This window comes from Lissotriton vulgaris, chromosome 9 (assembly GCF_964263255.1).
Source record: "Lissotriton vulgaris chromosome 9, aLisVul1.2, whole genome shotgun sequence".
Classification (NCBI taxonomy): domain Eukaryota; kingdom Metazoa; phylum Chordata; class Amphibia; order Caudata; family Salamandridae; genus Lissotriton; species Lissotriton vulgaris.
Genome location: NC_141697.1, coordinates 1148235404 through 1148307492, shown reverse-complemented (window position 1 = coordinate 1148307492; position 72089 = coordinate 1148235404). Strand labels below are relative to the sequence as shown.

Genomic DNA, 72089 nt, shown 5'->3' with positions numbered 1-72089 from the left:
GGCTGGTTTTTGGTGGGGAGATTAGAAGAAATTCGGTTTTTTTTGCATTGAGTTTAAGATGATTGGAAGAAAGCCAATGGACAGTCAACTTCAAGGCCTCATTCAGGGAGATAATGTCCGCAAGAGATGATATTTTGATGTAGATCTGGGTGTTGTCTGCGTACATATGGTAGGCAATGTTGGCGGTGCGTAGTATTTTTGCGAGCGGTTCAAGGTAAATATTGAGGAGGGTAGAGGACAAGGTTGATCCTTGGGGGACTACAACTGTGATCGGGTGGAGGCTGATAAGCTACCATCAACTAGGACTCTCTGCGAGCGATTCTGGAGGAAGGATCTAAACCATTCAAGAATGGCACCAACCAATCCCATCCTGATATTGAGGCGTTCAAGGATTTATTCAGGTTGACGGTATCGAAGGCCGGGGAAGGGTCTAGAAGTATTAGGAGACAGGTTTTGCCTTGGTCAAGGGCTTGAAGGGCATCATCCATGAGGTGGAGGAGGGTGGTTTTGGTGCTGTGTCCAGGCCTGAACCCGGATTGGAAGTCGTCTAGCAAGTGAAAGTTAGTGATGCGTTGGCTCAACTGTTGTTGCACACATTTCTCCAGGACTTTAGCTAGGAGAGGGATATTGGTAGTTGTGGGGGGGCAGGGTCCAACTGAGGTTTTTTTAAGATGAGGACGACTTGTCCGGCTTTGAGGGAGGCAGGCATCGATCCCTGTTGGAGGGATGCATTGATGATTGTGGTCCAAGATGGGATGATAAGCTGAGAGGTCGCGGCTAGGCAATTGGAGGGGAGAAGATCATTAAAGTGATTGTGCGGGTTCAGGGATGATAGAATTTGTGAGATGGACTGTTCATCATATATTTTGAAGCTGGACCAGTGTTGTTGATTTTTGGGTGGGGTCTGGGCAGGTAGCACAGAAGGAGGAGGCTGGGCCTCAGGGGTTTGGGAGTGAGTGGCAGATCTGAGTTCATTTTCTAGGGCAGTGATTTTGTCACCGATGAAGGAGGAGAATTCCTCGCCTGAGACTAGGGATTTAGGGTATCTTTTGAGGTTTTTGCCAGTTTGTTAGATTGATGTTTGACCAATTCAAATAGCTTGCGAGGTCTGTTCTTGGCTTTGTCCAGTTCTGCTCTGAAAAATTCTTTTTTTGAGTTGAGGATTTTCCTATTGTAGGCATTTCTGGCCTGGCTGAGAAGTTTTAGATGGGCTGCTGATGGGTGGTTTTCCAGTTTTTTTCTGTCTGTCGGAGGGATCTCCTCTCATTGTTGAGGGATCCATTGAACCAGGGGTTTCTGTCTTTGATTTGGGGTCTTTTTAATTCTAGAGGAGCAAGGTCATCAAGAATGTTGGATATAGTTTTGAAATAGTGTTCAGTGAGGTTGTTGACCGTATTGATATGAAGGGGGTTAGTCTCACAGCGAGCAGCCAGTTTCCCAAGATCGAGGTTCTTGGTTTCTGGGGGGGGCGTGGCTAGCCGGGCTGCGACATGGCCGCTTTCTAGGCGAGCTCCGTCGGCTGAGGGTAAAATCCTGAAATAATCATACCTTATTCGCGAACGTGAGGGCAAGGTGACACCACATCACGGTGCGGAACCCCTGGTGCATGCGGAGGTCTGCTTTCCCCGGCGCGAGAAGGAAGTCCGGCCCCCCTGTGCCGGTCTGTGCTGTGACCTGGCTGATCCGTCGCTGGTAGCCGGATGATGTGAAGCTCCCCTTGGCTGGTCCCTAAACTCGAGACCGGGGTCCTGCAGGCCCATCAGCGCTCACGCTACTGACCATCGGTGGACACTGCATGGACGCTGAGACAATCGCGGACGGCATCCGTTGATTGACGCGGATGGTCAAGGTGCTGATCATGGAGTCTGACACAGTCTGGATGTTCAAGGTAAGACTTAAGGGGATGATTTGAGGCCCAGCAGGGGACGCCATTTTATAAGCCGCCACGCACTGCTCCGGAGTGCAAAAAGCCCCGGCTGGAGGTTGTGGAGCAGCCGACACACAGAAACCATTCCCTGAGCTAATTAAGGGCACAGTGCACCACATCCTGGTTAGAACTGTTCCCTGACTTATAAGACGACACAGAATGGGTGTGAGTAGCAGAGTTGTGTCTAATTATCGACTGGGATTGTGATCTATGGCCTCATTGATGGACTAATCTGCGGGGGCAGAGGTGCAGCAGAGGGCTAGGGTGCCGCCTGTTGTTGTCGGAGGATCCAGGACTCGGCAGTGATCACAGAAGCTGCACTTGGGTACAATCACCATTCTACTTGAACAACTGTTGCAAATATAGGGCCCCTCCTGGAGGCAGAGATTGCAGGCCTAGGTTCCTACAGCTAAGTAGGCTGCTTCAGGGGCGGGAATACTCAGACCGCCAGATCTACAGAGCTGAAAGGGTAGATTTGAACCTTCTGTGCACTGGAGGTTGGTCCATATCACGCTGTGTATTTTGCCCATGTTATGGTCAGCTTGTTTCTGTTTCACACGCAACTTCAACTGGAAATGTGGCGGCCCTGCTAACCTGTGCTCCAATCTTGCCGAGTTTCGTTAGTGACAGTGATTAGATTCCTAACTTCCCCTACAAAACGCGGTGTGGGCACAGTTCTGTCCCCCTGAAAACAAGTGTGCTACATTGGGCGACGGATCGACCGGAGGACGGTGCCAGTGCTCACTAGCCTGTGAAGTATTCTCTCCCTGCCAGGGGTCCTCTGACACACGGAAATCATGGGCAAAATTGACACAAGGCAGGCCAAAATAAACTTTGAAAACAAACGAGTCGTTAAACCCACCGGGCCTGACCCGGAGGCCCAAGGAGCCGCAGGTGGCGATGATGAAAGCCAGGAGGGGGATCTGTGTTCACTGATGCTGGAAATCCGCTCTAGTTTGCGAAACATCGATGCAAAACTGGATAACCTGACCTCACAGCTGGACTCGGTTAAATCTCAAGTGTCCACACACGAGACTAGGCTAGACTGCTTGGAGAATAGACATACTCAGTCCCATGAATTTCAGAAGGAAACGAAGGACAGCTCCTCCACATGGACAAGTTGTTAACAGTTATTAGGGCAAAGAATGACGACTTGGAAGCGAGCTCGAGACGAAACAACCTCAGAGTCACTGGAATTCCGGAAACAACGGCTATAACCAAGATGGAGGCTTATATAACGGACCTTCTGCATGAGCTGTTTGATCCCCACCTCTCCCCGGTGTTCGTGGTCGAGCGGGCACATAGGCCCGAAGCCACCAGTAGGAGGCAGACCAAGGCCAATCCTGGCAAAATTGCTGAATTATCAAGACAGAGACACCATCCTACGGTTGGCGAGAGAAAAGGGTCAGATCACTCATAAGGGGAACACAATTTATTTTTATCCCAACTTCACCCCGGCGGTACAGGCCGCGCGAAGGGAGTTTCTCCCAGCTAAACGCCTGCTGCTACAGGCACGGATTCCATACTCGCTTTTATACCCTGCAAAGCTTAAAGTGTCTCATGATGGGTCAGCTCATTTCTTTACTGATGCCAAATCTGCTCTTAACTTTGCCAAGCATGTCTGTGGTCCGAAATTGAAAGCAGCGAATGTGGAGCGAGAACAGAGGACAGACCGTCTGAGTGATAACGACTGAACTGTCTCCTTATCTAGTCTGAATTTGCATTGATGTTGTTGCTGGCAACATATGCATGCTCTGTTTATTATTCAAGTTGTATTTCATATTTCAGGCAGACTGCAAGTTTGAATTGTGGATATACCTGTCTAATATGCTATATTGGGGATGTTCCTGTTTGCACCTTAGTCTCATTAGCCATTATATCTCGTAAGTTTCGCCTGTGCCATTGCGGTTTGCGCTTCCATTCCCCTCAGCCACCCTGTGAAAACAGGGGAGTATGCTTGTGCTTCCTTTCCCTCCTGGGGTGTTTCCCTGAGTTCAGTTTTCTCCACCTCTTCTGTGGATATGGGGGGGGGGGGTTGACACAACCTGATTGGGGAGTTGGAGTGGGTGGGGGGTGGAAAGGGGTAGTTGGGTGTTTTACAGTATACCGGTCTCTAAGCTCTGAGTGGAATATTGAATTGCATTGTTGGACTACATGTGAATGGGTGGTGGGTATGCATACACTCGTGGCGAGACTCGCATGGGGATGAATGCAGAATTTATTAAAATCCGAACATGGAATGTAAGGGGACTAAATGACAGCTGGAAGGCACGTCTAATTCATGCATATTTAGCGAGGCACAACATTGACATCTGTTTCCTACAGGAAGCGCACCTTAATTTGCAACCATCACCGAAGCTGAAACACAGTAGATGGGAGGGAATTCATTCAGCGATTTACTCGAACTATGCAAGAGGGGTGGCAATACTTGTTCGTAGGGGATTGGATTGGAATTCGAATAAGGTATATCTCGATCCAGAAGGGCGGTACAAAGTGCTTCATGGACGCCTGAGCGGTAAATCAGCTGTGCTGGCTGCTGTTTACGGGCCAAATGTGGAGTTCTTTAGAGAAGTCTGGGCACGAATATCCTCCATGGACTGTACTACTATAATCTGGGGTGGGGACTTTAATGTGGTATTAAATGATACTGTAGACCGAAAAGGTGCATCACGTCCATTACACCCACATGCCTGTAATGCCTTACATGATCTCATACTGGAGGGCAATCTGCTTGACATCTGGAGAGTTAGACACCCATGCACCCAGGAGGGTACTTGCATATCGAGCCAACATGCGACCTGATCCAGATTGGACTTTTGGCTGATATCCTCTGATGTAGCCACCTGGACAACGGAGGTATGTCATCTAGCTCACTCGCTATCGGACCATGACTTGTGTCTACTCGCGTTGTCACTCCCAGAAGCGCCTACATGTGCCTTTAGTTGGAGTCTCCCCCTCCTGCACTGCTGGATGACGCCTTTAAGGAGGAGATTAGGACTGACATCACTGATTACTTTGATTTGAACTCCGGATCGGTGACTACTGAAGCGACCTTATGGGACGCCTTCAAAGTGGTGATATGGGAGAAATGCATAGCCAGGCAAGCCGGGGTCCTAAAAGCCATCAGGGGTACAATAGCAACACTAGAGAAGCAGATTAAGGAGCTTGAACACCAATTCTGCCTTCATCCCAGGCCGGGGTGTCGGCGGAGTTAAAAAGGAAACTACTGGAATTTGCAGAAGAGGCCCAGAGAGAACTCCAGTGTTTAGGCAAATATGCTGAGGCAAGGAGGTATGGGGAGGGGGACAGACCAGGTCGTACACTAGCGGGAATGATTCACAAATCCAACTCCACCAATTTCATACACACGATCACTAATCCTGATGGTCACACTGTCACAGGACAAGTCGAGGTCTTACGTGAGTTTAAAGCCTTCTACTCGGACTTGTACACTGCCACTCAGCTGACACTCTCAGAGGACTTGCAAGAATTCCTAGATTCCATTGCATTAGTATGGTTCAATGACACACATCGCCGGTACATGGATCGCCCTATAACGATATCCGATATTTCACAAGTGCTAAGCGGTTTACCTTTGAACAAGGCCCCAGGGCCTGACGGCCTAACAACAGCGTTTTATAAGACTTAGGCGGAAGAACTAGCCCCAAGGCTTCATGCGGTGTATGCGGAGTCATTAGAGACTGGGATTCTACCAGCCTCAATGTGAGAGGTATTGATAATGACTTTATTGAAACCAGACAAGGTGGACACGGCATTGGATTCGTATAGACCATTATCCCTAATAAATGTAGACGTCAAAATATATGCCAAGCTCCTCGCGAACCGCCTCCAACCTCTTTTCCCAATGGTAGCCCTCCCAGATCAATCAGGGTTTATTCCCGGTCGATCTACGTCACATAACCTTCGAACGTTATTTTCGGTACTACACTACCCCCACCCTATGGTGCATGCAGCTGCCGTTTTCCTAGACGCCACGAAGGCGTTTGATTCCATTGAGTGGTCCTATTTATTTCAGATACTAACACGCATGGGTTTCAGCCATTTGTTTATAGCCCAAATACGGTTGCTTTACACTGAACCACTAGCCAGGGTAAGAGTAAATAGCATGATTTGGCGGCCTATCCGATGTATCTATAAACTGGGAGAAATCTGTGATTTTCCCACTGACGGACAGCACTCCCGTAGTCGGAATTCCCATTACTCTGGGAAGCAGATGAGGTTAAAATACTTAGGGATCTGGCTAAGCCGAAATATGCATGACATTTGGAACTTAAATTTTGGGCGGACAGTGGACTGGTTGGAAGGTAAGGTAGCAATCTGGTCCAAATTACCGCTATCCATCGCAGGTAAGGTGGCATTATCAAAGATGGTGGTGTTACCCAAATTTCTATATTTATTTACAAACGTGCCAATCCCGCTCACGAAGCATTTCTTCAGCCGTCTCCGCTCCAAACTGCTGTCTCTTGTGTGGGCAGGGGGTCAAGCCAGAGTCTTGTGGGCCCTCCTGACTTTACCACTGAGACAGGGAGGCCTGGGCGCCCCAGATATGCACCTATATGCACTATGTGCACAGGCTCAATTCCTGCATTTTTGGATTTACCAAACACCATATCAGCCCCATGTGGCGGTGGAACTAGACTCAGTGGCGCTGACGTCCCTAGCGGTGGCAGTCTATAAGAAATCCCCTCGGCCTACGCTGGATGTAGACACGGCTGCCACTTTGAGGTCGGCATGGCGAGAACTGCAGAGATGTGCTCGCCTCCTGCTGCTCCATGCGCCTGCTGTCACCCTGCGAAATAACCCCCTGTTGGCTTGTCTGGAGGAGAGCGTGGCGAGGCGATGTTGGGAGGTACTCAGATGTGTACATTTGCAGATCTATACCCAGAGGTCATATTCAGACCTCCGCTGGTGGAGGAGGAAGGGCAGGAGATCTCATTTCGAGAAAAATTTGCTTATCATAAATTCAAGGCTGCATGCCGCTCCCTCTGGGAGGGGTTTCCAGGGGCACCCCCAACGCTACACGCTTTGCAGAATATTCTTGCGAGAGCCTCCCGCGTAAGTTAGTGACTCCTCTCTACACCACTATGCAAGATCAAGCCCTGGTCATAGTGCCAAATTCCATGCAGGTCTGGAATAGAGAGCTAGATCCCCCATTGACGGACGAGCAATGGTCCTTCTGTTGCAAGCAGTTGATGGAACTGTCCCCAAATTATTGGCTGAGACTCATACACCTTAAATTTCTTCACAGGTTTTACAGAACTCCTGTCAGCCTCTACCGCATGCACTTGAGGGAAGATGAAAAATGCTGGAGATGTGGGTTTGAACTAGCATCATTTTTACACATGGCCTGGAACTGTCCTAGGCTGACTGATTTTTGGAGGGAAATATTTAACGCTATCAATCAGATAGTTAGACGGAATGATCCCCCGTCCCCACACTTGGGTCTATTGGGTCTTGTATGTGACACTATGCCCCAAAGTAGAAAACTGCATGCCCTCCTACTACTCTATGCACGGAGACAAATTGCTATCTGATGGGGTAGACCAAAATTACCTAAATTTGATGCATGGCTATCAGATGTCACACATGGGCACACACAGTTGGGTATTTACTTGAGTTGATGCCCCTAGCATCCAGGCCCCATAACATCTGGGAACCATTTCTACAATAGGCAAGAGCCAGAGCAAGTTCCCCCACACCAGATACCATAGCTGGAAATCCTGTAACTGAGTAGGCGGTGAACTAGCTGACAATGGGCAAGGAGATGCTATGTCTTGCATATTTCCTGTATGTTTGTGTCGCTGTATGACATCTAATATGAGGTATGTGTCCGAAACTGTTTGTCCCGTAGTTTGTTAAGCTTCATCCCTGGGATGTTCCCCCACAAAATGTATTGCTGTACATTGTAAGCCCACACACACCCGTGATCCAGGGATATATGTAATGTTCGGATGCACCCATGACTCGAATGTAGTTCTGTTAACTCTTGCTAGGCAGCAGACAGCCACTGAGACCGATATCTGTTATTTGTTTTGTTACATTTTCGATTTTTTTTTTGTTTCTTTCTGGATTATTCTCATTGCAAGTCCGAATCTGATGATATGTCACTTGTATTTCAATAAGGATGCCTGGCTTCACCTTGGGGTGCCCAGGAGTGGGCGCCTCACAGGAACAGGCCAGGATGGTTCCTCAGCGGTACAGCCCGGGGACACACTGGGTAGTGTAACCAGGTGCTTTATAAGCTCAGTTATATTATTATTATTATTATTATTATTGTTTTTCTTTCTTTGTTGAAAACCTCAATAAACAGATTTACAAAAAAAGGGTTCTTGGTGTCTCTAACCCACGGTTTGGGAATCACGGGTTGTGGAGCCCATGTCTTGTGGGTGCCAGGTAGGATGAAGCTGATAGCATGGTGGTCAGATCAATTGCATGGGTCTATAGAGATAAGCTTAACCACTGATTCCTTGGCGATGATCCAGTCAAGGGTGGTGCCTTTCGAGTGAGTAGGGAGAGTGTTTGCTTGGGTGAGAGCTTGGTCAGCCAGGAAAGCTCTAATGGCACTGATCTGCGGGTCCTTGGGGTCGTTCCAGTGCAGGTTGAAGTCACAGAGGAAGATGTCTTTAGAGTTGGGGGCAACCTTGGCAGCGTCATTTTGCCTGGGGGTGATAAAAGATATGCAGTTTGTGCAGTGGAGTGGTGTTGCTGCCTGTGGAAAGTGCAGGATATTCGCAAGAGTCTGTGGAATCGGCCAGAGGTTCAGTAACCTGGAGGTTAGATCGGTAGATGCAGGCAATGCCTCCCCCTTTTTCTTAGTCTGCCTGTCCAGCCTCACAATGTTCTAATTGGGTGGAACTAAGAGATCCAGGTAGGGCGATGAGGATTCATTGAGTCAAGATTTGGTCAAGATCGCTAAGTCCGACTTTTGGCTCAGGATGAGGTCAGCGACGTCAGCGGCCTGTTTTGTTGCTGAACGGCAGTTAATTAGGAGACCGGATAGTGAGGGGTTGGGGTGAGTGTTGAGAGTAGTGGCAGAGATGGCTACTAGCACAAGGTTGCTATTGATAACTCCTCTGCTGCGGAAGGTGGCTGGTCTGTTGGGGTTGGTTACTACTCTGCTGATAGCGTGTTTGTCATTATCCAGGGCAGAATCATAGCTAAAGAGGAGGTCTAGAACTTCCTCCTTCATGAGGTCCAGCAGGCTGTGGGTAACATGGGCAGATTTATAAGAAAGGATGAGGGCCCAGGTTCCCTCCTCCGAGAGCGGGCAGGGCTGCTTGCGAGGGAGCTGGTGTCTCAGGGATAGTTGAAAAGGGTGGAGGAGGGGTTTGGTGGAAGGGGGGTGAGTAGGGTTCTGCGAGAACATGAGATTTGAGAAGGAGAGTTTGGTGAGGTGCAGGAGGATTTTTAGGTACAGCATGGAGTTGTGGATGCTCTTGGTTAGATCGATGGCTCTGCGGTGGAGAGTGTCAATATTTCTATGAGTGGGATGGTCTTGCGGGCAGGGGGCCGAGGGTGTGGCGATTCTGGTAGCATGGTCAGGTAGCTTAGTAGAGGAGCTAGCACGATCAGTGTCATGAGCTCTAGGGGGAGGTTCAATATCCATATGGTAGGGAAGAGTTTGGAGGCCTGAGTTCAAAGGCTTGGGAGCAAGTCCTGGTGGCACGGAGGAGGGGTCTGGTCAACAAGGGACGTGGTCCATTGAGGGAGTTTTAACAGCAAAAGAAGAGTGAGGATATTGCAGGCAGGAGGTCAGTGGAATAGACACAAGACAGTTGGTATGTGTTGGAGGCATGGAAGTGGGGCAAGATCGGCCTGTGTCGTGAGCCTTTGGAGGGGAGGGTTGTATGAGGCTAGGCGCCTTCGGGGGATTGGCTGAGGGATGGTGCGGGGGAGCGTGGACTGAGGAGGGTCATGCACAGGTCCGCGAATTCGTTGAGGTCCTTGCGTGAGGCTTGGATCAGGACAATGCCATTTTTGGATTGTGTGATGGCGAGATCAGCCCGCAGGGTGGTGGATGGGCGATCGTGAGCTTATTGCCGTATGGAATGGTCCTGGCTTCATGTACGTAAAGGAGCTTTGAGATGGCATTGCGCCAAAGAGATGTTTTTTTTTTAGTAGAAGATGAGGTCATTGACGACAGGGCCCCTGTCCATGCTGAGTCAAAGCTCAGAGATCAGGGCCTCGGGATGACTTTTCAGGAAGGAGTGATTGAAGGATTTAGCAGCAGTTTTGGAGAGATTAGGAGGATAGACAATAGTGTCCCCCGTAGAGGTTAAGCAGGGTCCAGCCATGGTGGTGTTCACTTTTATCATGGGTAGTGTCACTTTGTTAGAGGAAATGTAATATTATGTGGGATGGTGTGTTCTCTCCCTGTGCGCGGAACAAAATTAACATTTAATTGGCTGATGTGTTCCAACAACGAGCTAAATGTTCATTAGCTGCAAACCATTGAAACTGGAAGTATTGCCAGCCATTCCCTTCCCCTCTGCAGAGTAAGAGGGACATCTGATTGGCTGACGTGTTTCAAGGAGGACCTTCCACAAGCTTAATGTTGATTGGCTGTAAACCATTGAAAGTAGAAATGTTGCCAGCCATTTCCTTCCCCTCGCGGAGTATCAGTGATATCTTATTGGGTAACGTGTTCCAAGAAGGACCTTCCCAAGCTTAATATTCATTGGCTGTTAAGCATTAAAAGTAGAAGTGATGGCAGCCATTCCCTCCCCTTCTGCGGAACACATGGATATTTTATTAACTAAATTGTTCTGAGTATAAGTTTGCTCCTTATTGGGTGGGAACGGTTCACTGTTATCAGCCATTTTGTGACGCACTTCAAAGGAGTACGAGGAAACAATGTAGTAGAAGGGAGGGTAGGAACACTGTACAGTGGTCACAAGGCGGTCGACAGTGACTGTGAAGGTAAAACATTTTTTTTTACATATATTGAGGGCCATTTATATAATTTGTGTGGGGCCTACAAATCATGTCGGGAAAATAACAGTGTGTTGCGTCTTCTTTTTATTAAGTCAGCGGGTGGGATAGTTCACAGGAGCAGTATTTACTTATAATGTGGTGGTTACTTTTCTGACGGGGAGTGCTACATCTTTGGAGCAAATATTATAAAATGGAGGCGGGGTTTGAAAAAGAAAGCGCGCTGTTGCAGTCTTCATTTAAATAAGGTTATCTTATAATGTATAGTTATAGTGCGGTACTTACTTCTGTTGCGGGTAGTGCTATTTCCTTACAAGAAAATAGAAGGTGTGGTTACGCTGCAAAAAATTAAGTCTAGGTTTGAAACAGTTTTTATTAAGAAATCACAAATATACTTTCTTAGGAAAGTGTAGCTGTATATATCAGAGGGGTAACAAATAAGAACGCAATTCATAAAATATCCCTTAAGTGTGGCCACACCTTCCTTTTTTTTGTCCCCTATAGTTTGTAAAAGTGTTGCCCCATATTCTTGTTATTATAAGAGGGCATCAGTTACTTTTAGATAAAGTAGAAAAGAAGTCCCGCACTACATCATCTCAGGTCACAACAACAATAACAAGTAAAAAACTGTTAAACATTAATGACGTCATATTATCTAGAAATGTACGCTTCATAAAAACATTTTAAAAAAGCACTATGTATACAGTTTTTTTAGGGACTACTATTTTATAAAATATTAGTTGTGTTACAAACTGTGAGGTAGTAAGTTGTAAATGGAAATAACTATAGTAAATGTTCTTAATATCCTGCAGAGATAGATTTCTAACCCCTCTGAAGTACTATAAGTTCACAGTATTAAAGTATACACAGTGACTTTATAGTATTCCATAGGAGAAGAAGAAAAAGGAGCACAACAAAAAAAACATTTTTACAATCTCTATTCTGTAGAAGTCGTGAAAGTTTTGCCGTAGTGCTTAGAGGCCGCTCACTGCTCTGCTAACAGATGACATACTCCATTAAGAATATATATTAAAGTAGTAATATATTCAATCCTATTCCTATATAATCTATAGGGAGAATGAGAATAGGAACCACAACAAAGAAAAAGAGAAATACGAAAATATCAACTAAGAAATGTAGGGTTCATCAAAGGCATTCAGTAAAAAAGTGTCTATGTAAATAATCTTTATTAAACCTGCAATTTTGAAAAATATTCTCACTGTAAAAATATCTGAACAAGTAAGTTATGAAGGTCAGTAACCTGTATTTGAGATGGTTTACTCCTGGCGGCGACAAATCTCCAATTCCTCTTGTGTGAAAATATGACACTCTACTACAATATAGAGAGTTTCTCTGATGCCACACAAAAAAGGAAAAGGAAAATAAAGTCATAAACACAAAACAAGATCAATAAGGAAATATTTTTCAGCAGTGAATATGTTCAAAGCTTTTTTTCCGGAACTTCGAATCTTTCATCTTCACACCGACAGCTCCTAAACTCCTATCAGATCATAATGATTGTGAATCTTATAATATACATATTCACAGTATATGACCAAAGGGGGGAAACAGAGTAAGAAGGAGAAGCTTTAAATATTCACAAATAGCTATGTATTATAAATATCTACTATGCCATAATCAAACAACTTACAACTCTGTAATATGTTTTGTTGTCGCAAAAGAAGAATCTGACACTAGAAATGGAAACCTGCATCGAACAACGGGTGTGGTTTATGTACTTTTTGGTTATTGAGTAGCCTACAGAAGGAAGATGCGGCTCCGCCCATTTAGATGTCACGTTTTACAGTTGACACGTGCTCCCGTTTTCACTGTTTCACTTGTGCACATGTTGTGAAAAGTTACAAAATGGGAAGCGGTAAGAGTTTCACTTTCGATTCTCATAAGTATATGTTCCTTAATATGTACATACTTTGGAGAGCTTAAAAACTGTTACCCGGCACACCATGTCATTTCCTTTCTCATGACTAAAAACATCTATTAATTGCCATAATTCTAAATAGAAGATATAAAAAAATACTGTTCTGAATGGAAGAAAAAAAAGGTACTTGCTAATATTTCTCATCACCATTGTTTGAAAGTAAAAAAATACCAGCATCTGTAAAGCATCATAGGTACCCCAGAGAAAGGAGTGACAGCTCTCGTGGCATTGGGAAGATTAAGCAAGGTGTTGCCTACAGTGACATAGTGGTGGGCTAACATGCCGCTGGAGCTGGGAATTGAACTGTGAACTCTGTTGTTCGAAGTCAGGTATCATAGCTGCCGCGTCACTCTTTTTCCACACTTATATGTTAATTACTGCTGATTACGTTTTAAACATTGTTAAATTATAACTTATAACAGACTACTGTTACAGTTAGTTTGTCACTACAAGACGTATACACGTCTTTTTAAAATGTACTTAAAAACCATATAGGTTTCAGGGACATTGTAGTTAGAAATTAGCATTTATAAAACCTTTGAAATTCACTGAAAAAAACCATAGGTTTTACAGACGTTATAGTTCAAAATTCGCATTTAAAAATCCTTAGAAATTCACTGAAAAAACCATAGGTTTCATGGACTTACAGTTAGCTGGATATTTCACTCGTACAAAACCATAGAAATTCCACCTTTATAGTTAGTTCAGCTAGTTCACATATTACATTATCAGTGATGTCTTTTGAGATGTCATCAGTGATGTCATCAGTGATGTCACTGACCATGCTATGAATTATGTAATATGTGACGTCATGAGCAGTGCATTGCGGGGGCACAAGTTATGCTTAGCTGAACTAACTATAACGGTGGAATTTCTATAGTTTTGTACGAGTAGAATGTCCAGCTAACTGTAACGTCCCTGAAACCTATGGTTTTTTCAGTGAAAAAAAATTATATATACATATATATATTCTTTCATACCATACTTCATGATCAAAGAAGGCGCTGACTCCGTGAATCTGAATCCAAACTTTAATTTTTAGATCAGTCTCTGCTTAGACGCGTTTCGGCGTTTCCGCCTTGTTCACTACATCTGCCTCTGAGTTGAGGGCATACATTTATGCACAGAAACATGGGTGTGTCACTTAATTAGCGTTACAGGTTAGAACCAGATGTTGCCATGGTTACATTGTGGCTGAACCTGTATTGAATAGTTTTTTTACACTTTTATGTACCCAAAAAGAGCATTATTTTAGAAACATTTTCCATATGTTACATATTACACCAAAAACATGTGTTCGTATGTTTATGACCTTCTCGTCATGCAGCATGTTAAAATAGTCACCGCTGAATTAAGGTCATGTTTTAACCATTTGTGATAACAATAGTGAAAGAGAAAGAGGTTAACACAATGTGCTACAAATTAATGTTGGTTCCTGCCATAGATGTTCCGATTTAAAGGTCCTGCAATAGTAGCCCATCTGGCTTGCCTGTGTGTTACTCCCTCGGCTAGCGCCGCAAGAAGACGCTGCGGACACATGCAGGAAGACCTGGCAGACTCCCGAGAAGAGCCACGAGAGCCGAACTCACTCTATATGGTACATGTGCCCTTGGGTAAGTGGTTGTAGGATGCGGCGCTGTGTTAGCAAATTTCATGAGATACGCCAGTGCAATCTATCATGTTTGCTGAGACAGCCTCTCTGAGCTTGTGTTGGCCCCCAAGGGTAATCGCGGCCAGGCATGGCTCAGGGTCTCGAGTGAAAATGCAAGTTTGTTCTTAGCTGTCCGGCTATAGTTGAAAAACGTGAGCCACATGAATGCGTTAAATCGCTCAGGTTTTCGGGTAACCCAGTGGTTTTCGAATACCAATGCTACGTGGGAGTTTTAGGCCGGAGGTTGCCGGGAGGGCCCATTAGGAACATCGTGCATATGGTCCTGCTCTGAATGGAGTGAATGGCTCAGGGGGCAGGTTGTAGGTTAGTGTTCTTGTGCTAGTGAATGTGATAAATCTGAATAAAACGTGGTGATGTGTTCTACTGACATATTTACATGTCTGTAGTGTGCTCTTTGGTGCCCATGTGCAAAAACCAGTGAGTTGTGTAGTACGTGAACTGCAGATGTTATACGAATGGTACTAGGGGAGAGGAAACAGGCAGAAAATAATTTTAGAGGTGAACACTTAAGGCTTCGTCCGCATTCAGACCGAATGGGATCTTGGAATTCAACAGTATGATATACCTTGACTCCAAGCGGCGTAACGCCAATGGGCGGTTACCTCCTCTTAGGTTTTTTGGAATGCTGTCTATGACAAAATATTGGATGTTGTTAGCATTCCCTTTATGTGCCTCATGGATATGTCTGGCTACTGGGTACGCCGGGTCATTGTTAGCGATTGCTCGCAAGTGCTGTAAGATCCGCACATGTGCTGGATGGATTGTAGAACCTACATATCTCTTACCACATGTACAAACTAGCACATATACCACAAAATCTGTTTTGCATGAGAACGAGTCCCTCAGCATGTATGGTTTGTTTCTGAAAGGAATGTGAACTTTGGTAGTATTCACGCCGTGTGTGCACGCCTTACACTTGTTGCATTTTTTGAAACCTTTTTGGGAATCTAGCCAATTTTTTGTCTTTTTAAGTGTTGGTACAATCTCATTCCTCATTGACTTAGCCTTTCTGAATGTAATTAAAGGACTTTTTCCCACTGTTTCACCTATGCTTGCATCACCACGGACTAGGGGCCAATGTCTCCTCAGGATTTTACGGAGATTGCTCTGGTATCTGTTGTACCCAGTTATTAACCTCGGGGATTTTTCTTATTGTGGTCCGGTTCTTTTGCCACAGTTTTAGGGAAAATTAGATCTTTCCTGTTTTTTACTCTACACTTGGCTTCTGCCCTCTGGCATGTGCTTTCTGTGTACCCCCTCTTCCTGAGTCTTTTAAACAGATCTTGTTTGGCACTAGTAAGTCCTTCGGTGGTGCTACAATTTCGTGTCATTCTAAGGCACTCGGCATAGGGAATTGAATGTTTCAACGGTGTAGGGTGGAAACTGTGTGCATGAAGGAGAGCGTTCCCTGCAGTGGGTTTCCTGTATGTGCGTGTTTGTATCTTGTTGTTTTGTACATATAGTTCTAGATCAAGAAATTGGATATTTACAGCGCTGGTATTACATGTGAATTTCAAATTGAGCATATTTTCATTCAAAGCTAATGCAAACCTTTCTGCATCTACATCACTGCCCTGCCATAGGATAAAAATGTCATCGATGTATCTTTTGTACATCACTACATTGTTTTGCATGGTCTCTGAGTGCTGAACTTTCAGTACCTGCTCCTCCCACCAGCCCATATGCAAATTCGCATAGCTGGGGGAGAAGCAAGTTCCCATGGCCGATCCCTGAAGCTGTTTATAATGTAATCTGTCAAAGATAAACGTATTGTTTGTCAGACACCACTCAGCCATTTCCAACAACATTTTAGTGTGGTGATATAGTTCAATAGGTCTTTTTCCTAGATAGTGTTCCATGGCTCTGAGACCATCTCTGTGTCTGATGCTGGTGTACAGCGATTGGACATCTAATGTCATAAAATGGTAGTTATCTTGCCATTCTATGTCGAAGATCTTTGACAAAAAATCACCTGTGTCTCTAATGTAGGCCGGGAGCTTTTTGACTTCAGGTTGTAGGAAAGAGTCAATGAAAATGCTCGTTTTTTCGAATAGGCTGCCAATCGCTGATATTATAGGCCTCCCAGGTGGTGTTTCTTCATTTTTATGGACCTTCGGTATAAGATATAGTTGAGGTGTCACTGGATAGTCATTTTTTAGATAGTGGAATTCGTCCTTGTTGATGAGGCCCATTCCTTTCCATCTGTACAACTCATTGTGATATTTTTCTTGAATACCCACATTGTGGGTTGGGCTTATCCTCATATAGCACTCTTTGTCTTGGAGTTGAGTGAGGGCTTCTTTGTTATACAGTTGTAGGGGCCAAAGGACGACGTTGCCCCCCTTATCTGACCATCTGACCACGACGTCAGATCGTGATTTTATCCTTGTCATTAGGTTGTTATACTTCCTTCTGTGGTCCTCATTTTCCTTCCAATATTCTTTGGTGCTTTGGAAGGACAGTTCTTTTAAGTCTTTGATGACATTGTCTGAGAATAGATCGAGATTGTCTTTGGGCATTGTGGGCATAAACTGTGATTTGGGTTTGAAATCTGTTTTGACTGTTGCGTAAATGTTGAGTTCTGATGCGATGGCTGCTCCACTTGGTGTTATCCCATCGCCTGCTATTTCTTGCTCCAAATCAATCAGGTTTTGCAGAGCCTCCATGTTAGCCACTGATAGATTCTGGTTAGGGTCCTCAATTTGCATTATTGTTGTTGGGCGTTTTTTCGCATTTATAAAATACTTTTGCAGTTTTAGTTTTCGAACATACTGAAACAAATCAATGCGGGTATGGGCATAATCAAAGTTTGTGTTAGTACAATATGTCAATCCCAGGGATAAAATTTCCAGTTCTTGTGCATTAAACTCCATGTCTGTTAGGTTAATGACTGTGTTGTCTGTTTCATTTTGTACTCCCATTATCGGCGTCTGTAGCGTCTGTTTTGTGGTTTGTTCTGTTGTTGATTTTGGCCTCGTTTTTCTCCACCTTCTGTTTTTTCTCCTCCGGCTTTTGGTTGCTGTTTTTGATTTTTGTTGTGTGATTTGCCTCTGTCTGTTCCCCCCTCTTGTTTCGAAGGGAAGCGTGGTCTCAATGTCCTGAGGCGCTGCATTCTTAAAAAAGCCAGTTCTTGTGCAGGAGTTGGTGGTGGGCCCACTATGCCAGTGCTATGGTTGCTTTCAGCATCGGTTTCGTACTCTGAGCTGATTTCGTTCTCACTTTGTTCCACTGTTGTATTTGCCCCACTTGGTTGTGGGTTAGGGGTTTGCCTTCTTATTTGGTCGTACTTTTTTGCGAAGGTGTAAATTCTTCCGCACATGTAGTCGTTGCGATCCCGCTGAAATTTTATCGCTTTGCGTTCCTTGATTTCCGTTTCATGTTTGAGAACTCTTTCTTTTATTTCATTTAAACTCTTGGTGATTTCGTCTTGATTTGGTTTCAGTTCAAGTTGCTGCATTATTTCATTTATGCGAGATATCATTTTTTGTCTGTCACTTCCTGCAAAATTGTATCAAGATTTTCAACATGTTTTCTGAGGATTTGGCGCTGTTGTCTGCCCACATTTGTAACATTTCCGGGTCTGGATCTTCATACATAGGGGCCACTAAGATTCTGAGCCCTCTGGGGATTCTTCCCACTTCCAGGTACCTCGTGAGGGATTTCACTTCCCACCATTTCCCGGTCTCTTTCTTGCGAAGTTTTTCCAATTCGTTTAGTAGTTTCCTTGTTTCATCCAGTACTGTGGGTTGCTCCTGGGCGCTTGGAGGGTTTGTGCCGCTTTTGCCTGTGTCTGTGTCGGTGAATACATCTAAAGCTGCTTCCTCTCTCTCCCTTTCCCATTCGGCAGACATACTGATGATGCTTTTTCAATAAGTTCGGTTTGCATAGATTCACTGCCCGTGTGTATTTTGCTCAAACACCGGGTCTCCCTCTCCCATGAACCGAACACTTTTTGCCCGCTTCCCGTTACTTCCAGCTGTCAGCCGTCTTACCTGGAAATCTCCGACTACTCTCCAGCCGTCGTGGATCTCCAGACAGTCGGCGTCCCACTGTTTTGGCAGGTCACTCGGGTCTTGGCTCTTGCAGGTTCCGGGGGGCTCTGTGTGTCTTTTCTTGAAGAAATACCAGCAAATGTCCTTCGCCACAGAGCAGCCAAATCGAGGATATATATATGCAAGAACAGTAGTCTCTCAGCACAAAACTACCAAGCAGGTAGCAAATAGGAAAAACCACGCGCGTCCCAATCTTCATTCGGCAAGTTTATTGGTAAGGAAAGTTCACCAAATCTCATGCAGCCACTTATACACAAAGTGAAACACTGATACATATATTTAAATATTTAGAAATTACTCGCTAATATATGTATTCACTAAGATACACTTTATAAGCCAGTTAACCAATCAATATTTTATTAAAAATAAACATCCATTTACACACTTATTTAAACATTTATTCGTCCATCGACCTTTACAAATACATATATAAAACATATTGATTTTTTCAGAAAGACACACATTCACTGGATGGTGTCATCAGTGATGTCATGAGTGATGTCACTGACCATGTCATGAGTGATGTAATATGTGACTTCATCAGCAGTGCATTGCAGGCGCGCAAGTTATAGTGAGTCCAACTAACTATAACGTGGGAATTTCAATGGTTTTATGTCAGTAAAATTTCCAGCTAACTATAACTGGTGTGAAATCTATGGTCTTTTTAGTCAATTTAATAGGTTTTTTAAATGCTAATTCCTAACTATAACTGGTGTGAAACCTATGGTTTTTTTCAGTGAATTTCAAAGGTTTTTTAATAGTAAATTTCTATAGCTATAAAATGTAATATTTTTTATAATGAATCCTATATTGTATATTCATGTAATACTATTTTTTTATGTATATTGTTCATGGTTTTTTTTTTTTTGTTTGTCCTGGAGCGCTCCCGGTGCGCGTCCCAGTGAGCGCACCGCTAAGCGCAGTGTTGCGGCGCGCCCCAGGGCGCGTACCGGTGAGCGTCCCGTTAGCGCTTTTGCCGCGAACGAAAACATCATTGTGACGTATTGCGTAGCCGCGTCCGTGTGATACGCACGGCGTAAACGCACCCCGAAGCACTCGAGCACATACGATCGTGCAACATAAGCATCCGAAGCGCTTACGCGACGCGCCCCCAGGGCGCGTACCGGTGAGCGTCCCGTTAGCGCTTTTGCCGCGAACTAAAACATCATCGTGACGTATTGTGTAGCCGCGTCCGCGTGATATGCACGGCGTAAACGCACCCCGAAGCACTCGAGCACATACGATCGTGCAACGTAAGCATCCGAAGCGCTTACGCGACGCGCCCCCAGGGCGCGTACCTGTGAGCGTTCCGTTAGCGCTTTTGCCGCGAACGAAAACATCATCGTGACGTATTGTGTAGCCGCATCCGCGTGATACGCACGGCGTAAACGCACCCGGAAGCACTCGAGCACATACGATCGTGCAACGTAAGCATCCGACGCGCTTATGCGACGCGCCCCTGGGCGCGTCCCTGGGCGTGTCCGGGGGCGCGTAGCGTAAGCGCGTCGGGTCATGTGACCTAAAAATAACACTTTTTATTGGTTCAGGACAGTTTTGGTTTCCAAATGATGAAAGCCCTGGTCATGTGACCTGAAAATGACACTTTTCATTGGTTCAGGACAGGTTTTTTTTCCTAATGATGAAAGCCCCCACCTTTTTTCCTCATTCTCACTTTGTAGTTTGAGTGAAGAAGACCTGTTGAAAGACCTCTCTGTACCTTTTTGGACTGAAAAATGGCTTCAGTAGCAGCAGCAGCAGGAGCATCTCAGCCACCACCATCACCACCAAGAGAACCACCACAACACCACAGTGGTGGAGATGAAGAAGAGGAGGAGGAGGAGGACACTCCTGCCAGAAGATAATACCCCATATAGGCCAAAGCAGCACATTATATGGGAGTTTTTTTCCATCCCAAGGGGCCTCAAAATAGTGAATGCGCCAAGTGTTACTTGCCTAATCTGTGGCATTGAACTTTCAAGGGGGAACCCTAACAAGAAATACTCATTTGGCAATAACACCATGATTCGCCACATGCAGCGCAGGCATCCTAACAACTATGCTGCGGCAGAGGTCCGAGAACTGGCCAGAAACCCTCCCCAATCTTCACCCAGCACCTCCAAAAGAAAGCAACCCACTCCATCGGGACCAGAGGCAAGAGAGATGGTCCCAAGCATACAACCCCAGTTTGGGGAATACAAAATCAGTTGTATTTTTTGTGGTAAAACCATCACCTATGGTGAGCAAAGCATAACGCTCATCAACCGTGCTGTTGACAACCACAATTGCCCCAAAAAACGTACATTTTTTCCTGATTTTTTTTGCTCCAGTTGAGCCTTTTACAATTCCCTGTTTTTTGTTTCTCCCCATAAAAATTACAAAAAAATATAAAAAATTGTTCATAAAAGCCAAAAAAGTACAAAATGTTCAAAAAACAATAAAAAAAATATAAAATAACAAAAAGAAGAAAAAAATACGTTCTTTTTAGAACTACCTCCAATTTATTAAAAAAGCTACTTTTTTTAACACTGTCTTTATTTTTTCCCCATGGTACGCTCCCCGGTACGCTCCCCGGTGCGCGTACCGGGCACTCCCCTCGCGCAAATAAAAAAAAAAAAATTGTTTTGCCCCGCGGGGCCCTTTTATGGCCCCCACATCAAATCTAGGGTGTCAGGGGGGTCTACTCTGCCCCCTTTTCGTCATTTCCCCCTTTGTTTTTGTCACCTCTTGTGTCTCGATCCTACTGAGACACAAGATGGCGGCCGCTCCGGACTGTTTGGAATGTTGACAGACACCCGAGAGCCAATCAGCTTTCCGCGCACGAACTCGCGTAGCGCGCTGGTTCGCGCCCCGGTGCGCGTACTGGGGCGCGCTTATAGATATATATATTTTTTTGAACCTAAATTACTCAAAATCCACTGGAGCACATATCTTGAGACATAGCAAAGGCACATGGGGCTACCAGTCCCTACAATTTTGCCAAGTTTGGTGGAAATCCATTCAGCCGTTCGGGCTATAAGTGAGTTAGACCGCCCTATGGAAATTAACATGGGGAAAACACGTTTAGGGACCCCCCTTTTATCTCGGCCCCCGGTTGACGAATTCCCCCCAAACTTTCAGGGATGGAGCGGAGTGCCGCGAGGCAAATTTGAGGAAAATTTCAGGCAGATTCCTCAACCGGCACCAAAGTTATTCCCAATAGAATGTTGCGAATTCCCTATACAAAATAATCCTAACTATAACTACCTACTGGCGACCGCCAGTAGGTAACATATATATATATATATTCACTGAAAAAACCATAGGTTATAGACCATATATAGTTAGGGATTAGCATTTAAAAAACCTTATTTTATTTGCACAAAACCATTGAAATTCCATATATAGTTAGTTGCACTAACTATATATCGCGGACCCGCAATCCACTGCTAATGATGTCACATATTACATCATTCATGACATGGTCAGTGACATCACTGATGACATCACTGATGACATCTCAAATGACATCACTGATGACATCACTGATGACAACACCCAGTGACTGTATGTTTCTGTAAAGTTAAAATATGTCTTACATATTGAAGAATGAGTGGATGTATAAGTGTCTGGATGAAGGATTTAGTAGGTGCATGACTGACTGTATGAGAGAATGATTAAATGTGTCTCACTGAGTGCATGGGTTAGTGATTAAAGTGTCTTAATTTGGCAATCATTATTTATGTTCTTCTGTAAACTGCTGCATGTTTAAATCAGTAGCTATATCAGTAACTATATGGGTTATTGAATGGTTGCCCAAGTATTTGTATGGGAGACTGAGTATGTGTGTGGGTGGCTGGGAGGTGTATAACTCTGTGCATAGATGTGTGAGCAGTTGATTCCCTAGGTGTATGGGTTCAAAAGTGCATGTAGAAACAGCTGTATGGACAGTTGACTGTGTGCATGAGTATATTGGTGAGTGAATGGATATCTCAGTTCTACATGTCAAAGTAAGTACATATGTAAAACACACTCCATGTGAGAGTTGACATATAAAAATAACTGAACATAAGAGCCAGTGAATGTGAGAGTGGCTGTATGAATCATTGTGAACTTGTATCAAGGATTGTATAAGAGAGTAAATATGTGTTAGTATATGTTTGAATAAGTAAGGTGTGTATAACTGTATAGTTGAGGAAATGGAGGTGTGATTGATTCTTTGCATGACTGACTAGGTGTGTGGGTAACTCCATGGATGTGTGACAGTCTGTGAGTGCCTGTTTACACTGAGTGTATCTAAGGTTATATTAGAGTCTGAAGATGTATTATCACATAAATGATATCATCAGTGATGTAATCAGTAATGTCAAATGAGATGTCAGTGATGTCATCAGTGATGTCATTTGAGATGTCATCAGTGATGTCATCAGTGATGTCATTTGAGATGTCATCAGTGATGTCATCAGTGATGTCACTGACCATGTCATGAATGATGTAATATGTGACATCATTAGCAGTGGATTGCGGGTCCGCGATATATAGTTAGTGCAACTAACTGTATATGGAATTTCAATGGTTTTGTGCAAATAAAATAAGGTTTTTTAAATGCTAATCCCTAACTATATATGGTCTATAACCTATGGTTTTTTCAGTGAATTTTCAAGGTTTTGTAAATGCAAATTCCTAACTATATATGGTCTATAACCTATGGTTTTTTCTGTGAATTTCATTGGTTTTTTAAAAGCTAATATCTATAGCTGTAAAATATATTCTTTATTAAGTGACGTATCACGTAGCCCGTGAGACGCCTAATGATGCATCGCATAACCGTGACGTATCGTCTCTGCAGCGCAAACCAAACCCAAAACGTAAGCGCGCCAGAACACACTTAAAGATATATATATATTTTTTTAACCTTAATTAGACAAAATCCACACGTGCACATAATACAAACGTTCAAAAAACACAATATGTCGGACTCCCGTTACGCTGCCGGTTAGCTGCCCGGTTAATGTACCAGGAAGCACCTTTACCGCGAAAAATCGCAATTTTTTTTTCACCCCCCAGGGAACTTTAATAGCCCCCTCATCAATCCTAGGGGTTCAGGAGGGGTCTGCCTTACCCCTTTCATTCATTTACACCTTTTTTTTTTCCACCTCTTGTCTCTCGATCCCACAGAGAGACAAGATGGCGGCCGCTCCAGACTGTTTACAATGATAACAGCCAATCAGCTTCTCCTCAGACTCCCGTTACACTGCCGGTTAGCTTCCCGGTTAGCTGCCCGGTTAGCTGCCCGGTTCGCGTACCAAGACGCGTCTCTACGGCGAAAAAAATCGGATTTTTTTTTTTTTTTTTTTGGGCCCAGCGTGGCTCTATAATATCCCCTTATCAATCCTAGGGGGTCAGAAGTGGTCTACCTTGCCCTCTTTCCTTCATTTCCCCCTTTGTTTTGGCCTCCTCTTGTCTCTCGATCCTACCGAGAGACAAGATGGCGGCCGCTCCGGACTGTTTACAATGTTGACAGCCAATCAGCTACTCGTCAGACTCCCGTTACACTGCCGGTTAGCTTCCCGGTTAGCTTCCCGGTTAGCTGCCCGGTTCGCGTACCAAGACGCGTCTCTACGGCGAAAAAATCGGAATTTTTTTTTTTTTTTTTTGGGCCCAGCGTGGCTCTATAATATCCCCTCATCAATCCTAGGGGGTCAGAAGGGGTCTACCTTGCCCCCTTTCCTTCATTTCCCCCTTTGTTTTGGCCTCCTCTTGTCTCTCGATCCTACCGAGAGACAAGATGGCGGCCGCACCGGACTGTTTAGAATGTTGACAGACACCGGAGAGCCAATCAGCTTCACTTCGCAAAGTTCCGATACGCGAAAAGTACGCGAACCGGAGCGCTGCCCGGAGCGCTGTTACAGATATATATCTTGTTTTAAACGTTAATTTCTCAAAATTCACTGAAGCACATATATTGAGACCTAGCAAAGGCACATCGGGCTAACAGTCCCTACAATTTTGCCAAGTTTCGTGGAAATCCATTCAGCCGTTCGGGCTAAAAGTGAGTCCAACCGCCCTATGGAAATTAACATGGGAAAAACGCGTTTTGGGACCCCCCTTTTTTCTCGGCCCCCCCTTGACGAACCCCCCCTAAATTTCCAGACGCTGCTCAGAAACAAAATGTGCCATTTTCCTGAAAATTTCAGCCAATTCCGTCCACAAACGCCAAAGTTATTAGGCATAGAATTTTCAAAAGTTCCATAGAGAAAAAATCCTAACTATATATACCTACTGGCTATCGCCAGTAGGTAATATATATATATATATATATATATATATATATATATATATATATATATATATATATATATATATTACCTACTGGCGATAGCCAGTAGGTATATATAGTTAGGATTTTTTCTCTATGGGATTTTTGAAAATTCTATGTCTAATAACTTTGGCGTTTGTGGACGGAATTGGCTGAAATTTTCAGGAAAATGGAACATTTTGTTTCTGAGCAGCCCCTGACAATTTGGGGGGGTTTCATCAAGGGGGGGCCGAGAAAAAAGGGGGGTCCCAAAACACGTTTTTCCCATGTTAATTTCCATAGGGCGGTTGGCCTCACTTTTAGCTCGAACGGCTGAATGGATTTGCACGAAACTTGGCAAAATTGTAGGGACTGTTAGCCCGATGTGCCTTTGCTAGGTCTCAATATATGTGCTCCAGTGGATTTTGAGTAATTTAGGTTCAAAAAAAGATATATATCTGGGCGGAGCCTAACCACACATCTGATCTGATTGGCTGTCAGCACTTCATCCAAGAAGTGTTGGCAGCCATCTTGGGACCAATATACATGATAGCACCTCATTAAAAAGCATTGTAGTTAATAGAGGGTTTTAGGACTTTAGTTACATTATAAATCATTTGTTGATGGTACCATACTCGTTTTAGGAATTGTGGTGGGTTCTAAGGTGATTTTACCATGTGAAAAAACCTTCTGCTGTGATATCATGAATATTGTTTGAAAGAAAACTAATATCTCATGATTTTCCCACAGTGGTTTGGAAGGGGATCTATAAGCTAAACTGAAAGCATATTTTCTGTAAATTCACATTATCTTTCTCAGTCATGTGAAAATGAAGTCTGACATTCTCAGTAAAACATGTACATCCAACAAGGACAGAGACTGTCAGTTGATTCCTTTGTGTTCTACTGCAGCCTCCTAGAGTGTTCTAAAGAACAACTAGAGCGCTAACAGTCCTACTTATTACAAAGGTATGGCACACCTGATGCCATCTTGATTGGAATAAAGTGGTAACTCTTAAAACATTTAATTTAAAAAGAAACAACATGAGGGGGTATATTTTGCCATAGAAAGTATGATTAGTGCTGCAGAATGAAAAATTAGGGCACATTTTGAGTGACTTCTCAAATCCTTTTCTATTTCATTAAAACATTCTGACATGCAGTCTCCCAAAATGGCCACCAGAGACAAAAGAGCCCAAATGTAGCCCAAATATCACCCAGATGTAGCCCAAGTATAGCCCAATGACAGAATGTCCCAGAGTGTTCTAAAGAACAACTAGAGCGCTAACAGTCCTACTTATTACAAAGGTATGGCACACCTGAAGCCATCTTGATTGGAATAAAGTGGTAACTCTTAAAACATTTAATTTAAAAAGAAACAACATGAGGGGGTATATTTTGCCATAGAAAGTATGATTAGTGCTGCAGAATGAAAAATTAGGGCACATTTTGAGTGACTTCTCAAATCCTTTTCTATTTCATTAAAACATTCTGACATGCAGTCTCCCAAAATGGCCACCAGAGACAAAAGAGCCCAAATGTAGCCCAAATATCACCCAGATGTAGCCCAAGTATAGCCCAATGACAGAATGTCCCAGAGTGTTCTAAAGAACAACTAGAGCGCTAACAGTCCTACTTATTACAAAGGTATAGCACACCTGGAGCCATCGTGATGGGAATAAAGTGGTAACTCTTAAAACATTTAATTTAAAAAGGAACAAAATGAGGGGGTATATTATGCAATAGAAGGTATTATTAGTGCTGCAGAAAGAAAAATTAGGGCACATTTTGAGTGACTTTTCAAATCCTCTTCTATTTCATTAAAAAATTCTGACATGCAGTCTCCCAAAATGGCAACCAGAGACAAAAGAGCCCAAATGTAGCCCAAATATCACCCAGATGTAGCCCAAGTATAGCCCAATGACAGAATGTCCCAGAGTGTTCTAAAGAACAACTAGAGCGCTAACAGTCCCACTTATTACAAAGGTATGGCACACCTGAAGCCATCTTGATTGGAATAAAGTGGTAACTCTTAAAACATTTAATTTAAAAAGGAACAAAATGAGGGGGTATATTTTGCCATATGAATTATAATTAGTGCTGCAGAAAGAAAAATTAGGGCACATTTTGAGTGACTTCTCAAACTCTCTTCAATTTCATTAAAAAATTCTGACATACAGTCTCCCAAGATGGCCACCAGAGACAAAAGAGCCTAAATGTAGCCCAAATATCACCCAGATGTACCCCAAGTATAGCCCAATGACAGAATGTCCCAGAGTGTTCTAAAGAACAACTAGAGCGCTAACAGTCTTACTTATGACAAAAGTATGGCACACCAGAAGCCATCTTGATTGGAATGAAGTGGTAAGTCTGAAAACACTCAATTTAAAAAGGAACAACATGAGGGGGTTAATTTTGCCATAGAAAGTATGATTAGTGCTTCAGAAAGAAAAATTAGGGATCATTTTGAGTGACTTCTCAAATCCTCTTCTATTTCATTAAAAAAATTCTGACATGCAGACTGAAACATGCACTTTGAATACCAGCAGCAGACGTCCCTGGTGAGCAGTAGCTTTACTACAGTGATCTAATGTGCAACTAGAGTGCTAACATTCCGAATTTATGGCAAATGTGTGACACATCTGAATGCCTTCTTGATGGAACCAAAGTAAACAAGCATTGTTAGCGCGGTAAGAGTGCTGTCCTGAGGCGGAAAGCCGGGACTGTTTTTATGCCCACAAAATTGCTGCTATTATTTTAAATTGCTGCTATTGGTTTTATACAGAGTGCTTGTATTAAAAAACTGCTCCATTGTGTTTTAAAACGGACACTGTAGAAGCAGGGCGCGAACCCCCGTGCCCTCCTCACCGGTCCCGCCATCTTGGGTGAGGGGGACGAGCTGGGCGAGCACTCTAGTGCTCAGACCCGCCCGCCCTTGACTCTACAAAAGCTCCTCGCACCCGTGCACCCGCTGATTGTTAGCGCGGTAAGAGTGCTGTCCTGAGGCGGAAAGCCGGGACTGTTTTTATGCCCACAAAATTGCTGCTATTATTTTAAATTGCTGCTATTGGTTTTATACAGAGTGCTTGTATTAAAAAACTGCTCCATTGTGTTTTAAAACGGACACTGTAGAAGCAGGGCGCGAACCCCCGTGCCCTCCTCACCGGTCCCGCCATCTTGGGTGAGGGGGACGAGCTGGGCGAGCACTCTAGTGCTCAGACCCGCCCGCCCTTGACTCTACAAAAGCTCCTCGCACCCGTGCACCCGCTGATTGTTAGCGCGGTAAGAGTGCTGTCCTGAGGCGGAAAGCCGGGACTGTTTTTATGCCCACAAAATTGCTGCTATTATTTTAAATTGCTGCTATTGGTTTTATACAGAGTGCTTGTATTAAAAAACTGCTCCATTGTGTTTTAAAACGGACACTGTAGAAGCAGGGCGCGAACCCCCGTGCCCTCCTCACCGGTCCCGCCATCTTGGGTGAGGGGGACGAGCTGGGCGAGCACTCTAGTGCTCAGACCCGCCCGCCCTTGACTCTACAAAAGCTCCTCGCACCCGTGCACCCGCTGATTGTTAGCGCGGTAAGAGTGCTGTCCTGAGGCGGAAAGCCGGGACTGTTTTTATGCCCACAAAATTGCTGCTATTATTTTAAATTGCTGCTATTGGTTTTATACAGAGTGCTTGTATTAAAAAACTGCTCCATTGTGTTTTAAAACGGACACTGTAGAAGCAGGGCGCGAACCCCCGTGCCCTCCTCACCGGTCCCGCCATCTTGGGTGAGGGGGACGAGCTGGGCGAGCACTCTAGTGCTCAGACCCGCCCGACCTTGACTCTACAAAATGGTACCCTGGCCAAGGAAGCGCAGCGGACGAGCGCAGCGGGCACGCTGGGCGCGCGCCGAAGCCGCGCCAAAGCCAAGCCCGTCTGCGCCCGTCCGCGACCGGACACGGCCCAGGGCCAAAGCCCCTGGTCCTGTTAACCGGATCCGGTGGAGTAGGGACGAGCTATGGAATCTGTCCTCCGTCACATGTAGTGACGGGCTCCACAGCATGCATACAGGGGTGGTCACAGGCTGCAGATTCTGCCAATTCCGATTCTGCACTGCAATGGCAGACACCCGGGACAGCCCCACCCTTTCGTGCGGTTTGCTTAATGTGAGGTCGCTGCGCTGCCATAAGTTTGACATCCACGACTTGCTCGTGGACAGACAATTGGACCTGTTATTTCTTACAGAAACTTGGCTGGATACACACTCTGACCCTGATATCATTCAGGCACTACCGGATGATTATCTGATGGTAAGACTGGACAGACCTGAGGGCAGAGGAGGAGGCATAGCGCTTGCATTTAAACACTACCTTGCCTGTCAAATTGAATCCGTCCACTTGGCGGCAAGTGAGGTGGGGATGTTCACAATAAAAATCAATGGGGGTACTACTGTGAAGGGTTATTTAGTCTACCGCCCGCCTGGCCCCCTGACTAGGTTTAAGGGCACTCTCATAGAGTGTGCCACAGAGATGGCGCTGCGGAGAGACAAGTTTCTACTACTCGGAGACTTTAACATGCACCTCGAAGATCCACTAGACAAGGGAGCGATGGAGTTCCGGCAGGATCTTCAAGCACTACAGTTAGAGCTAAAGGGCCACCTTCCTACACACCAACATGGTCATCTGCTCGACCCAGTTTTTGCGAACTGGGAAGAAGTTAGGGTGGCCCCCCCAGTGCCTCTCCCGTGGACTGACCATTTCTTGGTGCCTTTTGAAATCTCTCTCCCTAAGAACAAGGTCACTGCTCCCACTCCCTTTAACCACCCCAGGCGCAAATGGGCGAGGTTTTCCCTGCCCAAATTCAATGAGGCTCTTATAGCCAATGGCCCCATTGGAGGCGATGATGCGGATTCGGTAAACAAACTGCTTAACGACCGCATCACGGCTGCGCTGGACCAAACGGCCCCGTTAGACCATCCAAAGAAGGGTGGTCGTAAACAGAGATCGGCACCATGGTTTAATGAGGAATTGCGGGGTGCCAAGAGGGAGTGTAAGCGTGCGGAAAGGCAGTGGAGGAAAGCCTATGACAATCAGGAGAGAGAGAGATATCTCATCCACAGACGAGCATATCACAATCTTATCAGGATAACGAAAACTGCCCACTATGCCGAAAGAATTTTGGATGCAGAGAACTCAGCGAAAGAACTGTTCTGTGTATACAAATCTCTTGCTGTCCCCAAATCCTCAGCGGGATCAGAGGACTGCTCTGTGGCTGCCTGCAACCGCATTGCCGACTACTTTAGTGACAAAGTGTCCAAAATCTATACCGCCTTCCCCGCCCAACCAGCGGCAGATGGAAAGCTCGAGGCGTCAGTTAGAGAGGAAGATGGTCACAAGCGGCTGCTTAATTTCTCTACCCCGCCAGCTGAAGACCTGATCAACATATGTAGATCAGTGAAATCAGGTTCCCCACGGGACCCAGCATCTCCTAAACGGCTGGCCGACAGCCTGACAACACTAGAGCCATATATCAGGCACCTGTTGGATATTTCCTTCAGGTCCAGCACTGTGCCTTGGGAATGGAAACAAGCAGTGGTGCTCCCCCTCCGCAAGAAGCCTAATATCAGCTTCGAAAAGCTGGAGAATCTGCGTCCCATCTCCCTCCTTCCCTACTTCTCGAAAGTGGCGGAGAAGTTGGTGAACCAGCAGCTAATGCAGTTTGTGGAAGAGTCTAATCTCCTTCACGCCACCCAGTTTGGATTCAGACCTCGACATTCGACTGAGTCAGCACTCCTCTTGGCTTCCGAATCCATCAGGCAGGGGGCCGACGAGGGCCACACTATGGCCCTGATCCTGCTGGACCTCAGCGCTGCGTTCGACACTGTAGCACATTCCACCTTGCTACAGTGTCTGAACAAAGCAGGGATGGGTGATGCAGCGCTAAAATGGATTCAGTCGTTCCTATCGGGCCGAGGTTTCCAAGTCAGGCAGGGCGACTGCTATTCCAGGCGAGTGGCATTGGATCAGGGGGTTCCACAGGGCTCGTCCCTAAGCCCAACGCTTTTTAATCTATATGTGGCCCCGGTCGCCTCCATAGTGGAGAGCTACGGTCTGCGCATGGTGTCATACGCTGACGACACGCAGCTGGTCATCTCCCTATCGCGTGCACCCGGCCTTGCAGCAGACATCTTCAGAGCATGCATGCAAGATCTTGCTGCCTGGATGTCTGCCAACTGCCTTAAACTTAACGGCAACAAGACTGAGGTGCTGGTGGTAGGGGGAGACCGGGCGGCGTGGACGTCAGCGTGGTGGCCTCCTTGCTTGGGACCAGCACCTACCCCCTGCCTGGAGGCGAGGAATTTAGGTGTCTGGTTCGACTCCGATCTTACCTTTGGCCCCCAGGTCAACCGGGTGGTCGGCACCTGCTTCGGGATCCTTAAGACTCTCAGGAAGGTTTTGGAGCTCCTTCCCACCAGAGCCCGCCGAACACTAGTGCATGCTTTAGTCACGTCCAAGATGGACTATGGCAACCTTCTCTATCTAGGAATCCCCGAGAAGAATCTGAGCCGCTTACAGGTCTTGCAAAATGCCGCTGCCCGGTTAGTTCTCAGACTACCTAGAAGATCAGCCTCCAAAGCCGCGCTCCAGGCCTTGCACTGGCTTCCGGTCAGGAGCAGGGTAGAATTTAAAGCCCTCTGCACCTGTCACCGGATTATTAATGGCAGGGCACCCTCTCCTCTTCAGGGTCTCCTGACACAATACGAGCCATCCCGCGCGCTAAGATCCTCTGGTTCAGGGCGCCTAACTATTCCAAAGGTGTCCAGAGCAAGGATGGGTGGCAGATCCTTCAGGTACCTCGCCGCATCCTGCTGGAATAAACTTCCAGTAGCGCTGCGTCTGGAACCATCAGAGTCTATCTTCAGAGCCAAGCTGAAAACATATCTCTACACCAGATAGCGGGCCCTCCCCTCAGGACTCCCTCTGAACACGCTCACATTTCAGCGCGGGGACACGCCGTTGTGCGTCACCATTGCGCTCTACAAGACCCATTATTATTATTATTATTAAAATGCAATAGATCTCGCCCTCGTTTAAGTTAAAGCCATTCTGTTTGTAATGAGGTGGCTTTTTAGCTTTGCTTTTATTAGTTTTTTTTCAACTTTCATGTAAATAACATGCATCTGTATGCATATAAGTATATGTATGCATGCATTTATGTTTGTATTTATATAGATATACAGATGATATATGTTTATATATGTATGTATATATATATATTCACTGAAAAAACCATAGGCTATAGACCATATATAGTTAGGAATTAGCATTTACAAAACCTTGAAAATTCACTGAAAAAACCATAGGTTATAGACCATATATAGTTAGGAATTAGCATTTACAAAACCTTGAAAATTCACTGAAAAAACCATAGGTTATAGACCATATATAGTTAGGAATTCGCATTTACAAAACCTTATTTTACTCACACAAAACCATTGAAATTCCATATATAGTTAGTTGCACTAACTATATATCGCGCACCCGCAATCCACTGCTGATGATGTCACATATTACATCATTCATGACATGGTCAGTGACATCACTGATGACATCACTGATGACATCTCAAATGACATCACTGATGACATCTCAAATGACATCACTGATGACATCACTGATGACATCTCGTTTGACATTACTGATCACATCACTGATGATATCATTCATGTGATAATACGATGAACCTCTTCAGACTCTAATATAACCTTAGATACAATCAGTGTAAACAGACACTCACAGACTGTCACTCATCCATGGAGTTACTCACACACCTAGTCAGTCATGCAAAGAATCAATCACACCTCCATTTCCTCAACTATACAGTTATACAAACTTTACTTATTCAAACATATACTAACACATATTTACTCTCTTATACAATCCCTGATACAAGTTCACAATGATCCATACAGCCACTCACACATTCACTGGCTCTTATGCACAGTTATTTATATATGTCAACTCTCACATGTACTGTGTTTTACATATGTACTTACTTTGACATGTAGCACTGAGATATCCATTCACTCACCAATACACTCATGCACACAGTCAACCGCCCATACAGCTGTTTCCACATGCACTTTTGAAACCATACATCTAGTGAATCAACTGCTCACACATCTATGCACAGAGTCATACACCTCCCAGCCACCCACACACACACTCAGTCTCCCATACAAATACTTGGGCAACCAATCAATAACCCATATAGTTACTCATATAGCTACTTATCAACACATGCAACAGTTTACAGAACAACAGACATAATGATGCACAAATTAAGACAGTTTAGTCACTAACCCATGCACTCAGTGAGACACATTTAATCACTCACTCATACAGTCAGTCATGCACCTACTAAATCCTTCATCCAGACACTTATACATCCACTCATTCTTCAATATGTAAGACATATTTTAACTTTACAGAAACATACAGTCACTGGATGTTGTCATCAGTGATGTCATCAGTGATGTCATTTGAGATGTCATCAGTGATGTCATCAGTGATGTCACTGACCATGTCATGAATGATGTAATATGTGACATCATCAGCAGTGGATTGCGGGTGCGCGATATATAGTTAGTGCAACTAACTATATATGGAATTTCAATGGTTTTGTGTGAGTAAAATAAGGTTTTGTAAATGCGAATTCCTAACTATATATGGTCTATAACCTATGGTTTTTTCAGTGAATATATATATATATATATATATATATATATATATATATATATATATATATATATATATATATATATATATATATATATATATATATATATATATATATATATATGTATATATGAGTAGAATTATTTAGGGCATATTAGTTAGCATTTATTAATATTTGGGGGTTAACTTTAGTTTCCTATAGATGAATACATTGCTTGGTAAATGTTAGCATGGTAGTAGTATGCAGGATAACGGTATGCATGGTACTGATACTTTCAGTGCATTGCTATATATGTTCATAGTAGTAACAAGCATGGTAAAGATGTGCATGGTAGTGGAAAATGCATGGAAAATACTGCATTGCAAAGGCATCCATGGTAAAGCCATGCGTCGTTACATCATTCATCCCGTGTCCACACACAAAGGGCTGCATACCATTTGAAACAAGTCTGCAGCCAGGGCAGGAATGAAGTGCATATGTGCACTGCAAAGGCACCTCTTTGAAGTGTTCCCACTTCAAAGGCACCATTGGTTATAAATGCTGGACCTCAGACACCACTACTTCAGTACACTTCTGGACCTGTGGATACCACCATATTGCTGCTGCTGCATGATTTGGGCCTGCTGAAGAATCTTTTCATCAAACTCGCATCTTTAGACCGACGCATCGCTAGCAGTGTGGCACATCTCTGACACAGGTCAACACATTCCTCATTGACAGCAGTTCGAAAACTATGCCTGTCTTCACATCACAGCCTTGCAGCTCCACGGAAGTGATAAATCACCTCAGCTGCGTGCCGCATCCTTGACACCTGGACTTTGCATTGCAAGCCTCATGGACGGGATCCTCAACGGCGACACACAGGACCTTGCACTGCAGCCTCACCACATCTCGGAAACAACACATTGCTTCGACTGTGTGCCACCTTTTGCCTCAAATACATGCAGTGCTCTGCAACCATGATTTAAATTACTTTGTTCAGCAGGCCTAATTTGGCTCCTGGAGCCAGACCGCACTCCATTATGGTTGGCCTGAACTTGTGACTTTGTCCATGTTCACACAACCACATATGCCTTGTTAGCACTTTGTGCTTTTTTGAGCTATTTTACCCTAAACATTTTGAAATTCAATATCTTCGGTTTCTCTGATTAGATTTGTGTTATTTTGGGCTTGTTTTATTTATTAAAATATACTCTATATTTCTAAGCCTGGTCTAAATCTTTTTGTGTGGTGTTTTTACTGTTTTTACTATTTGAAGTGCTGTCAGACTGCCTTGTACCAAGCAACCAGAGCATGACCTAAGGTCAATTTGGGGTTTGTTTGTCTCTTACTCTGACTAGGGTTGTGGTTGCTGCTTGACCAGGGCTCAAACCCCAGTCAACTAGTAACCCAATTTCTAAAAACATATTATTTGTTTGCTTATCAATTCTCGTATTAGTTACACTTTTAACAAGCATTGTAGTATTCGTTAATTCAATAGATGAGAGAGTTTTTCGGGAGGAACTTCGCACTAGCACATTTTTCACCACACCATAAGGCACACATTCGCAAAGTGTGGCAGAATACAACATGCATCTATAACAGTAAAATGATGTCAAGAGCCATGTGTAATTGCTTTGGTGAAGAACCTTTCACAAAGGAATTACTCTGCCAGAAACAATCAATTGGAGTGTGGAACATACTTTATGCTATGTGTATTTGTAAATCACACTATTACCCACAAGGGTATCCTGGTGCTGAACAGGCATGTGTGGCTATTTGGGTTGGGTAGGGTAACTGAAAAGCCAAGTCTTCAGTTTGTTGCGGAATTCCAGATGAAAGGAGGAGGCTTTGATAGGGAGTAGAAGGCTTTTCCATGCTTTAGAAGTGATGTAAGAGAAAGCCCGTCCTCCTCATCTGGTTATTTATTTATTTTATTTTCAAAGTTTTATAGAGCGTAAACAATACCCAAATGGGTATCAGTGCGCTGTACAGAGCAGTCTTCAGCCATTATACAAAATGAACAAAAAAGAGGTAAGTGAGAGTACAAAATGTGGAAGAACATTCAAGAGTAACGAGTAGGGTGTATCAGAGGCGCCATGTATCGCTCAGAGTAAAACATCTTACAATATAAGGAACCAAGATATGCGATCGAGGAAAGTTAACAAAAGGGGATCAAGCAAAAATCATCATATGATGCAGTTAAAGGAGCTATTGAAGGACTGGGACAAAACAAATGCAAATAGAAGGTAAAGACATATAGAACATCAGTGAGAGAACGTCAAGAATTTGGTTATTAACAAAAACACCCAAGTATGATCAGTGCGATTAAAGTTTGTTCATTAGTAGTCTTTTGACCAGTTTTTAAAAGGAAGTAGTGGAAGGATTTGATCTGATCTCGGATGGTAAGGAGTTACAGATTCTAGGAGCAAGACCGGTGAACGCACAGTTGTACGATCTTTTCTTTTTGAATCTTGGCGGTTTCAAGAGAAGTGTGGACGTACTTCTGAGGGTCCTGCTAGAGCCTGATAGCTCAAGTTTATTTGCTAGGTAGTATGGGGTATTGTGGTGTATGGCTTTATAAGTCAGACAAGAAATCTTGAGACTTATTCTAGCTTCAATAGATAACCAGTTTAGCTGCAACAGGTCGGTGAAATGTGATCAAATGTCCTAGATCCTGTTAAAAGCCTGTCTGAAGCATTCAAGGTAGCTCTGAGTGGGGCTAAGCTGACTTTGGGAAGTCCTGCTAGGGTCACCAATCCATATTTCAATCTAGGGATAATCAAGAATTGTACCGCCAGCCTGAGGTCTTTGGTGAGGGGGAGGAATGGTTGATTTTCTTCAGTGTGTTGAGTTAGAAATTGGCTCCCCTAGTAGTAGCGCTGATATGTGCTTGCATATTTAGATGTTTATCCAAGATGACACCTAAAGATTTGGCAGAGTCTACAACATGAGGTGTGCAGTTCACAGCAGTTAGATGTCTAATCCTGTCAAGGGTAGGGGCTGAGTGATTAGGTGGGGTAATCAAAAGAAATTCCATTTTTAGAGTATTTATTAAGAGATGGTTTTGGGCTAGCCCTTGTTGAGTTTGTGCAATTACAGCATTTGAAGTTTTTATGTCCTCCTGTGATGAGATCTTCAGGTACAATTGCGTGTCATCCGCATACATGTAGTATTGGATGTTGGCTCTGTTCAGAATGACTGCAAGAGGCTCCATAAATAGATTGAAGAGAGTGGACGAGAGCTTCGAGCATTCAGGGACTCCAATTAGGACCGGGGTACTGGAAGCTAGGGCATGATTAACTTTGATCCTTTGCACGTGGTGGTGAAGGAAGGAGGCAAACCAATTTAGTACTGAGCCCGACAATCCCATCCTAATTTGTAGGCGATCAATCAAGTTTTCATGTTTGATCGAAGGCTGAGGCCATGTGTAAGAGGATCAGGAGAGAAGGGACATTTTGGTAAAGGGATCTCACAGAGTCATCCACGATGTGCGTTAGTGCCCTTTCAGTGCTGTGACCAGCTCTGAATCCTGACTGGTGAGGATCCAGGAGATGGTATTTCTCAATATGTTTGCGGAGCTGTGAATGAACACATTTTTCCTGCACTTTCGCTAGAGTCATACTGCTGGTGATAGGTAGGAAGTTGTTAGGATCTGATAGGTCGGCATTTGGCTTTTTAGGATGGAAGTAACTTGCCCAACTTTTAGGCAGTCCAGGATCTTTCCCTGTATGAGAGATTCATGAATGATCTTGGACCAAAGAGGGAGAACGGCTGAGATTAAATCTTTCTAGAGCTTGGCAGGTTGTGGCACTCCAAAGTGGTTTAATGGTTTAATGGATGTCATATTGCAAAGTATATCAGTGTAGTCTGGTAGGAGAAAACGACTCCAAGACGTTTGCAGGGAAAAGAGGCGTGGACTCTCCCTGGCTCTAAAAATGAACAATCCTCCTCTGGTTAGACTAGCGAGGAAGGAGTACGCTAGGGCGGTCGGGCTTGCTAAGCGCAATTGGGAAGAAGATCACTGGCAGAAACTCAAAGCTGCCTCTTTTTAAAAGATTCTGCAGTATGTGGGGAAATACTTAACAAAGGCAGCCGGAAGGGATTCGATCTGATTCCAAATCACATTACGGAACACGAATGGCATGCTCATTTCCTTGCCTTGCATTGTGATGTTGAAACAACCCTGGAACGGTCTAATGGACCCTTCCCAACAGTAGCCGGGGATTCTGTTCCACCATACCTGTCAGAGGGGGTGAATCTAGAAGAGTGTTTTGAGCTTAGCGAGGTCTCATCCGCCATAGCTGGGTTAGCCGCAGGAAAGGCGGTGGGTCCTGACGGCCTCCCCGGCGATTTACTCTTGCACGCGAAGCTAAAGTGTGGGTTGACTTCATTATCCCTGTGAGGAACCTGATAGCTAGAGGACACCCTGTCCCGGACTCCTGGAAAGGGGCAGAGGTGGTCACGATATATAAAAAGGGTAGTAGGGAGGATCCTGCAGGTCATGGATGGACGAATCCAACGTCCACTCGCACTTCCAGGCGGGATTTAGGAGAAAAGTAGGGACGATAGACCAAGTGTTCAGATTCTGCACCCTACACTGGAAAGTGGTAATTATTGGGAAGGGCAGCTTATATCTGGCATTTATTGATCTCAAGACCGCATTCGATCTGGTCCCCCGGGCAAAGTTATGGCAAGTCTTTTATGACCTGGGGATTCCTCCCATGATCCTTGATTTCGCTAATCGTCTCCATGAGGGGAACTATACGAGAATCAGGTGGGGCAATCAAGGCCAGTTAAAGGGAAGGGTGGCAGTAAATAGGGGGGTGCACCAGGGCTGTGTTTTGGCTCCGACTTTGTTCTCTCTCTTCGTAATTGGGGTGGTAGACCATTTGAGAGAGGTTCCATCTGATGCCCCAACCCTGGCAGGGGAGAAAACCCCCACCCTCCTATTCGCAGATGATACGCTACTGGTCTCAAAAACCCCGTCCGGCCTACAGAAACTATTAGATAGGTTTAGCCACTTCTGCAATTTACGGGCCTAACAATCAACAATGATAAAACAAAACTGATGACAATCTCCCCTTCTAAACGCTTCAAGAACAGTATTAACCTGAACGGCACCCCCTTGGAAACTGTGGAGTCCCTTGACTATTTGGAGATCAGGTTGAATAACCAAATGAAGTGGAATACCCATTTAGCCAAAATGCTCCTTAATCACAGAAGGGTAGCGGGAGCCATCTTAAGAGAACAACAGCTCTCAGCTAGTAAACCAGTAGGCCCAGCTCCCGTGGTCTATGAGGGTAAGGCTTTGCCTTCGGCGCTCTACGGGTCGGAGATATGGGGATTTGAGGATGTTTGTGACATAGAGAGATCTGAGAACAAGTTTTTCAGGGGTCTGGTATCTCTCCCTCTTTCTACCCCTCTGACACCGCTCCGTAGAGACCTGGGCAGGCAGTCCTTTACAAATATTGTTAGACTACGACCACTATTGTTCTGGATACGCCTAAGAAGAACTCCCGAACTGGCCAACTACGCGGCCGCAAAGAGTGAGATTATCCAACTAGACTCATGGAATAAGATTAAGTGGATTGGCAAACTTAAGCAGTTGGCAATAGAGATCGGGTCAGGAGAGGCTTGGACAACCCAGAACGTGCCAGCCAAACAAACCATCAAGAAGGCAAAATGGGAATGGGTGAAAGGGGTGGAGGCACGTAAATCTAACTGGGGGGCTCTCACTGAACAGTTCCTTGAGCACAAGCCGGCCGCTAAATTTGAGCACTATTTTGACTTTATCCAATCTCCTTGGGATAGATTGCTCTACACGAAATTCAGGCTAGGAACGCTCCCACTTAATGAATTGGTAGCGGGTTGGAGGACTCATAGCTTGGCTTCTGTGAGCTGCTCGGGGTGCTATGCGCCATCAGAGTCGCTTCCCCATTTCCTCTTTGCATGTCCCGCCTATAGAGCTGCCAGGAGGAAATGGTTGAAACCTATATGTAAAAACGTGGGTTTACCAACTACAGGGTAGCATTACGTGTGTTTAAAGCAGATACCTCCTCCCTCAGCATGATCTGTGCGGTAGCAAAATATTTGGGCAGTGCTTGGCTGATTCATATAAAGCTCAGTAAAAGCTAGAGTCCGTAGGGAGCAAATACTGCCTTTTTTATGCCAACTGTAAATATCTTCTGTTTTATTGTATATAGTGTATAATTTGTTTTTGTTTAAAAACTGATTTTTTATAGCATCCTTTTAAATTGTTAATTGTTGTATGAATTGTCGAAATCTGCTATTTTAAAAAATATTTGTTTATGCTTTTATGATATTTTATATCGAATAAAGTACATACAACAACTACAACAACTCCAAGTAGCGTTGTTTTCGAGAGAGCTGCCCAAAGGCTGGTGGTAAATTGTCAAGGATTCAGCCACCTCCCCTGATTCAGCTGGTGGTATTTTGGATAATAAAGTTGGGGCGGTTAGTAATAGCTCCAGCTCTATTTTCGTTGCTTTTTCAGCGAAGTGAGCTGTAAAATCATCACCACTAGGGAGCATAGATAGTGGAGCAGAGCTCTGGTTAGAGGATTGGATAGATTGTTCCTTGATGAGTTCGAAGAGTTTTTCTGGTCTATTTTTAGCTCCATCTGAGCTCTGAAGTGAGTTCTGAAGTGGTCGATTTTTGCCAAGCGTATGTGTTTGTTGTAAATGCTTCTCAACTTTCTTAATTGAGAGAGTGCTGTTGTGGAAGACGAATTTCTCCAGAGTCTCTCAGAAAGTCCTAGATTGCACCGTTCATCATTTAGGGCATTAAACCATGGTTTAGAGAGTTTGACTGGGATCCTTTTGAGCTGTTTCGGAGCAACAGAGTCAAGAATGTTAGAAAAAGTGTTGCAGTAGTGCTCAGAAAGATCGTCAAGGTTGGTCAAATTAGAGGGGGTCTAGTTTATTTTTGGTGCTTGAGGTTAACAAGTTAATGTTGAGGTCCCTCATACTGCGGATCATTTGTTTTGCACTAAGGGGTTGCCCCTGTCGACCCACATCCTTGTCTAAGACGAGGAAGGGAATTTGAAAGTGATCAGACAAATCACAGGGTAGGATTTCCCCTATTTGTATGAAGTTGTCTTTGGCAATGATGAAGTCTAGAGTGGCGCCTTTATTGTAAGTGGGTCCTTTCAGAGCTGTGAGAAATTGAGGTCAGAGAGGAAGGTCTTAAAGGAATTGACAATTGAATCATTTATGTCATTCCAATGGAGGTTGAAGTCTCCAAGAAATATGTGGCAGAGTTGGTCCGAACTCGAGCTGATGACCTCCATGATTTGCTCAGTGAAGACTAGATTGTCACCAGGAGGGTGATATATCGAGTGTAGAACACAGATCTTCTTGCCTTTGTTCCAGATTTCAGAGACTATCTGTTGACACGTGAATGAGACAGTGTAAGATGATTGTTTTATTGTGAGGTTGGAGCGATGAAGGCAGGCAATGCCCCCGCCTGTTTTATCTAGGCGATCACTTCTGAGAATAGAGTATTCAGGAGGGATTAAGATATCAAGAAGTGGGGGGGGGAGGTATTACTGAGCCAGGTTTCAGTGATGATCAGAAGGTATGTGTATATGTGGGATGTGCCAGAGTAGGCTTGTAATTTGAATAATGGTTGGGGTTTCTACAAACATTGATGTAGCTATTTCGTGAATGGAGTCTCTCCAGAGGGTATTTACATTTCTTGCTTTATTTGTGGCTACAGGTATTAATATATCCTATGTTGTCTTTACTAGGGTTAACCAAATTAAAATGCTAGCCACATACCAACCAAGCCATTAAAATAATTTAATAGTATGCAGTGTATGTAGATGTATTTAAATACAATCATAAATAAAGTATGTGGACAATGTTGCTAGTAGCTAACATTCATTATTCATGTGAGGGGTGAATTTAAGCAGCATGAAACCATAGAGATGCACAGTGTAAGACAAATTACTAATGGAACACGTATGGATGAAATAAACTAAATATATGTATTACATGTTTGAGTTCTTTATTTGTGACAACATATACAAAAATGTATGGAATATGGTAAATAAATGTGATATGCAGAACATATTTCCGAGTCCCTAGGAAATATGATACCTATTTAACTGGTCCCTGTGAGATACAGGTTTAATCATCATAATGACAGCACTAAACAACGCTGCACAGCTTTACTGTTGTTTATTTATTTATTCCACATTATACTCCTAACAGCTGAACAAAACATGAAAATTCTAATTTCAATCTGAGTCAATTGTTGCTTCACCTTGCCCAAAACAGCTTCACCTCTCTCTCTCTTCTTAGGACATATGTGTTTTGTAATAAAGCAAAGGGTGTTATTATTTTTCTCCAAAATTCGACATTCGTTTTTACAAATTAAGATATTTTTCGTGGTTTTTGGGATGTTTCCCGTCGATCCATCGAGGGTTAGAGGAAGAGAGGGGGGTCCAAAAAGGGACCATTCACATTTCAACTTTGCTCTCTTTTACTAAAAAAGACTGAAAGGACATACACCAAATTTGACATGAACGTAGCACAAATCTGTTCAGTAGTTTTCGAGAAATTAGTGGTAAAATATGGTGAGTGAGCTTGAATGTGGTAAAATGTTAGAGATGTCTGTACTGTTAAATTTAAACATTCCTTCCAAGTAGCCCAGCAAACAAAGAACAGAGGAGGAAGAAGAAGTGGAAAGTAATACCAAAATTGTGTCAGAAGTGGGAAATGAGGTTTTCTCTGTCAACAGCATCCTACTCCATCTTGCAACCCTCTATCATACGAAAATAATTGTTAATAGCTATGAGTAACACAACAGCAGGTGCACTTGTAGTGACTGTGAAGTGTTTGTGATGCTCACACATTATAACGAGCATGATCAATATAAAAAAAATGCAAAAATCCCAAACTCACAAAAAATTGTAATGACAAAGGAGCACTAGTCTGAGCCAAGCCTCTGGGGAATACGTTTTAAATACAGGTGCAACTGCCGGGAGAACTTCAAGAACAGATGTAATTTGAAATCAAATGAGTCAACAGCAGGAAACAGGATGTGCAGATAGGTGTCTGATCATTGGACTCGGTTGAAATGCAAATTTTAGCCCGGCACATTTTGGAAAGAAATCAACACTTTTCAAAAGGTGTAAGCTGTACATGCAGAAGGAACGGCATTCTAAAAGTTAGAGACAACAGATTCTAAAGGTGTATGAAACTGAGCATTATTTATAAGTACTTCAAGTAACATCTCCTAGGGAATAAGACTGCCAGGTTATGGGAGTGAAGGGTTACATTCTTTAAGGGAGCTGTTACCGTGATGTCCTACTACTTAAATAGAAGGTCCATTGAGGGCAAATGTGTTTTCCCTTGGAATATTTTGGCTCATCTTTAGTAGCTTGGTATGGACTACAAAGGCAAAAAAATTGAAATGAGTGTAAGGCATGCTGTCTAACAAATGCAAACAAAATGCAATTCATTTGACACCTTGAGCAGATTCTTGATGCCATTTTCTGTAATGTACCTGGGCACAAAGGGTCCATGGATTTCTTTTAGGTGTCTTCAGTGCATACATTAACTTGAAAAATCTCTGAGATAAAGCATGTGTTGCTGACACCAGAGCTCAGAAACATGCAATAACTAACTCTAACTCTAAGGGGCAAATTTACCACTTTTTCACACAGTGCAGTCCAACAGCCATAAATGCTGCGCTGCGTGGAAAGGAGAGAACCAAATTTACTGAAATAGGGCACTCTCCTTCCCTTTCCCTAGCACCAGCACTGAAATCAGCTGCTGTGTGCCACTGAGACACCTTTGCGCCATGGTGCAAGGGTGTCTCCGTGAGTTTAGCACAGGTTTTGTACTTGGAGGGTAACCTTCCAGTACAAACTACTATGTATAATTTGACTTAACCCTTTTCCCTCTTGTGTGTGTGCTGTAAAGTGCAGCACACATATAATGTCAGAAAAGGAAGGAGAAAAGAAAGCATTTCTCCTTCTGTGCACCGACTTCAAAAGTAAATTCGGTTTAGCATCACAAACCTTGAGTGAGTGAACGCCCATGCACCACCTATGGTACTCCCCCTTGGTGCTAAGTAATGCAAAGTAGCGCTATGCACTACTTTTGCGCTACTTTCATGTTATTTCTAAGTAAATCGAAAAAAAAAGATTTGCCCCAATTTATGTCACTTTTGTAATGTAAACAGAATGTAAAATCTTAGTAAATCTCCCCTAAGTTGTTTGAAGTGAACATATGTGCCTACGATGCCATAAAGAAACACAAAGACCACATATACGCTGGTGCAATGCAAAAACAGCGTCATGAAAACTCCTGACTGTACCAAACCGGAGCAGTGTTACCATCTCAATGACTGCCCATAAATGGGTGTAAAGCAACAATAAAAAGTACTGTTTTAAAGCAGTAATTGTCTATTTTTTTAGCAGTTAGTTGAGCAAAAAATCAAAATCCTAAAACAGCACTTTTTTTTGCGGATGAGACATAAATGAAAATGCACATTATGACATTATTTGTAAAATAATTATAAATGTACACCTCTTAGTTTACATCTACATTTTGAGTAGATATAAGCATGTTTGTAATTATTTAAGAATAATTGCAGGTGTACTCCTAGAAAGCTGAAACAATCTTGCTTTACACGAGTACTCAAATCCATGTTCTCTTATACACATGTAATTTATTGCTTTGTATGTAAGTGTAAATCCTGGACAAAGTGAATTAGTCCAAGCTTATGTTTTTTTCTACACAGTAAAAATATTTTTCCCTATAAAGAAATACCTTTCCCTACACTCCTTCCAATCGATAAGGTAGTGAAACCCAGACGACTTACTCTGCCACACAGATTATGTTTGGTAAGTGCATCCTAAAGTGATCCCTACAGCAGGCACGGATGATATCGGCATGGTAGAGGATGGGGTGGCGTCAGCACAAAGATTCTTTTCATATCTTTCTGCCTCATTCAACACCATTGTCTGTTAGATTGCTGTCTACAGGCTGGTCAGTGCTGTTCAAGATATGGCTCCTCAGTGGGTAACTCTTTTTCTGTAAAATATAACCATGTCCATACTGTTTAAAGCCTTTATGTCGCAGGCTGGTGGAGGTCCATCAGTGATTTTCACCTGAAATCACTAGCTCCTATGCTAACAATTTTAAACTTAGGTAGAAGGTACACAAACTAATTTAAGTATACAGAGAGAGTGTGTCCAGCCCCCAGTGAAGATAGCTGCCTGAGCCAAATCTCCTAATCCCTGTTTAATCTTACCAAGATTAGTTGATTTTGAAGTGGGCATCTATTCCACACAAGTAGCGGGCCCGCCATACACTTACTTGCTGCAGATAGTAGCCATCCGTACTGCCTGGTGAGCCCTTGTGGCAGCTGAGGCCTGCCACAGCTTCCGAGGTGCTGGTATATGTGGCCCCAACAGTGAGCTGTGGGTGTCGGCATTGATACTGAGACCAGAGAGGGATGGGAGCCAGTAGAGATGCTTTGCTGGGCCAACATATGCTCCTGGGGCCCAGCTGGAGGTGCACATAAAGCCCACATGATACTGACACTGATCTCAAAGGTCAAACAGGATTTTTAGGATTAGGATCCATCCTAGAGTCGTCCAATGATCATCCAACTACATTAGAAGTCATTTTCACATCATTAGACATCATCAAGCGCTTGATGTCATCAGCAATATTTACAACAAGGGGTGGTGAGGGACAGAGTCTCTGAATTAAGCAGAAAGCTCTCACCCAGTCAAGAGATCAGGGCTAGATCCAACACCGTTTTTTAGCTCACTGCACCATCCCAGTTTCAGAACCTGGCTGCATGCAAATTAGTCTGTTCCTGTCCCAGTGCATGATGGGAACAGGGCAAACCAAACTACAAAAGCCAATTCTTACACTGGGAAGGAAACAAGCTCCCGGGGACCGGTTTCTGGCATTACAGCCGTCTTCGGCCCGGTTTGCTTGAATCCTGATGGTGCAATGAGCAAGGGTCTCACATCTGAGAATACCCTTCCACGCTTAGGGTGGACAAAAATATTTACAACAAGGGGTGGTGAGGGACAGAGTCTCTGAATTAAGCAGAAAGCTCTCACCCAGTCAAGAGATCAGGGCTAGATCCAACACCGTTTTTTAGCTCACTGCACCATCCCAGTTTCAGAACCTGGCTGTATGCAAATTAGTCTGTTCCTGTCCCAGTGCATGATGGGAACAGGGCAAACCAAACTACAAAAGCCAATTCTTACACTGGGAAGGAAACAAGCTCCCGGGGACCGGTTTCTGGCATTACAGCCGTCTTCGGCCCGGTTTGCTTGAATCCTGATGGTGCAATGAGCAAGGGTCTCACATCTGAGAATACCCTTCCACGCTTAGGGTGGACAACAATATTTAGAACAAGGGGTGGTGAGGGACAGAGTCTCTGAATTAAGCAGAAAGTTCTCACCCAGTCAAGAGATCAGGGCTAGATCCAACACCGTTTTTTAGCTCACTGCACCATCCCAGTTTCAGAACCTGGCTGTATGCAAATTAGTCTGTTCCTGTCCCAGTGCATGATGGGAACAGGGCAAACCAAACTACAAAAGCCAATTCTTACACTGGGAAGGAAACAAGCTCCCGGGGACCGGTTTCTGGCATTACAGCCGTCTTCGGCCCGGTTTGCTTGAATCCTGATGGTGCAATGAGCAAGGGTCTCCCATCTGAGAATACCCTTCCACGCTTAGGGTGGACAAAAATTCAAGCAAGCCGGGCCGAAGACGGCTGAAATGCCAGAAACCGGTCCCCGGTAGCTTGTCTCCTTTCTGGTAAAGAATTGGCTTGGTAGTTTAGTCTGCCCTGTTCCCATGATGCACTGGGCCAGGGACAGACTGATTTGCATATAGCCAGGTTCTGAGCTGGGATGGGGCAGTGAGATAAATAATGGTGATGGATCAAGCCCTGATCTTTGGACTGGGTAAGAGTGGTCTGCTCAATTCAGACACTCTGTTCATCACCACCCCTTTTTGTAAATCGATTTTGGCCACTATAGGTGTGGCAGGGTATACTCAGACATGAGTCCCTTTCTCACTGCTCCATCAGGATTCAAGCAAGCCGGGCCGAAGACGGCTGAAATGCCAGAAACCGGTCCCCGGTAGCTTGTCTCCTTTCTGGTAAAGAATTGGCTTGGTAGTTTAGTCTGCCCTGTTCCCATGATGCACTGGGCCAGGGACAGACTGATTTGCATATAGCCAGGTTCTGAGCTGGGATGGGGCAGTGAGATAAATAATGGTGATGGATCAAGCCCTGATCTTTGGACTGGGTAAGAGTGGTCTGCTCAATTCAGACACTCTGTTCATCACCACCCCCTTTTGTAAATCGATTTTGGCCACTATAGGTGTGGCAGGGTATACTCAGACTGAGTCCCTTTCTCACTGCTCCATCAGGATTCAAGCAAGCCGGGCCGAAGACGGCTGAAATGCCAGAAACCGGTCCCCGGTAGCTTGTCTCCTTTCTGGTAAAGAATTGGCTTGGTAGTTTAGTCTGCCCTGTTCCCATGATGCACTGGGTCAGGGACAGACTGATTTGCATATAGCCAGGTTCTGAGCTGGGATGGGGCAGTGAGATAAATAATGGCGATGGATCAAGCCCTGATCTTTGGACTGGGTAAGAGTGGTCTGCTCAATTCAGACACTCTGTTCATCACCACCCCCTTTTGTAAATCGATTTTGGCCACTATAGGTGTGGCAGGGTATACTCAGACATGAGTCCCTTTCTCACTGTTCCATCAGGATTCAAGCAAGCCGGGCCGAAGACGGCTGAAATGCCAGAAACCGGTCCCCGGTAGCTTGTCTCCTTTCTGGTAAAGAATTGGCTTGGTAGTTTAGTCTGCCCTGTTCCCATGATGCACTGGGCCAGGGACAGACTGATTTGCATATAGCCAGGTTCTGAGCTGGGATGGGGCAGTGAGATAAATAATGGTGATGGATCAAGCCCTGATCTTTGGACTGGGTAAGAGTGGTCTGCTCAATTCAGACACTCTGTTCATCACCACCCCCTTTTGTAAATCGATTTTGGCCACTATAGGTGTGGCAGGGTATACTCAGACATGAGTCCCTTTCTCACTGCTCCATCAGGATTCAAGCAAGCCGGGCCGAAGACGGCTGAAATGCCAGAAACCGGTCCCCGGTAGCTTGTCTCCTTTCTGGTAAAGAATTGGCTTGGTAGTTTAGTCTGCCCTGTTCCCATGATGCACTGGGCCAGGGACAGACTGATTTGCATATAGCCAGGTTCTGAGCTGGGATGGGGCAGTGAGATAAATAATGGTGATGGATCAAGCCCTGATCTTTGGACTGGGTAAGAGTGGTCTGCTCAATTCAGACACTCTGTTCATCACCACCCCCTTTTGTAAATCGATTTTGGCCACTATAGGTGTGGCAGGGTATACTCAGACATGAGTCCCTTTCTCACTGCTCCATCAGGATTCAAGCAAGCCGGGCCGAAGACGGCTGAAATGCCAGAAACCGGTCCCCGGTAGCTTGTCTCCTTTCTATAAAAAAAGAATTGGCTTGGCAGTTTAGTCTGCCCTGTTCCCATGATGCACTGGGCCAGGGACAGACTGATTTGCATATAGCCAGGTTCTGAGCTGGGATGGGGCAGTGAGATAAATAATGGTGATGGATCAAGCCCTGATCTTTGGACTGGGTAAGAGTGGTCTGCTCAATTCAGACACTGTTCATCACCACCCCCTTTTGTAAATCGATTTTGGCCACTATAGGTGTGGCAGGGTATACTCAGACATGAGTCCCTTTCTCACTGCTCCATCAGGATTCAAGCAAGCCGGGCCGAAGACGGCTGAAATGCCAGAAACCGGTCCCCGGTAGCTTGTCTCCTTTCTGGTAAAGAATTGGCTTGGTAGTTTAGTCTGCCCTGTTCCCATGATGCACTGGGCCAGGGACAGACTGATTTGCATATAGCCAGGTTCTGAGCTGGGATGGGGCAGTGAGATAAATAATGGTGATGGATCAAGCCCTGATCTTTGGACTGGGTAAGAGTGGTCTGCTCAATTCAGACACTCTGTTCATCACCACCCCCTTTTGTAAATCGATTTTGGCCACTATAGGTGTGGCAGGGTATACTCAGACATGAGTCCCTTTCTCACTGCTCCATCAGGATTCAAGCAAGCCGGGCCGAAGACGGCTGAAATGCCAGAAACCGGTCCCCGGTAGCTTGTCTCCTTTCTGGTAAAGAATTGGCTTGGTAGTTTAGTCTGCCCTGTTCCCATGATGCACTGGGCCAGGGACAGACTGATTTGCATATAGCCAGGTTCTGAGCTGGGATGGGGCAGTGAGATAAATAATGGTGATGGATCAAGCCCTGATCTTTGGACTGGGTAAGAGTGGTCTGCTCAATTCAGACACTCTGTTCATCACCACCCCCTTTTGTAAATTGATGTCATCAGAAAAGCATACAGGCTCAGCCTGATGATTTGAGGATGACTTGAAAATGCCCTAATTCCAATGTCATTTATGTTACTATATTGCACATTTCTGTATTTTATTGCTTTTATTGTATTATATTTAATAAATGCTAATAAACAATTTCAACACAAAAAAAATAAAGTGAGTATCTTATGACTTCAGACAGTGCCATTATTACTAATGATTTAAGGATGACTTGAAAATGATTATCCGATAACTTTACAACATGAGATTGTTCCTGATGACTTTAGTAAGATTTGAAAATGAGTATCTGATTACTTCAAAGGTACCATTGTGTTTTCAATAAGATGTTTTTCTTCTAGTCATTTTAACATCAGTTGTTGGCTACTTCAAGAGCATGTCCACTGCTTTGGTTTGAGTTTTCTTGAAAATATCAAATTGCTGGTTGATTGCACAAATACTTGCAAATAAATGCAAAATCATATGTACGTTTCATATTAAACACGAATGAGGATACAATGTGCTTCAGAGAACTAATTATAAGTCACAGGTTATTTTTTAATACATTTATTTATTTTTGCCACATTCTCTATTTTTTCAAAACAGGTAAAATTAGCATCCACACCCCAAACACCATTCTATCCTCTTCTTTTACAAATCATTTTATCAAGTGACTGACAACACCAAGTACTAACCCAGAGTCACACATAGAGATGGGCATGCCGACAAATTAGTAGGGAAAGCCTAGCCAGAGCCAACCCAAGACTCCATGCATTACCCAAGCCATGAAAACATTTGGCATATATTTTGTGCAACAAACATAACTTAAAAATATGATACACTCCTTGAAAATTCATAGAATTGTATTTTTTTAACAAGCAGAAACATTTCACCTTAGTACATCAGATTATATTACTGTATGGACATACATTTATTAAAAGTAATAGTTTTTCAACATGAACTTAGAAACATTAATAACATGTCAATCAATCAATCAATCAATCAAACAATTTATAAAGCGCTCTAAATACCCGCGAGGGTCCCAAGGTGCTGGGGGGAGGGGGTCTGCAGCTAGTGGTCGAAGAGCCAGGTCTTGAGTAGTCTCCTGAAAGTCTGAGGGTCTTCTGTCTGCCGTAGGTGGAGAGGGAGGGAGTTCCATGTCTTGCCACCGCGGTAGGAGAAGGACCTGCCTCCCGAGGTGGTTCTGTGGATGCGTCGGACGGTGGCCAGGGAGAGGTCAGCAGAGCGGAGTCTCCTGTTGGGTGTGTAGAATGAAAGTCGGTTGTTGGGGTATGCCGGGCCGGTGTTGTGGAGTGCATTGTGTGCGTGGGTAAGGAGCTTGAAGGTGATTCTTATGTCGATGGGAAGCCAGTGCAGGTTTCTCAGGTAGGGGTGATGTGGTCTCGGCGGGGGACGTCGAGGATCAGGCGTGCAGAGGCGTTCTGGATTTTTTGAAGTCTGCTGAGGAGTTTGGCTGGGGCTTCGGCATAGAGGGCAATGCCGTAGTCGAGCCTGCTGCTGATGAGGGCGTGTGTGACGGTCTTTTGTGTGTCGGTAGGGATCCATCTGTAGATCTTGCGGAGCATGCGGAGGGTGTAGAAGCAGGTTGAGGAGACTGCGTTAATCTGGTTGGTCATGGTGAGTTTTGAGTCAAGGATGACTCCCAGGTTGCGTGGTTGGTTGGTTGGTGTAGGGACGGTGCCCGGGGAAGTGGGCCACCAGGAACTGTCCCAGGCTAAGGGGTTGGGTCCAAGGATGAGGATTTCTGTCTTGTCCGTGTTAAGTTTGAGCCGGCTTTCTTCCATCCAGTTGGCGACTGCCTTCATGCCGCAGTGGAGTTTGGCTTTGGCGGTGCGGGGTTCGTTGGTGAGGGAGAGGATCAGCTGGGTGTTGTCGGCGTAGGAGATAATGTTGAGGTCATGGAGTCTGGCGATGCGTGCGAGTGGGGCTATGTAGATGTTGAAGAGCGTCGGGCTGAGGGATGATCCTTGTGGGACACAGCAGATCGTCTTGGTGATTCCGGAGTGGAATGGGGGGAGGTGGACTCTTTGGGTTCTGTCGGAGAGGAAGGAGGTGATCCAGTCCAGGGCCTTGTCGTGGATCCCTGCATTGTAGAGGCGGGTGCGTAGTGTGTGATGGCAGACGGTGTCGAAGGCAGCGGAGAGGTCCAGGAGGAAGAGGCTGCTGTCTCACCATTGTCGAGCAGGAGTCTGATGTCGTCTGTGGCGGCAATGAGGGTGGTCTCAGTGCTGTGGTTCTTGCGGAAGCCCGACTGGGAGGAGTCGAGGATGTCAATGTCGTCTAGATAGCGTGTGAGCTGGGTTTTGATGATCTTTTTGATGACCTTAGCTGGGAACGGAAAAGGGAGATGGGCCGGAAGTTCTTAAGGTCCGACTTGGGTTTCTTCAGTAGGGCGTTAATCTCTGCGTGTTTCCAGCTCTCAGGGAAGGTCGCGGTCTTGAATGAGAGGTTGATGATGTTGCACAGTTGGGGAGCGATGGCGCAGTCGGCCTTGTTGATGATGTGGTGGGGAAGAGGGTCGGATGGGGCGCCTGAGTGGATGGAGCTCATTGTTTTGCTCATGTCCTCGGTGGTTACGCTGGTCCAAGCGGTGAGGTGGTGGTGGTCGGTGGGTATCGGTGGGGCCGAGGTGGTGAGGTTGGCAGGGTCCGTCTGAGGATTGAGGCTGTCGTGGATGTCAGTAACCTTGCGGTTGAAGAAGGCAGCGAGGGTGTCGCACAGGGCTTGTGATGGGGGGATGTCGTTGGTGCAGGAGTTGGGGTTGGAGAGTTCCTTCACGATGTTGAAGAGTTCCTTGCTGTTGTGTGCATTGTTGTCGAGGTGGTTCTTGAAGGCAGCTTTCTTGGTGGTCCTGATGAGGTGGTGGTGGTTGCGGATGGTGTTTTTGAGAGCTGCGTGGCTGTCAGGTGTTTTCTCCTTGTGCCAGGTGTTTTCCAGTCTCCGACAGGTGCACTTGGAGGCTAGGAGCTCCAGGGTGAACCAGCTGGCTCTCTGACTGGTATCTCTGTGGGCGTGTTGTCTTGTCGGGGCTAAGGTGTTGGTGCAGTCCTCCATCCAGAGTCTGAGGGTGCCCCTATTGAAAATGCCATTAGTAAACTAAGAGACAAGTTGGTAGTCATGTAAATCTCAAATGGAGCCTACATTGTAGATTAATACATCAAACATAAGAGGTACTTGTACAGTGCACATCATGAACTCCAGTATTTAAATGTGCACTCATATGTGATAATAAAGTAAAAGGAGGCTCTGTTAAAATAAAGTGTTTGCCTTGGATCACTCATTTTGGACAAGCAGGAAAGCAGGTATTGATTCCAGGTTATCTGGTGTCATATTTTGAAATTCAGCCAACAGATGTATCTCTGTCTCTGTTTTACATCAAAGGTTGCTGCTTTGTCTTCTATTCATGGCGGACAATGAGAAAAACTGACATACACTGTTAGAGTCTACATATATTTGATTGAATTTGTACAAACTTGCTTGTTTAGAATGCCTGCTAAATGGTAGCACCAATCTCCAGGCACTATAATATTATACCTTCTCTAGTTTGCCTTAAAAATATCCCACTAGAAGAAAGGCTGTTTCTTGCCTGTATGCTCTTTATTTTGGTTGCAATAATGGCTAATATGTAGGAGCCTGAACTTTATACATAGAGAAGATGAAAAATTCCACAGCACACATTATCTGGTGCCAATGCCAGAGAGAAAAGAAACGGCTACCTCACCTTTCCATGTGTGCTCTCCGGCAGCTGCACTACCCACGCCTACCGGGATAGAAATATATATCAGGGCCAACATTGGCAATGGAATGTCATGACTGCTGGTTCTCCTATCAAAGTGAACTCCATGTGACCTGGAGACAGTGGCGATGAAGAATGTTATTATTCCTACAAACCATAGCTTGCAATCGCTGTATTTTTGAGAAGATTAGAGGGGGAATTGAAACCTTAACACATGCAATAACCGGACAAGATATATCAAGGCTGAATGCAAGTCTCCCCTTTACTGTGCCTATATGGGTGTAGAAACATAAAAGGGCAAACATGCAGGCATGAAAAAACATTAAACTGTCAGATCTGGCTGAGATATAAACAATTTACAGCTGCCGGCCAGTGCAGTGTTGGAACTTGAGCCCGGGTCCTCAAGTAAGAGAGCAACTCTTCATTACCGCTACACCAAGTATAGCCTCCGCAAACATACACAATTAGAAATGGTCTAAGGGGCATATTACCAAGCAATAGCGATAATTATCGCTATTGCTTGGTTAGAGACAAAAATTTACAGCTGAGCTGCGGCGATTTTTATCGCAGATAAACCTTGGTATTACCAAGGTTTATCGCAAATGCGATAAAAGTCGGCCGCAATGCATGAATATCACTGAAAAGTTAGCTATATTCATGCATTACCGAGCTAATGCTCTTAGCCATGTTATCCACCTCCCATTGGATAACATGGCTAAGAACTGCTCAGGGCAGGTGCTAGCTTTTGGAGATATTCACGCGTAGCGCGAATATCTCCATATGTTGGTAATAGGAGATAGCGATGTTAGCGACTGTTTAAAGTCGCTAACATCTTGGCACGCCCACTTTGCATGTCATTAGTGATAAATATCACTGACATGCAAAGTGGGGCCCAAGATGGTCGCTATCTCCTACTAGCTGTCGCTAACTGGTGTTAGCGACAGCTAGGTAATAGGGAGATAATTTTATCTCCGCTTTCTTGGCTTTTAAAGCCAAAAAAGCGGAGATAAACCCCCTTGATATGTTTAACTTTTCCAAATTCCGTCTCTGCCTGTGCTCACCTTTATACATGTATACCTGAATAAATCTGGTGGACTTGCAAAAGACTACGCACATCCAAGAGCGCCAGAAGTGACATCATTGCACTGCAGTACCAACGGAATGCCATGAGTGTTCAATGGTGAAAAGGGCACGATGGCACAGCGTCCCTCTCTTTTCATAAACTGCCAGACTTAGAGCACATCTGCAAGCAGGAAAACTACATCGATTCCGGCATCTCAGGTCAGGGCACGCATTGGGGACTGGTTTGAAGAAAAGCAAGGTTCGGGTGTGCTAACAGGAGATATTGGCAGGCTGACAATAATGCTAAGCTGATGCGCATAGCTGCCCATTGAAAGGGATCAGAAATGACCTCCAAGCCTCTATGTACAGCTGTGCACAGCCATCGATGCGGTGTGGCACATACCATGCCGGATTGCTGCAAGCCTTAACTAAAATCAAACGAGAGGAGAGTGGACAAAGAAGGGTGGATGCGTGGAGAAAAGCTTTCACAAAAGTGGGGGCGAATCAGCTAACAGGTCGAGCCGATTCACAGTCACTGATCCAAGGGTCTGGCTTGTCATGTCTTACCGCCGTTCAGGAGCTGAGCCCTGCAAATGTTTGCCGTTTACAGCAAAAATCACATAAAATATGATAACGTCCTTCAAGAATCAAAAAGGTTCATATTTTTAACGTGATGGAGCTCGGACACTGATAACATCCAACAGTTTCCTTCTGTAGGTGACAAATATGCATTTCCCAAGAACAACAGCTTAAATCACACATACTGGACTTTGGTGAGGAATTGACCTGTTGCATGGGCTGAGATCCACTGTAGGAGTGATTGTGTGGAGTCTTAACATTTTATCATCCAAGCATATAGACTATCATGAAATGAATGCTAAATGTACCTTTAGATGTGTGCTGCTCACAATAAGATATCCTAACAAGGCCTTTCCTCATTCTCTGGAATTCCTTCAGTTGTGGAACCACAGAGAAAATTCTGTGCACCGTAGTAGTATGTAGCTTTATACTTGTTTGACTAGAGGTTGATGTATAGTTAGCATCTTTGCCCACTTTCCTCAACATAAAAACTCAGTCACTAAGAAGCTGTGATTACTGAACTCTAGCAACGCATGGCGCACACACATAGAGATGTGTATGTTGCCCTATGTCAGCTTTACTTTTGCTATTAAAAATAGCAATTAAGAGATTTATTTACATTTTCTCACTGATCTCGCTTCAGACCTCCCTTTGAGCTTATGTATACCTGATGGAAGCGCTTTAGTATTTTAAGAGCATTTGAAGCCAGTGCCAGCATTTCAGTTTACTTTTTCATGAAGGGTAGATGGCTGTGTACCTGCGGACCAAATCATTTGCTATAATAATTCTCTGTGAAAAGATTTCAATGCAGTGAAGCAATTTTTAATTCTGTAAAACACCCCTATAACCATGTTAGGTAGTAGCAGTTCCGTTTGATCTGTAACAGTGGAGGGAGCAGTGGCGTGGGGGAGGGGGCACGCCTGCACACAACTGACTGCTAGTTTGAGGCCTGCACCCTTCCGTACTGCACCTTATGCCACCATCATGTTTTTCCCCCAACTTCACATGATTGCGACTTCCACTTCATTAGAAGAATGCTAACAGGGGAGAGGCGCGAGCACGCAAAACAAGATGGCCGCCCCCTGGTGAGCTCCTTGTCGGAACAGCCTGTAATTGCTGATTTTATCACACATTTCTGTCAGAAACGCATTTAAAATAGTAGCGGCAGTGCCTGAAGGTCTTGCCTGTCACTGTGGTGGTTTTCCTGGTCTGCACAGCATCGGAGGTTGTATCTTCTTCCCTCCTGCTTCGACTTCGATCTCTCCTTCAAGGTACTGCCCAGCTTTCCTGTTAGGGAGCGGACTACTGTTCAGGAAAGGGCCTTGCTTCGGCCTAACCATTCCCACAGTCTGTTTTAGCTGCTGCGCCAGCCTGTTTTGAAGCATTTTGTCTCCAGTAGTCTCCTTTTTATTCATATTGCATATATTAACGTCCTTATTTTTTCATAATAAGAAAATGGACGAATAAAAATGCACAAGCACCTCATAATAAGAGGAAACAACATATTTCTCCTGCTCCGATGGAGTCTAAAGTGGTGGAATCTAGTGAACCTTCCTTAACATTAATTCTTGATGACATTCAGACACTTCGTTCTAGCACTGAAAACAATAGCCTCAGAGATTAAAAACCTGCACAAAGATATGACTAGTATGTCAATGAAGGTTTCAGATAATGCAATCAAAATCCAAGACAATAAAGTTAAAATTGATGCCTTTTCACCTCTTGTGGCAAAAATATCTCCAGCTGTTCTGTGCCACCGATTGGGGCGCCTCGCGTTGGGGGTAGGTTGCACACCAAGGCTGCTCTTGTGACAGGTACCTTACCTTTACGAGCATACCCACGGGAACAGATGCGGAGCCCTTTAGGGTTACTCTTAGGGTCTCCCCTTTAGAGCAGGACCACTTGGCCTGCTACCTGATTGACCCAGTGAGGTTGTATCTATTTCCTTTATTTTACTGTTTATATAATTTTTCACTGTGTAGTACCTAGCACCCGAGGTCCTGAAGAATTGCCAGTTAGGCAAGAAACATGTCGACCTATGTAGAGGGTTGAGTTAGCCCACTGTACACCACACAGTTCCTTTCTCCCCTCCCACCATTTTAACTAAGGGAGTCAGCCACGTGAATAAAGTCCCTTGTGGACTGGCTCACCTTCTTTTAATCTCACTATTCCCTCACGACTACACTTTCACCAGACCCCTTACACACACTCAAACCATTGGCTGGAACAAAAGATCTCCAACGAAGAGCGCCTACGGCGCCCGTCAGACATTGCAGCGCCACTCTGACGAGGAGCAGGAGACCAATGATGAAGCATGACACCTAGGTTTCTAGGTGTGTGAGGTCTTCTAGTTCCAACAAGGGAACACCCCGTTCCCTGCTTTCGCTCTATCTCCATAATTCAACACATACTTCTTTAACCGTCCCTGGGGAACTTTGTATTCTTTTGCTTAAAAATATCTCCTATGTCTGCTCTCCTTTTGGATTTGGAAAATCGTAACAGGCAATACAACTTACGTATTTTTAGTTCACCAGAGGATGTAGAAGGTTCTAATTGCAGACTATGGGGGTCATTACGATGGAGGATTTTCCGCATCCTCCGGGACGGCGGAAGCCACCGCCGGCCCGGAGGATGCGGAAAATCTTCTGCGGACCCACCAGGACCCACCGCCACATTAGGATGGCTGGTGGGTCATGGTTTAGGTCCGCAGCTTTTCCGCCGCGGCTGGCTTACATCCGCGGCAGAAAAGCACTAAAATGGTGACGTGTCTCTCAGACACCGTCAGCCAGATTAGGATGTGCTTTTGAACATGCTTTTCCGCGGCGGCTTTTCCGCCGTGGAAAAGCATGTGTAACTGCACTGTGGGGGCCCGTTGCGGGCCCCCTAGGTGTAGTGGGGGTGGGGGGTGCACATGGGGGGTACCTATGGTACCCCCTGCATTTGCGTGCACAATGCAGCAGGCACCGCGCGGTGCCTGCTGCTTTGTGCACGCAAATGCTGTGCATGCTTTTTTAACATTGCTGCGGGTGCAGCTTGAAGCTCCACCCGACGCAATGTTAAAATAGAGGATGTCACCGCCACCCAGGCGGTCACATCCTAATCTGCACAGAGGGAACGCCGCAGCCCATGTGGACGTTCCCTCATGCTCTGGGGTCGCGGACGGACTCAAGTCCGTCCGTGATCGTAATGACCCCCTATATTTGGTGAATTTGATACTTGGACTTTGAACATCAAATTTCCAGAGAAATTTGAAATAGATAAAGCTCATTAGATTTGTCTCATCGTAATCCCCACCACACAAATCCAAGACAAATGATTTTTAATTTTTTATGTCATCATCATTTGAGCTTGATAAGTTAAGCAGCATGTGAATTCTCTTCCTCAATGGTCAATGGTAAAAAAATGTTTATTTGCCAGGACCTTGCTAAGGATGCTGTTAAGTCTCACAAGTAAATCACGGACATTCGTCCACGGTTAAGAAGTCTTGGGTTCATGTATGGTCTTTTTGATCCTTTAACAATGCGAATTTGGAAAGATAATTTTTCAAATTCCTTCCAGCGACTTGAAGACTTAAAAATATTCCTAGAACAACAAACACAGCATTCTGCTACTTGAACATTATTATATTATGTTTTTCTGACTAATTTACTGTTTATTTCCACACAGGGCTCCAATGGTTAAGTCATGCTTGCATTAGTGAGTTTCAAACTTGGTATTAATGTTTAATTGTTGTAGTTTTTTAAATGTTTGTTTGTCTTCTCTTTTCCCCTTCTTTTTCCTACTACCTTTTTTTAGAGCTACTATTTTTCTTCTATTTCCTCTTCAACTTTTTCTTCAATTCTTAGTTCTTTGTTCTTTTCTACTTTACTGTGGCTAATGTTCATAACGTTAAAATTGTCTCCTTAAATTTCAAGGGTTTACAACATCCTGTGAAACGTACACAAATTATAGATTATTTAGGTAGCTGTAATGCTGATATTTGCTTCATACAGGAAACACATATTAAAGACAAAGGTTTAGATTTTATGAAAAAAGTGGGTTGACTCTAATATATATTCTCCCTCGATGGGTAACATATTGGCGGGGCTATTCTTTTTTCAAAAATACATCATAAAATTTTAAGTAAATCCTCGGACTCAAAGGTAGATATGTCATAGCAAAAATTCTAATTCATGATACAGTTATGTATTTACTTAATATGTATGGTCCAACTGTGGATGATCCTAATTTCAGGTCCATTTTAACTACTGAAGTGCTCAAGTTGGTTAATGTCCCACTTATAGTTGGTGGGGATGTCAACCTTATATTTGATCGACCTCCTAAAGCATTTTTAGTTTAATCTTTTTATTAAACAAAAAAATTGGTGGATATCTAGCGATTGCAATTTCCTATGGAAAAAATGTTTACCTTTTTCTCTAACCCACATAACTCACACTCAAGACTTGATTATTTATTAATTTCTGGTCAACTAATTAATTCAGTTGTTACTCCTACTATTTGCAGTATTGATATTTTCAGATCATGCCTTGATTTCCATAGCTCTACAATTTAACTCACATTTTTAAATTCAATCCAGATGTCGCATGAATACCAGTATCGTCCTCAATGAACAAAATAAGCCGAAAATTGTAAATGCACTTCAAAAATACTTCCAACTTAATCCAGAAGGCTCTACATCTATGGTGAACAGATGGGACACTTTCAAATCTATGTCAGGGGAGCCTCTATTTCTCTCATGGCACATGAAAACAAAACTTTCAATGAAAGATTTAGGGAATTAAACAAGCAAATTGCTAAATTTGAGAGACTTTTTTTCACCTCCAATGACCCGAAATATAGAATGAAATTACAAAAACTTCGATATGAATTCATTTCAATCCTAAATAAAAGAGCTAGGGTTCAACTCACTCTAAAGTCAAAACCAGCTTTAATGCTAATAGATCTGGACAACTCTGGCCAACTATTTACGTATCAAAAAAGATAAAACAAAAATAAATTGAATTCATGGCCCCAATGGAAAAATTGCATTATTGAAAAATTATATTGTTAATGAATTTCTAAATTATTATGCTGCCCTATATAATAAACCTAAATTTGATGATCCTTCTTTAATTGATTCTTTTATATCTAAATGCGGTTTGCCTAAAGGTCCTCAATAAACTAGATTTGCCCATTACTGGAGAAGAAATTCTATTAGCCATTAAGTCTCTAAAACAAAATAAATCCCCAGGATCTGACTGCATTCCAGCGGAATGCTTTAAAGATTTTCATTTACAGCTAATTCCTCATTTGTTTAAATTATTTACCTTTTTTAGTTCTACGGGAGCTACCTTAGGTTCTTTTACTGAGGCTCTGATTGTTGTGTTATCTAAACGTAACAAACACCCTACACTTGTGTCAAATTACCTGCATATTTCCTTAATAAATCAAGATTGTAAACTTTATGCCAAAATACTTGCAATCAGGCTAATCTCTGTTTTAGATTCTCTTATTCATCCTGAGTCTGGGTTAATGAGAAATAGATATTCTGTCAATAACACAAGAACGTTATTGCATGTTATCAAACAAGGATCCACTTTATCTTTGCCATCTGGAGTACTTGCTTCGGATGCTGAGAAACCTTTCGCATAAAGTATATTGGCAATTTTTCTTTCGTACTTTAGTAGTATTTAATTTTGGTGATTTCATTATTCACATGACTAAAGGCTGTATTTTTTGCCTCAAAGATGTCTGCAATAATAATATCTTTATATCTTTTGATGTTTTGCAGACGAAATTTCATTTACCCTCTTCTGACTTCCTCAAATATGATTTTTTTGTAATTCTATATTAGATTAATTTCCTCATAATATATCAATCAATCAATCAATCAGAGTACTTGTAAAGCGCGCTACTTACCTGTGAGGGTCCCAAGGCGCTGAGGGGAGGGGGGGGGGGGGGGTGCTGCTACTGCTCGAAGAGCCAGGTCTTGAGGAGTCTTGAAGGCGAGCAGGTGTTGGGTCTGCCGTATGTGGGTAGGGAGGGTGTTCCAGGTCTTTGCGGCGAGGTAGGAGAAGGATCTGCTGCCGGAGGTTGTTCGTTGGATGTGGGGGACAGCGGCGAGGGCGAGGCTGGCGGAGCGGAGCTGGCGGGTGGGGGTGTGGAAGCTGAGTCTGCTGTTCAGGTAGGCTGGTCCAGCGTTGTGGAGTGCTTTGTGTGCATGGGTGAGGAGCTTGAAGGTGATCCTCTTGTCAACGGGGAGCCAGTGTAGGTCTCTCAGGTGGGGGGTGATGTGGCTGCGGCGGGGATGTTGACGATCAGTAGGGCGGAGGCGTTTTGGATGCGTTGCAGTCATCATAGGTGTTTGGCTGGGATTCCTGCGTAGAGTGCGTTTCCGTAGTCCAGTCTGCTGTTGACGAGGGCCTGTGTCACCGTTCTTCTTGTTTCGATCGGGATTCACTTGTAGATCCTGCTCAGCATGCAGAGGGTGTTGTAGCAGGAGGAGGAGACGGCGTTGACCTGCTTAGACATGGAGAGGGAGGAGTCGAGGATTAATCCTAGATTGCGTGCATGGTCAGTGGGTGTTGGTGCTGTTCCAAGTGTGGTCGGCCACCAGGAGTCGTCCCAGGCTGAGGGGGTGGGTCCGAGGATGAGACCTCCGTCTTCTCCGAGTTCAGCTTCAGACGGCTGCTCTTCATCCAATCGGCAACGGCCTACATTCCCTCGTGGAGGTTGGTTTTGGCGGTGTGCGGCTCCTTGGTAAGGGAAAGGCTGAGCTGGGTGCCGTCAGCGTAGGAGATGATGTTGAGGTCGTGATGGCGGGCCACTTGTGCGAGGAGGGCCATGTAGACGTTGAACAGCGTTGGGCTGAGGGATGAGCCCTGGGGGACGCAACAGATGATGTCGGTGGCTTCTGATCGGAAGGGTGGGAGGCGGACGCTCTGGGTTCTGCCGGAGAGGAAGGAGGTGGTCCAATCAAGAGCCTTCTCTTGGATTCCGGCTTCTAGGAGGCGTGTCTTTAGAGATACCTTCAAATACTAAATCAGATTTATCAATTTATATTCAAACTGTATCCACTTTGCCTCATGGTGTTTCAATAATGTATCGGAAGATGATTGCATTTCAAGGTAACAACATTGATATGATTCCAACATTTCCGAATAATGAACTTTCAACCTCTCTCACGATACATGGCAAAAAATTTGACTTAATAATATCCCAGGATGATTACCTGTTTCACTTTTCAAAAAAATTCCTATATTTTATATAATTTCTTATGGTCTCTGTTAAGATTATTTCAAGCTAAGCTTCTTCCGACTTCAAATTGTTGGCATTTTAATTTACATACTGGTTCGCTTTTTGATTGTCCTTCTGTTTCAAAATTTTGGGCTGAAGTTTGGGACGTATTAAAAAAAATACTTAAAATCCATGAGGATCTTTCATTTAAATTGTTAATTTGTAAATATGGTGTTCTTTCTAAAAAATTATCTGACTTACAAGGTAAGCTTTTACATTTTTTTGTTATCAGCCGCTTTAAAATCCATTACAACATGTTGGAAAGATGTTTCATTATTATCTGTTCATGGTTGGTGGTCGTGGGTTATTTTTACTAGAAGAGGTGCCCATTTATCTTTGAATGGTATTACTCATAATTGTAACTCCTATCATTTATTTTGGAAACCTATTGATTATTATTCATCTTAGTTATTGATATTATAATTTGCTTAAGTCGCTATTTGATACTACCTCTACTTCAATGATTATTAGTAACATATTTATATCTGTTTCTTCTCCCTCCCTCTTAGTTTTTATTAATATGAATACTATATAACTTTGTATTTGTTTAAATTTAATCGATGTTCTTCATATCTATGTATTCTCCTTGGGGACTTTTTATAGTGCTCTTTTTAGTATTCTCACTGCTTATTATAACATTTTATAAACTATTTTGAACACCAGAAGAATGCTAGCAGGTGCTTGGAGGTTTCAAATTCATGAAACTCTTTTTCAAGCCCTCTGCTGCTTCAGTGTAACATTTGGGCTGCTGAACTCTTGCTGTGGGGGTGTTAAACTCTCAGAAGCAAAGCATCCTTCTTAGACTATGTTCTTCTACATGCCTTATCCCTCACAGACACGGCTGCTACCTCTCACTGGCAGTGGGTTGGGTGGGGGGGGGGGGTAGGTGCAGGGGATCAGGTAAAAAAATAGGAAACAAATACTTACTTCTCCTGCATCCTCTTCATTCTTGGGAGAAACAGAAAGCGCCAGGGCTACAACGGTGCCCGCAGCCAATCACAATGCTGCAATGCAGCTTTGTGATTGGTCTGGGTGCTGTGACACACAGCTAAGCCAGGGGCCGTAGAGGAGGGTATGTTTTCCCCCAGGCTGTAATGCAGCCTGTATGGGGAACACTGAAAGTGCACATGACTGTTTTGGACAACCCGAGCGGCCCGACCAAACAGTCACTGCACACTTAGAAAGGTGTGTACCCTCCTCCCCTGCTCTTCACCCCCACCCACCTCACACAAGCTGCCGCAGCAGGAGGACAGCATTTAATAACAACATTAGTTATTATCATTTTTTTCCCTTTTCTTTTGCTGCATCAAGGCAGTGGGGTGACGCTCCTCCACCTTAGTGGAGAAGCTACCACTGCTCGCTCATACAATGCAAGCAGCCATCGGGATGTGCCATTGTAACTGGCTAAGTAACTAGTCCATACCTCTCCTTAGGGGAATGCGTAAAATGATTATTTCCTCTACTTCCCCTTTTTTTTGTGGACCTATTCCCAAAATGCCCAGTGGAGAGTGACCCTTTACTTTCACTGGTGGGCCCCCAGCAGAAGAAGAAAAAGTAGAAAGTTAGAGGGATTGATCCAAGTGTTGATGGTCTTGACATTTGCTCAAAAGTGTAATTCCTCTCACTGGTAAACACTTGTACACATACCTAAGCTGGGCCTGGCGGCTTAGTGAGCTAGTGTGTCCACTGTAGGGGCCTGTGTTCAACCCTATGGCCACAGGTTTGAATCCCAGCAGGTCCACTCAGCCTTTCATCCTTCTGAGGTCGATAAAATAAATACTATTGTGTTGGGTAATAATAAACATGTGGTCTGCATATAGTGCTTTGTGCATTGTACCTCTAGGCCTTAGTATTTCTATGGCATTTGCCACACAATTTACAGTCTCCAATCCTGCCTTTGCTCTTGTTGCCTTGAGCTGCATGTTGTTTGCTTATGGTGCAGATGTATTGGAGTTCCCTAGCCCCAACTACCTTTCAATCCATTTTCTTCCAAGAAAGAAGCACTCTAGCTTTTTCTTTCCCAGCAACCAGCCTCAGAAGACTTTTCCCGCAGTCCTACGAGGCTCGCAGTGGTCACTTTTTTAGAAGCATGTGATAGAATGGATGAGATGGGCAATGGTTTATGATGTGGAATGCTATAATGCGCTACCAAGCAATGCCATCTTAAGTGTTTTCTGCAGAGTAGTCTGATGACAATGAGGCAGATTATTGCAGATGCATGGGGATCTGCCTACTATTACATTATATTAATTGGAATCTGGGGAGCCGTTAGTCTAGGAACCACATACTAGATATTTATGCCATTCCCTCAATGTCCTATATTGGAGGCCTTACCACTTCTTTGTATTCCAAAATGTGTGCATGTTAGATATATACAGCACCAGGTGCGCGTACATTTTGTGATGCTTTTCTCCAATTAAATAATCTGTGAATCACTTGAGATATGCTCTGCATCATGCCTCTAAAACTTAAACCAGTCACACACTAATTCCTGATTTTTATATCTAGCAGGGTATAATCTTGGCTTTATTCAACGTCCTATTTTTTACTTGCGACCATTCAGTTATTGTTAGAAAAGATGTAGAATTTCTGCTTTTGGACAATCCTGGTGAAGCTTTTTGTAAACGGTTGGTCGAAAATGTAGATGAAACTGGTCGGCCAATCACTGAAGAGAGACATATCAACGCTATGGTTCTTATACAATCATCTGGTAAGTAAAATAGGTAAAAACCTAATATTGGGATTGCTAATGGACTGTGGCAATTGTGGGAAACACTAGAAGACCTAAGAGGGTGTTTCGTGAACTCCAAGAGGAAGAGATTGCAGAGAAAAGATGCAAGGAAAAAAATAAAGCCAAGCAGAGTGGGCAGGATAATATAAGGGTTGCTAGTGAAGCTCATGCCCAAAGGACAGTTTTTCAACCTGGTGATGCTATTCACTGATTTACTTGCAGAAACTTGAAAACATGGCCTTTTTAGTAGGGATCTGTAGTGTCCTCCATCCAAAATCTACAAGTAGATATGAGCAGTAAATCGTGAAAATAAAACTGTCTTAGAGTACCCGTTTGAATTCAAGGATTAAGGACAAAAACGCCCACACTTCCTTCGCTACCCAGGCCACCCTCAGCTTAGCATTGACACTGAGTCGGCAGGTCCCGGGCAGGCGAAGCAACATAGCAGCCATATTGGACAGGGGGAAGCGTTCTGACGTGGTCTAGTTGCCGCATAAAAAGGAACGTTCATGCCTCCGTGCACCGGACGCGCCTGAACCGCGCCGGAGTCGTGCCAGTGTCCTGCCCGTCTGCGCCCGTCCGCGACCATGCCGCGGCTGTGGCCAGAATCTCTGGAGTGATTGATGTCCCTCCCTCAACTAACATCTTATACAGTAAGGAGACGCTGCTCAATCTACAACCGAGCCGCTGCACCATTGAGGATTCACCACAACTAGACTTAATTACACCTCCCTACCTGTGTCTCCCATGTTCCTTGGGAAAAGATATAGGAAAGCCGGAATCTCATTGCCCCCTCCTTAATGCACCTGTCCAGCCCGCCTCAGCTCACAGAAACTTCAGGCTAAAAGCAGGATTGATCAATTGCTGCTCCCTGGTCAAACACTCTCTGGACATTGCCCAGACTGGGATCTTCTCTTCTTGATGGAAACCTGGCTCGGAGAGGAATCCAGCCCTACATCCTCTGTGCCAATAGGCAGAGCCATAGCCATGGCAGAGGGGTAGCCGTCATTTACAGGACACAGTGGACTATCTCTTCCTTTCCCTACATTCCAATTGAATCCATAGAAGCTCTTCCCTTCTGTATTAAAGTGGCTCCTAACGTTACTTATTCCAGCCCGCTAGTATACCGTCCCCCTAAATCCAAGCCTTCTTTCCTCCCAGTTCTTTTAGACTTTGTGCTCCAAGCAAGCTCTCGCTATGCTAATGTCACCTTGCTTGGTGACTTTAATATTCACGCGGAGGACGCCTCTGATCCGATTAGCTCCAACTTTTTAGCCACATTAAATGATGGTGGTTTAACTCAACTAGTCTCTCACCCTACTCATAAAGCCGGACATACACTTGATCTTATTTGCTCCAACATCCCTGATACCCTTACTAGTGAAACCTACCCGGTAATTTGTTCTGACTATTTTTTTATCCTATTTGCCATTTCCCTCTATTATCAGAACAGACCGATACTTCCGGCCAAGACGGTTGGCCGAAACTGGAGTAAGATCTCCCAGGACAAGATCGCTACCCAACTCTCTGCCTCACCCCCCATGGAAGGCCTCGACCTAGAAACTAGGCTCTCCAATTTTAATAGCTGGATATCTACCGCCATTGACTGCATTGCTCTATCAAACCTATAAAAACCTTCTGAGCAGCCCCCTCGGCACCATGGTACTTTAGTACGGTAAGAGCCTTTACTGATCCCATGGCCCTCAAACGCCAATCTCCGGTATCCCAATCGCTTTGCACCCGGCTTTCCGATTACTTTGAGGAGAAAATTGCCTCTAGTTATAACACTTTCCCCAATAAGAATCATATGTGCACCACCGACAATCTTGATGTCCCTTCTGATTCCCATCTGGTATTTTCTGATTTTGCTGAAATCACCCTTGATTGCTCCATGACGGAACTCCTGAAATGCAGATCTGGTTCCCCAGACGACCCATGGCCGGCCAAGCAGTACAAAGCTCTGGCTCCGCTCCTCAATCCCACACTAAACGGCATCTGGAATGATTCTCTAAAGGCAGGCATCTATCCTGACGCTTGGAAACATGCCAAGTTGGTCCCTATTCCAAAAAAGGCCAACTCAGATCCGGAGGAACCAGCAAATTATAGACCCATCTCCTTACTGCCTGCCCCGGCTAAGGTCCTTGAAAAACTGCTACAGCAGCAGCTAGCATGCTTCCTTGACACCCATGACCTTTTCCATGACTCTCAACACGGGTTTAGATCAGGCCACAGCACAGAGTCCGCCTTGATTGAGATGGCTGACTCTGTGCTTTGGAGGCTGGACAGGGGGTCGAGGGCGGTGTTGGTGCTGCTGGACTTGTCAGCAGCATTCAACACCGTCTCTCACCCAGTCCTGCTCGATCGTCTCCGGTCTAAAGGTATCCAAGGCAAGGCACTAGATTGGTTGTCCTCCTTCCTTTCAAACCGGACACAGGCGGTTTTCACCCCCCCCTACACCTCTGACAGTCGCCCGCTCAAGTGGGGAGTCCCTCAGGGTTCCTCACTGAACCCCCTAATATTTAATGTTTGCTTTTCCCCTCTTGCTGAATTGATATCCCAGTCAGGAATAAAGGCCACCTCTTACGCTGACGATATTCAGCTTTTATTTACCTACGATATCCCCATTCACTCCACGTTTGACCCACTAAAAAACTACCTTAGAAATATCGCCCGTTGGATGGACGATAACTTCCTGCGTCTAAACGCCTGGAAAACAGAAGTCCTCTTCTTCCACCAACCCTCCCCGTTAGACTCAAACCTCTGGTGGCCTCTCGATCTGAGCCTTCCCCCCATCCCTAAGGAATCAGTGAAAAACCTGGGGGTGAGATGGGACTCCCACCTTTCATTCCACAATCAAGTGCAGACCGTGTCCGCCGCTTGTTTTTCTAAAATCCGGATGATAAAGAAATTAATCAATTTCCTCCCATGCAACACTAGGAAAACTATAGTGCAGGCATTAATAACTTCACACCTGGACTACGCTAATGGCCTGTACTTAGGGCTTGCCTCCGGATTGTGTCACCATCTGCAGACAGTCCAGAATGCGGCAGTCCAACTGGTCTGTGGTGTCTCTCTCCGAGAACACATTTCTCCTCACCGTCGTAGACTCCACTGGCTCCCCATCCAAAAAAAGGCCGAGTTCAAGGCCCTCACCCTGGCCCATCGCGCTATCATGGGGAAAGGGTCCGCCTACCTTTCTTCTTGTCTTGGCCCCTATAGCAACGCCAGACACCTCCAGTCCAACTCAAAAAACTTGATTGCCACCCCAAGGTTTAGAAAGGCGCGCTCAGGAGGAAAAACATTCTAGATATGCGCCTCCTCACAATGGAATAAACTTCCACTCGCCCTCCGGATGATCCATGAAGAGATGCCCTTCCGGAAAGCACTGAAGACTTTCCTCTTTTGTTAAGAATCACGGTTGTTTGAGACAGCACACCTGCAGAAGCGCCAGGACACCCCATTGGGGTAGCTGTGCGCTATATAAAACACACTAAATAAATAAATGATTTCCCTTCACCACCTCACCAGTTAATACCCCAAAAAACTATGTCCTGCACAAGAGCTGGCTGTTTTGACCGATGGAGCAACAGCTACTAGACACTGCAAACGAGATCACAAATTATGGTACACTTGTTACCAAATGTTTTGAAACCACAAGGTTTTTTGGCTCACAGCTCACAGTCAAACAGCCCCGGCCTACAGGGAATTTTCTCCTGCAGCAACAGTCACAGATGTGGATGTGAACCTTACCCCTTGCCACGATGACCCACTTTGAAGCAACAAAAGCGGTAGCAATGATGTAAGGAGAGCTAAATCAGTGCTGCCATTATACACAATTGTATATTGTTAAGCCTGCATGCAAGCCTTTTTTCCTTGTTGACCATAACACGCCTTTTGCTGTCAAAACCAGTTTTTAATAACTACATACCTTTTGCCTGTTACTTACCTTTTAAAATGTGAATAAACAAATGGATGTTTTTTCCCTCAGGACAATGAAGAGTCCTTTCATTTGATAACTGAGGAAAGTCCATCATTTCACACTGATCTAGGGCCAGATGTAGGTAGCCCAATAACGGTCGGTAACGGCCGAAATTACAGCATTTCGGCCTTTACCGACGGGTATTTAGGGTTTGAGATGTAGGGAGGCAGGTTTAAGAATTCGGTAATTTACCGAACGGTAATTTAAGGAATCTGTAAATTACTGAATTCTTAAAATACCGATTCAGTAACTTACCGAATCCTTAATATAGGTAGCACTCAAGTGAGGGCACTTTCATTTAAGGATTCGTTATTTACCACCAAATACAGGTTGGTGGTAATTACCGAATACCTTTAAAAAAGCAAAATTTTGCTTTTTTAAAAGTGCCATGTGGCAGACATACATGCCCTTAGGGCATGTATGTGTGCCACATGTGCACCCATGCACTATTCAGAGGTGCAACAGGGTGTCAATGTGACACCCTGCCACCCTTGAAAATGGTCCCCCTATTACCGATTCGGAATAGGAATGAATGGGAATTACTGATTCGGTAAATACCGAATCGGTTAATACCGATTCGGTATTACCGGATCGGTAATACCGAATATTACCGATTCGGTAAAATGTACCGAATTTTTATCTACATCCCATTTACTGATTCTGAAATACCGAATCGGTAAAGTTCGGTATTTTAGAATCGGTAAATGGGAATAACCTACATCTGGCCCCTAATGTTTTATTATTTTTTTAAGGTACACAGGAATTTGCATTTCCCCTTGTATGTCCTAATTATGATGTGCTTTCTCTCTAAGGAAATGATATATAACCCATTGTGCATTATTAACCAAAATGAAAGTTATTCTGTTGAACCTGCTTCCTGTCTGAATGAGGCATGTGTAAGGTTACAAGAAGTGAGTACTTTGCAAGCCAAAAACAATCATGTAAAAGGTGTGTTATTGATATTCTACCTTACCACATAAACTGCAACACATTCCCAGTATGCCTGTGTCATGTTTTTATTGTATTTATTATCTACTGCCTTTAACAACTCTATTTATTTAATTATAGCACAGTTGCAAGGCACATGCAACAGTGAGTTGGCTATACAGCAGCTGCAAGCCGCGCTGTCTGCTTTGACAAGTTCAAGGAACTTAACATGTACAGCAGCCTCGAAAATATGCAGTCGATCATTCATGGTTCAAAAGTAACTTGTTTTTCTCCCACTCTTTTGGCATACTATTTGTGTTGTAATTTGTAAATCTTTCTGCACAATTAAAGTTTATGTAGGACACACCTTGTAGATGTTCTGCATGGGGAGACTTTCAAATCTTTCTGCATGCAATGTGTTTTAAATATGGCTGCTTTATATTTATGTCTGTGACCTAAAACGATGTCAAATAGTTAATAGTTTTATTATATTGCAGACTAAAGCAGTTTGTGAAGGACTCAAGTGATCCTTCACGGTTCAGAAATGTTCTTGTGCCAATGAGAGAATTGAACAAACTCTTGGACGAAGCCAAGGCAGCTTGGGACAGTACAGGTTTTCTTCTGAATGGTGTCAGCAAAACACTTTTTTCCCTGAAAGAAATTGCATCTGCAAAAGGTATTAAGAAGGTTCGTGCTGGAACAGCTGTCCTTGATGAGGAGAAGGTTGATGCATTATTTGGTAAGCTATTACAAATGTTGAAATTAATGTTCAGTCGATCTAGGATTACGAAAATGTATTCATATACAGATAGTGATAAAATATGCTTGCATATTGGTCCTGTATTATATTATTGTACAATGACTCCATCATGCATATCTAACAGCTGTCTGCAAAAGAACAATTGGAGGGGCTTTTAATTTATTAACATTTTGTGCTGAGTTTGCGCTAACAAATGGCATGGAAATCTGGTGCGAAGTCTTGAGTTGGGATTTAAATTCTAAATCAGTAGGTCCAGGTGAGGGGCTCAAACTGGCCGAATGGGTGGTGGCAAACTGCACTTATAAAACACTGTGCTCACAGTTTTTATTTAGACCGGATCAACTCTCCCAATAATTAGATCAGTTGTCCTATTCCTAGCACTGGGTTGCAAGCTCTCATCTGGATTTCTGGTCAGTTTGGTAGCTTCTTACACTGTATGTTGCAAGTAGAGTTCAGGCTCAACGTGGCTGCCTCCACGATGGTTTTGTAAATGAAATCTGGTATTGATTACTTTCTGTATGCAGAGGAAGCGTTACAGCGACTGGTGAACAAGACTAGGGCACATATTTTTGGTTCTACGCCTCTACATCGGCACAAATTTTCTTTGAAGTACACCAGCATTTCAAAAGAGTAAAAGAGGCAGAGAAAACAGCCTGCTACTTGGGGCTGCAACTATCATTAGTGCAGCAGGTGCAGCTGCATTAAGGACCGGGAGTTATATATGGTTGTGTTCAATTTCTGTTGTCAGTTAGTCATGTTTGCTCTTTTATAATTCTCACATTTAGTACAGATTTTGAGCTACAAAAAAGTACCCATGCTCCTAGCCATGCCCACTCCTACTGATCCAAGTCTAGTATGAAGTTTTGGAAGGGGCTCAACTTCAAAACATTTCACACCAGGGGGGCTCATTGCACAAAAGTTAAGACCTTTGAGGTAGATGGACCTTTTCTGTCCTCTTCTTGAAACTCCAGCAACTTTCATAAATCCACAACTTGCTGCCCAGACCCGGACTGGCTGTAGCGGTTACAAGGACGTTTTTGCAGCATAGCTGCAAAATCGGCCCTGTAACAAATCGACCGAAAACTGGCCCTGGCAAAGAGCTTGACGGCACCTCCAACCACGGGAGAGGGGGCACCGAGCACTTTGCCAGGGCCGGTTTTGGTTCCCAGTCCCTGTTGCTGCCTCACTCTTAAGTTTATGAAGGAACTTTTTCTTTCTTCATCTTCAGCTCCACTCTTCATTAATGTTTGCTCTCACCTGTGCCTCTTTGACCAAATGCCCTTAAAGTTATACTTATGAAACCGTGTAACCATAACCATATCTCATTGGGCACACTAATGGGATTGGAACCTTTTAAAGGCAACCCAGCACTATTAAAAACCTAAAATAGTGGTGGTAAGATGATACTGATGTATGTTACATTTTTTCTCCAGAGATTATTAGGTCTGTGTGTAGGGCCAATGACTGGCCATCACTGGACAACAGAACTAAGAGAAGGAAGCTGGATATAAAGTGGCTAGAAAATCCTAGAAGAGGACTAATTAAAATTCTGAATCTAGAAACAAACAACGAAGTTGCTGATCTTCGTTAAGCCTTTTTGTTCTTTTTTTTAGGCCTGGGCGGCAAATTTAGTTACGCTCGTGGAATTTGCAATATTTTGCCATTTTTGCGTTCCGCAGAGAGGGCGAAAATGTCAAAACTTTCGCAACCTGCCCGGAAACTGAAGTTTTATCTTGTTCGCGCTTTAAAAATGCGTTCTTGCGCATGAGGTAGCGACTTACCTGGTCCCTGCGTTCGCCAACGAGTTTTCCTATCCGTTCACGTGCCCCACAAGATGTTGGATTGTTGGTAACCGGTCGCGCTATCACGCGTGAGTTTGCGATCGCGAACACGTCATTCGACCTGGAACAGGAAATAAGCATTGCGAGCAAGATGGCTATGCCCATTAGCGACTGCATGGGCAAGTTAGAGGTACATTTCCTCGCGAGCACGCAAAAGTACATCGCAAACGGGCGGGAAAAGCAATCTCCGCATCTTGCGAAAGTTCCGCATGCTCGCAGAGATTTTG

At 44.3% G+C, this 72089-nt stretch overlaps 1 pseudogene; it reads left to right on the top strand.

Moving 5' to 3' along the window:
- Positions 1-29329: 29329 nt before the first annotated feature.
- LOC147692939 (uncharacterized) lies at positions 29330-71612 on the top strand (annotated as a pseudogene).
- The last annotated feature ends 477 nt before the right edge of the window (positions 71613-72089 follow it).